General features: G+C 46.7%; 8 protein-coding genes, 1 long non-coding RNA gene, 1 other non-coding gene and 1 pseudogene across 13 annotated transcripts in view; 6 read left to right on the top strand and 5 right to left on the bottom strand.

The window, feature by feature from the left end:
* Positions 1–2,642, top strand: part of LOC133903746 (pantoate--beta-alanine ligase) — a 3,016-nt gene extending 374 nt beyond the window's left edge. Inside the window, exons 1-4 of the mRNA XM_062345200.1 lie at positions 1–581; positions 982–1,095; positions 1,778–1,909; positions 2,311–2,642. The exon at positions 1–581 is cut by the window's left edge and continues 374 nt beyond it. Of these exons, the coding sequence (XP_062201184.1) occupies positions 9–581; positions 982–1,095; positions 1,778–1,909; positions 2,311–2,433 (942 nt within the window). The 5' untranslated portion in view covers positions 1–8 and the 3' untranslated portion in view covers positions 2,434–2,642. The remainder of the gene's footprint in view (positions 582–981; positions 1,096–1,777; positions 1,910–2,310) is intronic.
* A 9,483-nt stretch (positions 2,643–12,125) lies between these two features.
* LOC133903989 (protein SAR DEFICIENT 4-like) lies at positions 12,126–13,415 on the top strand. Its single transcript, XM_062345489.1, has one exon. It carries the CDS (start codon positions 12,235–12,237, stop codon positions 13,237–13,239), a length of 1,005 nt encoding a protein of 334 aa, XP_062201473.1. The 5' UTR covers positions 12,126–12,234; the 3' UTR covers positions 13,240–13,415.
* A 408-nt stretch (positions 13,416–13,823) lies between these two features.
* On the top strand, positions 13,824–13,895 carry TRNAH-GUG (transfer RNA histidin (anticodon GUG)). The gene has a single exon. It is a non-coding gene; the product is annotated as a tRNA-His (tRNA).
* A 7,557-nt stretch (positions 13,896–21,452) lies between these two features.
* On the top strand, positions 21,453–23,043 carry LOC133903688 (uncharacterized). The gene is made up of 3 exons (XR_009907324.1): positions 21,453–22,035; positions 22,299–22,381; positions 22,560–23,043. It is a non-coding gene; the product is annotated as an uncharacterized LOC133903688 (long non-coding RNA).
* Positions 23,044–24,354: 1,311 nt separating this feature from the next.
* LOC133903390 (mitogen-activated protein kinase 6-like) lies at positions 24,355–28,189 on the top strand. 2 transcript variants are annotated; one of them, XM_062344748.1, is made up of 7 exons: positions 24,355–24,730; positions 24,931–25,060; positions 25,828–25,965; positions 26,168–26,500; positions 26,989–27,172; positions 27,245–27,425; positions 27,858–28,189. In XM_062344748.1, the coding sequence occupies exons 1-6, from the start codon at positions 24,573–24,575 to the stop codon at positions 27,415–27,417; spliced, it is 1,116 nt and encodes a 371-aa protein (XP_062200732.1). In that variant the 5' UTR covers positions 24,355–24,572; the 3' UTR covers positions 27,418–27,425; positions 27,858–28,189. The 2 variants fall into 2 exon arrangements, with proteins under 2 accessions (XP_062200732.1, XP_062200733.1); XM_062344749.1 differs by having other exon boundaries at positions 27,810–28,189.
* On the bottom strand, positions 28,006–30,638 carry LOC133903388 (L-type lectin-domain containing receptor kinase S.4-like; annotated as a pseudogene).
* Positions 30,639–30,679: 41 nt separating this feature from the next.
* LOC133903391 (uncharacterized) lies at positions 30,680–33,471 on the top strand. The gene is made up of 5 exons (XM_062344750.1): positions 30,680–30,856; positions 30,958–31,413; positions 31,519–31,780; positions 32,298–32,365; positions 33,060–33,471. The coding sequence occupies exons 2-5, from the start codon at positions 30,985–30,987 to the stop codon at positions 33,327–33,329; spliced, it is 1,029 nt and encodes a 342-aa protein (XP_062200734.1). The 5' UTR covers positions 30,680–30,856; positions 30,958–30,984; the 3' UTR covers positions 33,330–33,471.
* Positions 33,472–34,006: 535 nt separating this feature from the next.
* Positions 34,007–38,833, bottom strand: LOC133903389 (uncharacterized GPI-anchored protein At1g61900-like). 3 transcript variants are annotated; one of them, XM_062344745.1, is made up of 8 exons: positions 38,624–38,833; positions 36,798–36,939; positions 35,425–36,264; positions 34,982–35,227; positions 34,867–34,881; positions 34,643–34,783; positions 34,439–34,486; positions 34,007–34,353 (listed from the first exon to the last, which is right to left on the bottom strand). In XM_062344745.1, the coding sequence occupies exons 2-8, from the start codon at positions 36,829–36,831 to the stop codon at positions 34,283–34,285; spliced, it is 1,395 nt and encodes a 464-aa protein (XP_062200729.1). In that variant the 5' UTR covers positions 36,832–36,939; positions 38,624–38,833; the 3' UTR covers positions 34,007–34,282. The 3 variants fall into 3 exon arrangements, with proteins under 3 accessions (XP_062200729.1, XP_062200731.1, XP_062200730.1); XM_062344747.1 differs by having other exon boundaries at positions 34,007–34,350; XM_062344746.1 differs by having other exon boundaries at positions 38,645–38,833.
* A 15,639-nt stretch (positions 38,834–54,472) lies between these two features.
* LOC133903729 (uncharacterized) lies at positions 54,473–55,593 on the bottom strand. Its single transcript, XM_062345170.1, has one exon. The coding sequence runs from the start codon at positions 55,390–55,392 to the stop codon at positions 54,733–54,735; it is 660 nt and encodes a 219-aa protein (XP_062201154.1). The 5' UTR covers positions 55,393–55,593; the 3' UTR covers positions 54,473–54,732.
* A 5,875-nt stretch (positions 55,594–61,468) lies between these two features.
* LOC133903980 (uncharacterized) lies at positions 61,469–63,297 on the bottom strand. The gene is made up of 5 exons (XM_062345480.1): positions 62,836–63,297; positions 62,471–62,647; positions 62,328–62,401; positions 62,113–62,239; positions 61,469–62,024 (listed from the first exon to the last, which is right to left on the bottom strand). Exons 2-5 carry the CDS (start codon positions 62,471–62,473, stop codon positions 61,725–61,727), a joined length of 504 nt encoding a protein of 167 aa, XP_062201464.1. The 5' UTR covers positions 62,474–62,647; positions 62,836–63,297; the 3' UTR covers positions 61,469–61,724.
* A 3,626-nt stretch (positions 63,298–66,923) lies between these two features.
* Positions 66,924–68,535, bottom strand: part of LOC133903644 (uncharacterized) — a 1,742-nt gene continuing 130 nt past the window's right edge. The window contains exons 1-2 of the mRNA XM_062345076.1: positions 67,130–68,535; positions 66,924–67,035 (exon numbers count right to left, since the gene is read on the bottom strand). The exon at positions 67,130–68,535 is cut by the window's right edge and continues 130 nt beyond it. Of these exons, the coding sequence (XP_062201060.1) occupies positions 66,925–67,035; positions 67,130–68,535 (1,517 nt within the window). The 3' untranslated portion in view covers position 66,924. The remainder of the gene's footprint in view (positions 67,036–67,129) is intronic.

The raw sequence follows: 68,535 nt of genomic DNA, 5'->3' as shown, positions 1-68,535 counted from the left end.
TTGCTTCCATGGCGGCGGCGAACGAGCCAGAGGTGATCCGTGACAAGGCGGCGATGCGCGCGTGGTCGCGCCGCCGCCGCGCGGAGGGGAAGGCCGTCGCCCTCGTCCCTACCATGGGATTCCTCCACGACGGCCACCTCTCCCTCATCTCCGCGGCGGCGGCGGCCTCCGCCGGCCCCGTCGCCGTCGTCGTCTCCATCTACGTCAACCCCAGCCAGTTTGCCCCCACCGAGGACCTCGCCACCTACCCCTCCGACCTTGCTGGGGACCTCCGCAAGCTCAGCGCCACCGGCGCCGTCACCGCCGTCTTCTGTCCCCTGGACCTCTACTTCCGCGGCAGCGCCGGCCGCCCTACCGGCGCGTCCGCCGGCGCTGTCTCCTGCCTGGAGGATGCCGGTGGGTCTGGGCACGAATCGTGGATTCGCGTGGAGCGGCTCGAAAAGGGCCTGTGTGGGAGCAGCAGACCCGTGTTCTTCCGCGGTGTGGCCACCGTGGTAGCCAAGCTGTTCAATATCGTGGAACCGGACATCGCTGTGTTCGGGAAGAAGGATTATCAGCAGTGGCGCATCATCTGCCGGATGGTAAGAGTTTGGCATTGACACATGCATGCACCTTGTTTCGTTTAATCGTTTATAATTAGCGTCTGTCAAGTTCAGATGATGATGTAGTTATGTACACAAAAAGACATCCTTCAAGTAACACGGAAGTGGACCATGAACGATGGTAACTATTTTTAGAGTTTTTGCTCCAGTTTACGGCCTTATTCACCAACTTGCAACCTGGTAGGCTGGTACACAATGTCGATTAAAGGTCAACTTTTTCTCCAATTAGAAAGTTCATTTTGAATTGATATTTTAGCGATTAATTTGCTTGCTTCGGTTTTGATTCGTCACTTCAATTGTACTTCCATATGATGTGTGTTAGCTATTTGATTCAGAACAGTATGTTGCTTGCTATTATTGAGACTCTTGCTACTTTCAGGTTCGTGATCTTGATTTCGCCATAGAAATAATTGGCTCAGAAATAGTTCGAGAAGCTGATGGTCTTGCTATGAGCTCCCGCAATGTACACCTATCACATGAGGAAAGGGAGAAGGTCTGTCTTTTACTGAAAACTGACAAATCGTTTTTGTAATGAATGTTTTGACTATTGCTGTACTGCGATCACCAAAAGAAAGAGAACTGTATCAACTTGTTATAGTTGGGCAGGCTAGTTCATTGAACAAACTTGTGATCTGCTTTTTCTAATTGGGGCTCACACAACAACTCTTTGGCATTGGCCTTGTGCAAAATATACCAACTTTCTTCGGACGTGTTCAATTGACTGTAGGTAAAAAGTTGAATTGAAGTAAAATTGCAGCCTTGCAGGAGTAACTTGCCGCTACTGTTTTTCATTTTTCTTCTCTTTCTGTCTGCAGATTTGTCACTTTGCTAGCACAACAATCTTAAGGCGGTCCATATGACTAGATAGGCAATAGAGAGTGAGAGATATGATGACTTCATCTATAACATGGCGGGGGAGAGCTACCTGTAAAATTCCTAGAGCTAGAAAAAACATTTATTTTCAAATTGTTAATTACTTGTACTACATTATGGTCAGAAGATGATGGTAGTTTTTTATATGTTCCATTGTCCGACCTCAACATTTTTGGTGGTGTTTATGTCCATTTTTGTTTTATTGAAGTTTTGCTGCACTTGGAGGAATGTACCTTTTACTTTGTTCCTTTTCAAGATAAGCCTGCCTTTTAACAAGTGGTGATTTCTTAATTCTTCTGTAGGCATTATCCATCAGTAGATCACTGGTGAATGCCAGAACTGCTGCCCTGAATGGAAACAATCATAGCCAACAAATAAAACATCAAATAGTGCAGACGCTTACTGAAGCTGGCGGTCAGGTCGACTATGTTGAGGTAATGTTCTTGGCTTTTCCATAGCTGCTCTGAGTTATCTCTGTGCTGCCCTGAGCAATGATGTTCCTAGACCTTTTATCTAGTGATCGTGTTTCTCTATCATCTCATAGTGTTTTTTGTTCTTACTGTTTTGTGGCATACTGAAATTACTGACGCTGGTTTTCTGCTAGAGAACTTTTGAAAACTGCATGTTACACTTGTGCAGTTCATAATCAAACAGCAAAGTTTAGTGTAACTAAATCCTTTCGTTATTACAGCCAACTGCTGGCTTGAGGACAAAGTGTTTTGATTTCGTTATTTTTTATTAAATTATAATGCCATCTCTAGGGACGTTTTTTAATAAAGCGATTTAAAAATGAGGATATCTTTTAACATGTAATGGACCTGTTATGTCAACGCAGATCGTAGATCAAGAAAGCTTGGTGCGTGTGGAGAAAATCGATCGTCCCGTCGTCATCTGTGTCGCCGCATGGTTTGGAAAGGTCAGGTTAATTGACAATATCGAAATCCAGACAGCATCCTGAGATTGAGGTGGCTCAGTTTCTGCCTGCTTTGGCATTGAAGATGCAATGCAGTCACGGCTTCTTTCTTTACCGGTCCAAATTCCGATACACTTTCTTGTTTCAGTACCTGACTGACTGGAGTACATGTTCATCCTTAGTATTGACTGTACAATCACATATAATACAGAGCTGATACAGTCCTTAAAGAGTGCGTTTAACTGTTGTCAGGATTTCGTGGCTGTAGCGTGTTGAAATCCCTTGTCCTTGATAATCTTGTTTGATGTTTGCCCTCAGGTGTGTTCTTGGGGTGGTGGTGTTCCCCGTCAGGGCCAGTGTCTTACTCCTGCTTTTTAATATAATAGGCAGTCGTCTGCCTGAGTACGCAGGCAGCTCTCTCCTGTATCGCCGAGGAGCTGCGCCTGACTACCTCAGCTTGAGCCCGGTTCTCCTGCACTCACATTTAAGCTCCTTGAACTTGCATTTTAGTTAGCCGTTGAGGGAAAGTGAGCCTTTGCCGCAGTCCCGTCAAGAAGGGAACGAAGTAGTAACAAGCTACTGCTCCATGTGAAGGATTTAAGGATGGGATCGGCCAGAAATTGTGGGGCCCGAATGAGCATTGAGCTGGGAGGAAGAAGCTGTTTATAGCAGATAAAAAACGATCAACAGGGGCCAAAACGATTCATGCAAGTACGGCGCAGCGCCATGTGACTAGTTTCTTCGGTAGTAAGATCCAGCATGGTAGGATAACTGCACTGGTTTCTTCAGAAAGAGGCAAGACAAGACGTACCTTTGTTAGTTAAATCATAGAGAGAAGTTGCTGATCGAGCATTAGCTGGGGACGGCTTCACATCCTGTTCTGTGCTTCCTCGACTCCTCAAAGGCGACTCGATGGCGACCCACTTGCTTCCCTAACTCCCTCCTCCACCGGCCTTGGCTCAGCCGCTGTCGCCACCGCCAAGGGGTGACAGCGGCAGCGGCGGCGGTGGTGGCTCCAAGCGGTGGCCGTCCCGTTCCCCCCACCTCTTCCTTCTCCTCCTGTAGCTGTCAAGTGCTGGTGGATCCACACTGCTCCTCATTGGATCTATCTTTCTGAGTGGTGGATCTGGCTGGTGGCGGCCGGGCTTCGCGTGGATCCGTTGTTGAAGTAGTCTTCTTCGCCAGGGTCGGATCCTGTGATGGCGGCCCTTGGTCGGCTTCACGCGGGCACTGATGGGGGGCTGCAGGCGGCTGTGGTGGCGCGGTCGTGCGGCGCTCCTCCGTGTGGTTGTGCTCGGCTTGTTTTGCCAGGCGCAAGCCAGAGGGGGTGCCATGGCCGCTGCGTCGGATCTGTAGGGCATGGCCAAGGGGGCCTCCGTCGACGATGGCTTTGAGCTCGCCGTCGAGCTCTGTACGCTAGCCTTCAACACTGGGCCCATCGTCACCGTCCTCTACGCCGACCAGGCCCAGGCTTGCATCAGCTCCTCCACGCAGCTGTGGTGGCTCTTTTGTGCTTGCTGATTCGCCACCGTGTTGCCGGCCGTGTTGTTGTTCCCAATGCCGTTCTTCGCCGTTGCGGTTTTTGGGGCGGAGGAGTTGTGAGGGAAAGTCTTGTCCGGTTGCGTGTTGATGCCGATGATGTTGGCGCCCTTGGGCATCATCTCCTTCCTTAAGGTGTCATTGCGGCGACCCCTCCTCCCTTACGGTGTATCCGGGTGAAAACTCTGACCGGTTCTTCGGTCGAGCGACGGCGGCATCATCATCGCTCCCTTACTTAAGGCGTCGCCTCGAATGCACATCACGCTCTTCGGTGTCTATCTTTTTCCTTTGTAGGTTGGCCCCTATGTCTTCGTCTCACAGCGATTCTTCATTCCTTTGTGGCGCTTCTCGACAAAAGTTGGTTCCAATGTGAACTCCTTCGAAGCGACGCGCTACCGACCTGTGTGTCAGTAAGGTGCGGCGTGGGAGCTAGGCTTCGCTGACTGTGTGAGAGAGTAGAGAGATGCGGCATGGGAGCTGGGCTTTGCCGACCGAGGTTGTGTTGTGGCGGCATGGGAGCAGGGCTCCGCCGACCTAGTTGCGGCGGCGTGGGAGCAGGGCTCTACCAGACGAGTTGTGTGAGCGTTAGTAGTTTAATCGTTTAGCACGCGAGTTGAGTTAGGTTGGACTTATCTGTTGGTTGGTTGTACCTCTGGTGTGGATGTCGTTCTGTTTTTCGAGGTTGTGTTATCGTCTTGGGATTTCTGCCGATTCTTTTTTAACCGTAAGGTTGTAAGATTTTCGGGTCCAATTTCCCTTATAAATCGAGTCAACTTGGCTATTTTGGTCTTTCTCCTATCTTAATGCAATGATACGTAGATCTCCCGTGTATTCGAGGAAAAAAAGTATTAGCTAGGGATAGGATTTTGGTTTCAAGATCGCCGTATACTTGTATTGTTATTAGTCATTGTTGTCATAGAGTGAATACAATCGTAGAAGATAAGAGATCATCTTGTGCGAAAACATTTTTGCTATTAGCATTCCCAGTGTCCCAGATTGTCACTCTGCCTGGCATAGGCTTCCATCACCTGCACTGTTCGCGTTCGTAGCTGTCTGACGCCTGAGGAGACAAATCCCGAGCAATCTTGAGCTCCTGCAGGTGATTGCAATTGACAAAAGTGGTCAATATCATATCAAAATGCCATCAAATTAAACAACTTGAAAAGGAAAAGACTCAAAACATTGCGATTGACGCCCATTTCAAAACAACCGAAAGATTCTCTGAATCCTATTTGAAAGTCCGAATTTTGACAGCTTTTGAATCTAGATTAAATTTTAGTGTTCTCCAAATTAAACGTCTATTTGTTCCACAGTGCGTTTGCCTGCTACCTGGGGAAGTACGTTTGTCCGTTGAATTCTGCTGACCTTCAAGATCCTGGTGATGCGCTGGCTGATCAAAACCATCGGTGCTGAAACGCTGGCCGTTCTCCTGCTCCCGATTGTGGGATGGCCGGCTAATTCTTGGGCATTTTCCTAACGCCATTTCTTACAGCATGTTACCTGAGATTAAGCAATGGATCAGAGCGATACAGCAGGAACACGTACATACCCGGCTTGCATGAAGGGACACTACTGCAGGCGCAGATGACCATGTTCTTGTTTCTGACCTAACCACGCCGGTGTGCAGTGTGCTGACAAATCAAAGCTGTTCCATGCAGATGACAAGTTTTCCAGCAGATTTTTTTTTCATCTTGATTTGATTGTGAAACGGATGGAGATAGGAGGTCAGTGCGCTACTGCAGATGACAAGCTTTCCAGCAGATTTTTTTTTCCATCTTGATTGTGGACGGCATGCATTTCATATACCGACCACCCCCGACCGCCGACTCTAACGATCTCAGCGTACGCCCTGGTGTCTTCGCCTCACTGCCTCCGACGCCCCCCTCTGATCGGAGAACCCAACCTGAACGCTCGGCCATCTGAACTCTTGCAGGCGAACGGAGCTGTGTGCGTTCCAGAGTGATCGCCTCGATGGGCGGCGACTCGGCATGCATCTCCCTCGTCCTCCCGTCCGTGCGCGCTTGGTGACGCGGCGTGCCACCGGAGCAATCGGCGCCCACGGTTGCTCGTCAGAACCGTCTCGTCCAGCCGTGCCAAAACCACGTAGGCGGCCGTCGTGACCGGATCGAACGGCTGGCCGCTGGTCTCCAGTGCAGTTCCGTCCGTGCAATCTGCTTTTGTGTGGGTGCTGCCGCCGATCGGCTGCTCCAACCTGGAAGAGAGAACGCCGACGCGGTCCGGAGCTGCCGGCTGTTCTCCTGCAGTCCTGCTCGCAGTACGGGCTGGCTAACTGACTGCCGTTTTCTGAACTCTGTTCTTTTACAGTGTTTCACCTGTGCTTGGGCTATGTGTGTGTTCACTGTTCGGTGGATCATTGATAGACAAACAAAGGCGTGTTGTCGAGCACATAAGTTCCCTGGACACGAACACAAATGTTAAAATCTAACTCGAATTCGGGTCTCTGATTTGGTAAAGAAAATTTGGTCACGTGAAATACAACTCGGTATCTGATTCGAATTCGGAATGTTCGATTCGGCAAAAGACTTAGATATGAGTGTACAGATAACACAGCTTACAGCTAGATGAATGGCCAAACAAGTAAACTGCACCTCCTCAGGGCTCAGACTGCATACCGCAAGGGAGCCATGGACAAGAACCCTACAGGCATACACAATAAGAACTGAAACCAGTTCAAACTTCAGACATCAAAACACAATCGAAACACTAGTAGGAACACCAAAACTAGAGTGGAATTGGCAACTCAGAGAGCACATAAAACAAAACGTTAAGCTGGCAGAGCCTAACCCTCCTATCACTCGTTAGCGATTTCTCATTTTTATGGGTCCCTCTACCTGTCGTTTCCGGGTCTGAAATTTCAGTCGCTAATTCACCACTGAGTTCCCTGATTTCTACCAGATTTTGAGTCGTCAAAGAAGTGCAATACTGTGGTCGGTATTTGGAGCCCCGACCCTGCTGGTTGCGTAAAATTTCTAGTTTTTAGTTCCCCCTCCACTTTTTGGTTTCGAGCCTCAAAGTGGCTGAAACGTTGTGTGTTTTTTCTCTCTTATATTGACCATCGCTGTGAATAAGTTCGGATTTGTGCGTCGATTTGATTGCTAAATGAAGTGAAATACTATCGGTGAATCAGGAACCAGGGTCCCTGAGTCCCGAGACCAGATCAGCAGTTTGTCATGTGGCGCCCTCCCGCGGAGATCATCTCCGCGAGGTACGAAAAGACTAAGTCCCAAGAGAGGGTGCTCGGGGTCATAAACAGTGGTCCCCGAGTACCCGAGTTCCCCGAAGATCCGCGAAGACTAAGTACCAGGAAGAGAGTACTCGGAGCCGTGAACAGTGACCCCCGAGCACCCAAGTCCCCCGATGACCAGAAAAACCGAGTACTAGGAAGGGTGTGCTCTAGACTGCGAACAGTGGCCCCCGAGCACCCGAGTACCCCGAGGACCTAAGGAAGATAGTTCCGGGAGAGAGCGCTCGGGGCCGTGAACAGCGACCCCCGAGCACTCGGTTCCCCGAGGACCTGAACAGTCAATTCCGAGAGAGAGTGCTCGGGACTATGAACAGTGGCCTCCGAGCACTCGGTTTCCCGAGGACCAAGAAAGGGCATATCCGGGAGAGTGCTCGAGGCTGTGAACAGTGACCCCCGGACACTCGGTCCCCCGACAGCCTAAGAAGTCCTTCGCCGATGGCCCCCACAGAGGTCCGACGGTAAGGTGTCAATTAGTGAAAGGCCCGATGCCGCATTTAAGAGGGCGCGTGGCCTGTCACTTTCAACTGCTCCTGCCACGCTCGGTGTCAGTCCCTGCCACGGCCTAACAGGGAGGCGTGGGGATATTTAATGCACGGGTCCCATCCCGCGTCATCCGGCGCGCCTCGGGATAACATCGTGAGGCCCAAGGCGCCCCGCCTACCGCCCTGCTGTGTCAGGCGTACAAGACCGAGCGGGCACGTCGGGCCGTTCAGTGGCTGCCCGGTGGGCCCTCTCTGCGGCGCCCGTTGCAGAACGACATCATGATGATCGAGACCGGGTGGGGGCGCGTTTTCAACCCCCCGTCACTTCGCGCAGCAGCCCATGATGGTTGCTTTCCATTTATGACGTCTTGGAACTCATGCCCTCCCTTTCTGGGCACGCTACCGCCTGCGAGTATTTAAGAGGAGCCGGTGGACACGGAAAAGGGGCCCCGAATCACCCCAGACAAAGATCAAAGACAGAAGAATACTCCAGTACTGAAACTGCATCTAGGCCCCCTAAGTGGGTTTTGGCTTATTGATGACAAAACGATTAAGGAACTAATATGTTTATCTAAGTTATGGACAGGTTTAAGTATTAGTTGAAAAGAGAAGTGACGTTTGACGCCCGTCGAAACAAATAGAGAATCAACGAAGAGTACTCAATAGGATTTAAATTTTTTATTTTTGAAATTGAGTCTAGGATAGCCTCTCTATTAAGAGGGTTGCATTTGATTGCTTGATTAGTGTCTCAATGCTCAAAATATCCCTTAGAACTAACTTGTTGAGAGACACAATCACCCACGGATACTGAGTTAGTTCTTCAAAAATTCACTGAGTCCAGATACTCCGGTACTCAGTGTTTAGTTCGGAGTCTCCGAGGTAGACTCCGGCAGAGAGTCTCGGTTCCAGTTTATTTTTATTGGAAAAACACCGGAGTGTCCAGTGTTCACCGGATATTCCGGTAATTCTTGGGTTATTAGACCGGAGTCTCCGAGGGAGACTCCGCCAGAGAGTCTCGGTTAAGTTTTTATTTTAATTGAAAAAGACCGGAGTCTCCGGTGTTCACCGGATACTCCGGTACCTGGAGAGACCGGAGGGTTCGGCTAGTCTCCGGACTTAGTGTTTTTGGAAGCCCTGTCAGGACCGGAGACTCCGGTGTTCACCGGAGACTCCGGTAACTTAACAGAACTGTAACGGCTAGTTCTGACACGTTCTGTGACCGTTCTGACGCCGTTTTTGGATTTAGGGCCGAATACTCCGGTCAGTTCTGACAGAACAGTAACGGCTAGTTTTTGAGAGAGGGCTATAAATGCTCCCACACCCCATGGCATTTAGGGCTTGCTGTTGCTGATAAACTTTAGACCTCTTGAGCACTTTAAGAGCATTCAAAGACCCTCCAACCACTTCTAATGCAAAATTTGCAAAAATTTAGAGAGTTTGTGTTTGGAGAGGGTTTAGCCACTTGAGCATTGAGTTCTTCCTCGAGCATTCGCTGCGATCATTTCTCTTGAAGCTTCGTGCTTCTAGACGGCAAGGCATCGCTCATAGAGCACCCAAACTTGTGGAGTGCCACGGGAAGTTTGTAAACATCTTCGAATTGAGTAAGAATTTCTAGTTTGATCTTGGTGGTTGCTAGAAGAGGATAGGGTTGGAAAAGATCCGGCTCTTTTTGAGCTCCTCAACGGAGACGTAGGCACTTCTTTGTGAGGTGGTCGAACTCCAGGATAATATCTTGTGTTCGTATTCGTGCAATTTATTTTATCGTGTGAAATTTGTGATTCTTCATACAAATTGCTCTAGTGATCATCTTGCTAGTGTTAAGTGTTATTTTAGCTCTGTGATATCCAGTAGACCTAGCTTCAACCTTAGATTCTAGTTACTTGCTTTAATTCATAGTTGTTATAGAATTCCTGTATAGACCGGAGACTCCGAACTAGATCGGATACTCCGGATCAGACCGGAGTATCCGACCTTCACCGGAGTATCCGACAGATTTAATCCGCTGTTTTAGTTTTAATTTTCAGAAAAGTCTATTCACCCCCCTCTAAGCACTTTCAAGTACAAGCACAGAAGCTGAGATCACCGAAAAACAAGGAGCCCGAAGCTTTAGGATAGACAAATATTCTTGTAACCAGCAACATCCCTGAGAGACATTCTCAGTGCATTTATAGCATCTACACAGGAGTAGGGTATTACGCTCAGTACGGCCCGAAACTGTCTAAAAACCTCCATTACATTTACTGCATTCTGCATCCGATCATCCATTCCACCTGTCATCGCATTTACGCCCATTTATTTCTCCCGCAAGACAGATTCAGAATCATCCCCTGACCGAATCTCAAAGGGATCCCTCCATATCCCTGTTTTAGGAGTTTACCCTCCGACAAATACCGACCACCTCTGATTCTAGAACTTCTCCTTTTTACTTTGTGTGCTGTTTCACAATTGCATTTCCCATCTCTGTGACTTTTCTCTGAATTTTACGTTGCGATTTGGTTGGAAAACAAGTGAATTTCGGGTTCAGGGGTTGGAAAACAAGTCATTTCACAAGGATTTCTGGCGGTAGAGACCAAGAGTCTGAAAAGATTTTACAAGAATTTAACAGAAATTTCAAGGAAACAACAGAAATTTCGTCCTCCAGTAAGGCCTTGTATGGTCTGCTTGACTTGCCTGCATCATCAAAGGTCTTCGTTGCCAGCAATCAAAATACAGTAGCAAGTCTGGTGTAAGTGTGTGCTTATGGCAGGAATTGAAATTTCAACGAAATTTCACAAATTTTGGGAAACTTTGGAGGGAAACGAAATATGTTGTCGGTGTATTAGAAACCAGGGGTCCCTGAATCCCGAGACCGGGCCGGCCATCCGCCACATGTCACCATCCCGCGAGGTCCACCCTGCAGGATAAGAAAAAAACTAAGTCCCGGGGGAAGGTGCTCGGGGCCGTAGCCTCTAGGTTCCCGAGCACCCCAGTTCCCCGATGATCCACAGAGTCCAAGTACCGAGAAGAAAGTGCTCGGAAGGTTTCTCACTTATCCCCGAGTACTGTAGTCCCCCGATGATCCAAACACCGAAGTGCTCGGGAGAGAGTGCTCGGGGCTGCACGTGGCAGCCCCCGAGGACTCGGTTCCCCGAAGGTCCCACCGAAGTGCTCGGGAGAGAGTGCTTGGGGCTGCACGTGGCAGCCCCCGAGGACTCGGTTCCCCGAAGGTCTCACCCAAGTACTCGGGAGAGAGTGCTCGGGGCTGCACGTGGCAGCCCCCGAGGACTCGGTTCCCCGAAGGTCCCACCGAAGTGCTCGGGAGAGAGTGCTCGGGGTTGCACGTGGCAGCCCCCGAGGACTCGGTTCCTCGAAGGTCTCACCGAAGTGCTCGGGAGAGAAGGCTCGGGGCTGCACGTGGCAGCCCCCGAGGACTCGGTTCCCCGAAGGTTCGCGCAAGATCGTCCGACGACCCGAAGGGTCCCATCGTCGGGGTGTCAGCCAGTCAAAGGCCCAATGCCGCATTTAATAGGCACGCGCGGCCTGACATCCTGACATTCTCAGCTGCCCACGCTCCAGTGTCAGACCCTGCCATGCACTGGCAGGGGGCGTGGGTCCATTAAATGCACGGGTCCCGCCCGTTTCATCCGGGTGCCTCGGGATAACGTTGCCAGAATCGAAGCGCTCCGCCTGCCACACCGCCCTGGCAGAAGAACAAGACAGGGTGGGCACACCGGGCACCTCTGAGGCTGCCCGGTGGGCCCCCTTAATGGCACCCGAGGGCATCCACAGTGGCGGGTGGTCGGATGCGAGCCGCATTTTTCCACCGCCCCTGTCACTTCTCCAAGACGGAATGATGATGCCTTTCTCCGTGGCACCTTGGCACTCGCACCCCCTCTTTCCCATTCAGGATATGTCGAGGTCGGCGCGCCTATAAAAGGAAAGAATGGAGAACACATAAAAAGACAGACCGTAAGAAAAAAAAGAAAGAGGATGCAGACGCTCGAACCAGCTCAAGCCAAGTCAGAACACGAGAGCCTCAAGCTCTCAGTAAGTGGCTCTCTCTTGTAACCAGATACATCCTTGAAGAATTCCCTTCAAGGATAGATATAGCACTCACACAAGAGTAGGGTGTTACGCCCCCGTGCGGCCCGAACCTGTCTAAACCCCGGTGCACCCATCTTTCTCGCACTAGGACGATCATCTCCCACCAGCCACTGCATTTATTTCCGTTTCCCGCTTATTTCCCAAAACAAGCTCGTTCAGGATCATCCCCCGGCCGAATCTCTAAAAAAAGGGTATCTCGAGATCCCTGCGATAGGAGTTCACCCTCCGATATATGTAATTCAAGATTTTTTTTTTCATTGACATCAGATCCGCAGACGAAATTTCCAAAAAAATATAAAACAAAATTGGTGTGAGTGTATATATGTATAGGTGTAGTAATGTTTCTCAGAAAAAAAAAATACAGTACCAAGTCAACCAGATGGTCCAGGATAACGTAGTCACATTCCCCTTCCATTCTTGTTGCCCCTTCCCTTACTCACCCCCGACGACCTCGACGACCTGAGCAAGCAGGGCAGCATGGCGGCGCCACCGCACCCTTTCGTCTACATCGACGCGGCGGCGCTCCACTCGCTGCTCCCCTTCCCTTCCCTGATCCCGCACCTCCGCGCGGGCCTGGCCCACCCCGCGCTCGCTACCGGCATCCACTGCCCGCACCGCGTCTCCTTCCCGCTCCCCACCGCGCCGTCCGCAGCGCTCCTCCTCATGCCCTCCTGGTGCGCGCACCCCTCGCTGCCCTACCTCGCCCTCAAGGCCGTCACCTCCTTCCCCTCCAACTCCCCGCGCCTCCCCTCCGTCCACGCCGCTGTCTCCCTCTTCAGCTCCGCCACGGGGGCCCCGCTCGCCTCCATCGACGGCTCAGCGCTCACCCTCCTCCGCACCGCCGCCGTCTCCGCGCTCGCCGCCTCCCTCCTCGCGTCCCCGTCCCGCCCGCCGGCCACTCTCGCGCTCGCGGGCGCCGGCGCGCTCGCGCCCTACCTCGCCGAGGCCCACCTCTCCGCGCTCCCGTCCATCTCCCGCGTCCTCGTCTGGAACCGCACCAGAGCCAAGTCTGCGGCCCTCGTCGCCAGGCTCCAGGACGCGCACCCGGGGCTCGCCGTCGAGGTGGTGGACGAGATGGACGACGCGGTGGCTGCGGCGGACGTCGTGAGCTGCGCGACGGGGTCGCGGGAGCCGGTCGTGCGCGGGGAGCTGCTGCGCCCAGGCGCGCACCTGGACCTGGTGGGGTCGTTCACGCCGGCGATGCGGGAGTGCGACGACGAGGCACTGCGGCGCGGGAGGGTGTTCATCGACTTCGAGGCGGCGATGGAGGAGGCCGGGGAGCTTGTGGGCGCGGTCCAGCGCGGCGTGCTGCGGAGGAGCGACGTCGCCGGGACGCTCGCGGAGCTGACCGCAGGGAGCGTGGAGGGGCGGCGCAGCCACGACGAGATCACCGTGTTCAAGTCCGTCGGCACCGCGGTGGTCGATCTCTTGGCGGCGCAGCTGGCATACGAGACTTTCATCGACAAAGCCAAGAATCCTTGAGCTCGAGCTTGCTCCTAGATGACAATGAGCTGCTTCTTTCCGAGAAAAGTAAGAGGGAACTACAAATAAATTGATCTGATGAATGCTTATCAACTATGATCGTCCATTGTAGCATATTGGCTTGACAATGGATACGAATAAGAATGTGCTCCACTACGTCACTGTGCTTTTCTTTACCCAATCTGAATCTGATGTTTGTTGTCAAAAGAGAATCGTAACTGAAATGCACATTTCACTGGAGCTCAATCCTTTCAAAAGTTACATTCTTCCCATGTCAGAACTCTCTTGATTGTTAACCTTGCTGCGCATCGTGTGCCTGTTCGGAACTCTGGATTGGCAGGGTGAAGTGCACTATACTGCTATAGTTGTTCTGCACTGCTTACCTAAGGAGAAACATTATACTGAAGTGACTGAACATGGTTGTCTTGTAAGTCGGAAGAGATCCAATTTTTTTTTTTTTTGCTGGTAAAATTGTGATGGATGCAGCTATTTTCGGTTTCATTCTCTTGGGCTTGTTTTGCGTGAATTGTTGAGGTTAGATGCTCTTATTATTTATGGATGCGTATCTGAATCTTACAACCAAAGTGGCTGTAGTTTAGTGGTGAGAATTCCACGTTGTGGCCGTGGAGACCTGGGCTCGAATCCCAGCAGCCACATCCTTACCCTTTTTGCACATACTCCTATATTTTGGTTTCACCTTCCGTCCCCATATTTTTTTGCACCTGCTATATTTTTGTTCACGTTCCGTCCCCATCTGCCATCACCATCATCCATGGCAGCACCGACTCAGCACATTACCTGCTATATTTTTTGCCATCGCCCATCGGTATTCGCTTCAGAATTCAGATTGATGCCTCCATTGCCGGCTATGATCTACATTTCGTTGTCACATCCACATACAGAGTAGATTCGCAAACAGAAGGTAGCAAGACCGCCAAGCCCAAGAACAGAGATATTTAGGGGCTATTATAGCAACTCCAACCGAACTCTTTCTTTTGGTCCCCTACTCTTTCAAATAAGGGTCTCATTATCCAGATTTCATCCCTTACTACTTTGCACACTCCAACCGAATCTCTACTTCGACACCTTAAAATCCACTCTCCTCTATTTTAATCATATGTTATAACTAGAAAGTCATATTTTCAATTTGAATGGATATTTCTTCAACGGCTATATTTATAACGGCTATATTTCGAACAACTATTTTTACAACGGCCACATTTCCAACGGCTACATGTCCAACGGCTCAATTTTCAATGGCTATATTTCCCTGCTCTATATATGCATGCTCGAACCGTCTGGTTCCTACACCAATCCATTGGCCTTCTTGTTTCACCTCTTCCAGAAATGAGTCGTTTCTCTCGCTTAGCTTCGTCGTCATCGTCCTTGTCCTCGTCGGACGATGACAAAGACGAAGAATTGTTCATCGCATTGCAGCAAGCACACAGTCAATATCAAGCTATGCAAGTTCCTCGATGGGGCGGGTCTGTACCAGGGCGTCAGTATGTTCATCGCGATAGAGAAGCCGGGCATTGGAGGCTGTACAAACGACTACTTTTCATATGCTCCGACCTACGGGGCAAATTTCTTTCGCCGCAGGTTTGCAATCAGTCAAACCTTTCTTTCATATTCTTTCTGTTGTGAGTCCACTTGTTTTCTTATTATCGTATTTTGATCAGGTTTAGAATGAACCGTGATCTGTTTCTTCGCATAGCACAAGCCATAGAGCAACATGATAATTACTTTATGCAAAAAAGAGATAGAAATGGACGTCTTGGGTTATCATGTTTGCAGAAGGTTACCGCAGCATTCTAGATGATAGCTTATGGAGTAGCAGCTGATTTTATGGATCAATATGTCCGTTCTGCTGAAAGCACGAACATAGAAAGTCTTAGAAGGTTTGCCAAAGCGGTTGTCGAAGTTTATGGATATGAGTATTTGAGATCCCCAAATGAGGAAGACATAGCTAGATTACTTGCGATTGGAGAGAGTAGAGGTTTCCCCGGAATGCTTGGGAGCATAGATTGTATGCATTGGGGATGGAAAAATTATCCTGCAGCATGGCAAGGACAGTACACTGGCCATGCGCATGAGCCAACAATCATTCTTGAAGCTGTTGCTTCTAAAGATCTTTGGATTTGACATGCTTTCTTTGGTTTAGCAGGGTCTCACAATGATATCAATGTTCTTCACTGTTCTCATCTTTTTGCAAAGCTAGCCGAAGGGAAAGCTCCACAAGTTAATTACACTGTCAATGGTCATAATTATACAATGGGGTATTACCTTGCAGATGACATCTATCCTCAATGGGCGACATTTGTGAAGATCATACCGCAGCCACTGGGAAATAAGAGAAAATATTTTGCCAAGGCACAGGAGGCAGTTCGGAAGGATGTTGAAAGAGCATTTGGAGTTCTACAATCTCGTTTCTCCATTGTTCGTGGATCGGCCCGATTCTGGGATAAAGATACCCTAAGACAAATTATGATAGCTTGTGTCATAATGCATAATATGATTGTTGAAGATGAGAGGGATGAAGATGAACAGATGCAGTACGAGTATGTTGGCCAACTTGTGAGACCTACACCGCGTGAAGTTCGTAATCGTACTCCGGAGCTACATGATTTCCTTCAAGCTCATAATAACATCAGGAATAGGGAAACTCACTCTCAACTTCAAGAAGATCTAGTTGAGCACCTCTAGCAACGTCATGCAGACATGTATTGATTATTCAATTATGTATCCTTGTGTTTTATTTCCCAATCATGTATCCTTGTGTTTTATTTCCCTACCATGTATTTCGTTTTTATCCATGTATCCTTCTGTTGTTTTCAATAAAGTATCCTTGTATTTTGTTTTAAACAATAGCACAAAGGCCACACACACATATCAAACATCAAGGTTGACACATTATAAAAATGAAAGAAAAAAATCACGTAGTCCAAACACATAGATCATACATAAATAAACTGCAGGAAACATAGAACATAGTCCAAACATGTAGTTTATACATAAAAGTTCATGCATGAGATCTCAACTCGCGCCACCTCGCTCCCGTCGAGCAATGATCTCATCTTGTAGGCTCATGTAGAATCTTTTTTGCCTCTCACTCAAACCACTCAGATCCATATTCATCACTCGCTCATCTTCCATGGATTGTTTCAACTGAAGTTCTTTTTCCTGGATGTCAAGCTTCCTATTCTCTACTTGTTTGTAGGTCTCAATCTTTTTATTCTTAACTTCTTGTTTCAACTCAAGTCTCCTAGTCTCAAGTGCAAGCCTCTCATCATTACGTTCTTTTTTCTTCATCTCTTTCAACTCATCAACCTTTTCCCTCCTCGACCAATGATTTTCCATTGCCTCCATGCAAAGGGTATCTCCTTGTGAGATAGTATTTTTATATCACCGGGCCTTCTCCTTCTTCCTACCATCCGGCCTTCCTTTCATTGGAGAAGTATGAGTGACACCATCTTCCATGATGGCTTTCATTGGTTCCAGGAGTGCATGAGCTTGGACTTGCATTGGAGCTTGTCTTCTGTTTTTTATGAGAGATTGCGTCATTCCACTTTGGTGCGTGCTGCACCACATTCCAACAATGCAAGAAAGGAAATGACCTCTTCTTTGGATCCTTTTCCTTGTAGATCGCACATGCTTGTTGTACCTACACAAGTGAATATGAGTTAGTAGCTATACAGGAAACATAGACATATGTCAACCAACAAAAATACATTGCTTTCTACCTTATCTTGCTCTGTCACACCACTTTGCCTCCTATTTTGAATCTGAGCATACCAGCCATAGAACTTGTTTACACCTTCTTGAATGAGAGCCCAACGGTGAGAGAGCGAGTTAACATTACGATCCGAATCAAAATTCCTATGGGCATGGTAGTGATCATGAATACGCTTCCAATACGTACTACGGTTTTGATCAATGCCCTGGACTGCATCTTGGCTTATTTCAAGCCATGCCGAGACCAACAAAAGGTCCTCCTTCTCACTAAAATTTTCACCTCTCTTCGCCTTTTGTGTCACAACCGGAGTAGCTTCGACAATTTGATGTCCTGCAATGAGTTGTTCTTCAGGGGGGCTTGCATATTGGGAGTCATCCCACTCGCCCCCAGCTCCTCCGTTCAACAAGTCCATGAAGCTAGCCATTTCTACCCCTGCATCACAACATCACATTGCAAAGCAATTAAATTACAGCATGTGACAAGTGCACAGCTATTATAAATCATATGCATGTGAAAACAACAAAATTATCTGAATTTGCAACAAAACTATCTAAACTGCTCTCTTCTCTACATTCTCTTCCCTCTTCTCTCTGCTCTTCTCTGAACCGCAACTCTTCTCTGAACCCCCACATCTCTCCCTCTCTCCAATCTCTCTCTAATCCCTCTCTCTCTCTCTCCGATGGGGGCGCACATGGTGGAGGGGCCGACGCCCTTGGTGTGCAGCGCAGAGGGCCGAGGGGGCGGCGCCCTCTGGTCTCCGGTGCAAAGGGGCGGAGGGGGCGGTGCCCTCCGGTGTGCGCCGCGGCGGGTGGAGGGGCCGACCCCCTTCGGTGTGCTGTGCGGATGGGCGGAGGGGACTCGAGGAGGGGATGGCGCAGGGGACGGCGGCCGACCGCGACGGATGACGCAGGGGGCGGCGGCCGACCGAGGCGGATGGCGCAGGGGGCGGCGGCCGACCGCGACGGATGGCGCAGGGGCGACAGCCGACCGGGCCGGATGGCGCAAGGGCCGGCGGTCCGAGCTGCACTCGCGCGAGGGCACGGCGGTGGGGGGCCGACCACGGCGGATCGACCGCGCCCTCCTCCTCTCCCAGGTTGGTCTCTCTCTCTCTCTCCGATTCTCTCTCTCTCTCTGGTTCTCTGTGGCGGAGGGCAGGCAGGGGGCGTGGGGAGCGCAGCGGCCCACATCTGCCCCGCGTGGTGCAGGGTGGCAGCGGGAGAACCAGAGGCGGTGGCCATGGCTGCCGGCCCAAATCGAGGCAGCGATGGGCGGCAGCGGGAGGCGGAGCATGGGGAAGGAGGAGATGGAAAACGTACCTCCACGATGAAACCTCCGAGAGGGGGCGGGAGAGGCGGCGGTTTCTCCGGTCGGTCGAATCGGGAGTCCCGGGAGCTTCCCTCCGAGTGGGGGTGGAGAGGGGAGGAGTAGGGATGCCCGACGGACCGGGGGCTGTAACGGGAGTCGGTTGGAGATGATTTTTTGCACTTTTTCTTTTTTTTTACGGGTAGGGGGCCAAGAAAGGAGTCGGATGGAGTTGCCCTTAGTGCTAAGCTAAATATTGGTCATGTTTAAAATCAGAGTAATACTAAAATTTGGTTAAAAAAATAGCTATTTAGTTTGTATCTAAGCCAAAATTTAACAGCCTAGCCAAAACACGGGTGACAATGGTGTTTGAATTGTATCCATACAAAAGTTTACAAGACATATAAGTATGACATGTGGACCCTATATGTCACTAGCTTTTTTTAGCTCTTAAAAATAATCAATATGTGTCTTAGGTTATAGATTTAATTTTAATGAATACAAAGGTAAAAATAGATCATCAATGGGATACCCCGTTTAGGAGATATAATCGTATAAAACTTAAAACCAAACCAAAAGACTCATTTATCGTACCCAATCAGTTGCTGGCACCACATCATCTGATAATATGCAATCAAGGCAAAAAAACGGGCGATTTCCTCGCCCACGAAACAGCCAGTGATTTGGCTTGCTTTGTACTGTATGATGCGAAATTTTTATTGGCTAGCTAAATATGAGATGCAATCCAAATGAGTGCCAAAACAGCGGGTCACGGTCAAAATTTGGCCTGGCATGCCAGGGACACATAACCAAATAGCCCCTTAGAGCAACTTCGGCAGAGTAGGTATATGGATGGCCATAGCTATATTTAGCTATTTCGTAAAAAAAAAATCAGCTCCAACAAATTAGGTATCAGACTGGCTATTCCTGTAGTAGTAGCCAAACTCATCGACTCGATCACCATCTTTGGTCAACCCCGAACGATTTGCCATTTCCCCCACCTCCGTTCCCTATGCCAAAATCCGTTGTCGCGCTTCTAACCCCACGCCCTCTTCTCTGTCTCTGTTCCCACGCTTGTTGGATCTTCCTGTGACGCCATCCCCGTCCTGCCCTCCTGTAACGGCTGCCCTACCCTCCCGTGCTTGCCTAGGGAGTCGCTTGTTGCGCTTGGCCGTCGGCGTGGTGGGGGTGGTAGCTGTCAGCTTATGCGGTTAGGCCCTGCGGCTGGGCGGCGCTCGGGAGGCTACCGACGCCTACCCTACCCTTTTTGCACCAGCCCTCGACATCGTGTCGAGCAGAGCACTTGGCCATTAGTGTGGTGGGTGTTGTGCGCTCGACTATCAATGTGGTGAGCGCGGTGCGCTCGGCCATCCGCGTGGGGGGCGTGGCGTAGCAGCACGTAGCATGCGGCAATAACAGCTCGTCTATATAGAGGTGAGAAGCATGTATTCTTTTATGGATTGAGGAGAAAGTGACATCAATTTGTGTGGTTTGAGTGCTAGATTGCAACTGCAGGATGCTAGTTGTATAATTTAATTGCTAGATTGAGCTATTGCATGCTGTCAATACTAGAGTAGAACTTTTAGGTTTTATGCACTGTAAGTGTTCGATGAAATGTCACTATGAACACATAACTAAATTTATTTCTTGCATGTTGAATTTGGTAGGCAATATGGAGCATTATGTTAACCTTTTGAGTTAGGGAGACACTGATTGGGATGAAAATCTGGATTGACCTGTAGTGGAGGAGCAAGCAATATCAATTGAAGCACCTCCTTCTTCCACAGGACCAAACAACAGAAGATCCAAAAAAAATTAGGAGGAGGAAGATAAGATGTTGGTGTCAGTATGCTTAAATATAAGTATGAATATAACCCAAGAAACCTAAAAATCTTGTTCTACTTATTGGAAGAGAATTCATTCATACTTACACGAGCACAAGAATTTTGAATCTAACCATAATCCAACCTCACTTCAGAACCGTTAGGGTGATATTCAAAAAGCTCTTAACAAATTTGTTTCTTGTGTTGATGAGACTGAACGGAGAAGGTAAAGCAGTGTGACGGAGAGAGATAAGGTACATGTTGTATATATCAATTACTTATAAACTCTTTATGTTGTGTGCAAGTTTAGTAACTCATATTTATTTTTTCCTTATTCAGATTGTTCAAGTATGTATTATGTACAAGGAAAAACATGATGGGAAAGTATTTTAGTTTTTGCATTGTTGGCTTCTGCTACAACACCAATTAAAATGATCTGATTTGTTGTCTTCAAAGAAGCAGAAGATATCATCTAATTCATTTCCAGGTTCTTCCACTTATGTAAATACCAACTCAAGTAGCCCAATAGATGAGGAGGATGCACTAGCAACTCCAAAAAGTAATCCCTTGAAAAGACCAACTGGTAAGAAAGAAACCAAATTGCGACAAGATAGAAGTTATCTAGACAGAGAAGATAACATGTACATGAAAGTATTTGAAAGCTACTAGGCAAAGAAGGTAGAAGTAGAGAGAGTGAAAGAGTTGAAGAAAAAGGAGCGCTATGAATGAGCATATATACAAGAACAAAAGAGGATTGCATTGGTTAGTCATTCATGACAAATATTTAGCAAAAATTTGTTACAGTGTTTGGTTTGCAGCCAATAATGATTATAGTCACCCAAACAAATTAGAATGGCGAAGATATCTTCTCTTGCCATTTATTACGTGGTAGCTGCTCTTATAACACGTGTGCTTATGTGTTAATTGCTGTTGTAATGTGTGCGCTTATGTGATAACTATTCTTACAACGTTTACGCTTGTGTGGTAAATACTCTTACAAATTCTTACGATACGTGTGTTTGTGTAGTAACTGCTATTACAACGCACGTGCTTATGTGTTAACTGTTCTTACAAGTTGTCTAGCTGTATTTCTTCTCTGCACAAAATATGGGTTATTTGCTTCTACAGCTTGGGCAATGCGTAAAAATAGAGACCGTGACATTATAAAACTGTGGTGAAAAGAAAAATAAGCACAGGATATTAAAAAAAAAGTGAACAAAATTACATAGATAAATTACAAATATGTGACGAAAGAATATTGGATCGTAGTTAGATTATCTGAAAAATAATCTTATATAGTCTTGAATGCTCTCCAACTCTATCACATTAAAGTTCCTGTGTTACGTACACACACAGTCGCGCACGCGAGCGGCCATTCCTTCCGATCGTTTGGGCGCTATCGGTGGGCGCCGCGCGCCACATGTGTCAGTCCTCCCGCTTGAGCCATGACACGACACGACACGACACGACGCGCGCGCGCGCGACACCCGCTTGAGCCGTGGCAAGCACCGAGGCTGCGCCTACGTGCTCTTCCATACAGCGGCACTGCCGTCCAATCGCCGGCCGGCGCAGCGCTGGAGCTCCGGATCCGGTGCTCTGCGCAGGAGCCGCGGTTATCAGGGAGCTTCACGCCGCGCCTTGCCGTCAGAAGCTGCGAGCTGGACCTGCCGGAGTCGCACGTCAGGAGCACCGCGCGTCCGGAGCCTCGCGGTCGGGAGCTCCACCCCGACGGAAAAGCGGGGGCGGTGCCAGAGCTATCACACAACCGCGCTGCCGTCTAATCGCCGGCGCCCACAACAGCGCTGGAGCTGCGTGTCCGGAGCTCTGCGACGCCAGGAGCCACTGTTATCTGGGAGCTTCGCGCCACGCCACGCCTCGCTGTCAGAAGCTGCGTGCTCGGCCTGTGGGGGTCGCACGTCAGGAGTGGCCGGCAGAGAGGTAATTTCTGATCGAGACTCGCAGGAAATTTCAATTACCGCACTAAAAATTTTAGTCATGACCAGATAGCAAGCACAACCAAATAGTTAGACAAATGTTTTGATTTCTCTATTATACTCCCTCCATATATGGCGTATAAGGACTTAAAAAAAGTTAAACTTCGTAAATTTTGACTAATAATTAGTCAAATTATGCGCATATAGTTTCTTTAAAGTTGACCTAACACCAACACCTTCTAATTTAACATACTCCATAAATTTCAGTTCTGTTACAAAGTCCGTACAACGGCAAGAAGCTACATCCTGGTTGACCTGAACTACAAGGTGTAGCTGGCAAATGCAACTTCGTGAGTCCTTATACAAGGCTAACCTATCTTGATCGTTTATTTATCCTTCTTATTCATCTGTTAATTTTCTTATTTATTTTATAATTTTTTATCTACCTATTTAATAGAAATCTCACTATAAATAAACAATCATGATAAATTATACATCCGTGTAATCTAGTGAAATTTTTGTGTTCAGATGCAGTCCGGTGGTTTCAGATTGATGGGACTTCGGCCACCGGAGCTTTCACACGCACCCACGCATCATCTTGAAGACTTGAAGCCTTGACGGCGATCGTGGAAGAAACATGTGGCTCCTACTAAAGTCGGATGTCGTTGATCGAACGAAAGGCATAGCGAAATGCCCCCAGAGAAAAGAAATCCTTTCTGCCGACTGCTTGGAATCAAGGCAATAGCAAAGGTCATAAGGCTCACAGATTGACCTTTTGCAGGTGATGTTGCTCCCATATCATGCTGACGACTGACGAGTGACTACTGCTTCTTTTTGTTAGGTTTGAGGTGTTCACATGATCCGCCAATGGGTTGGATGCACTGTATGTGAAGCATGCTGCTATCTCTTTTGTATGATCGTACATCAAGTTACCAAAGTCGACTATTCTTAAAGGCAGTTTAAAACGTAGAAACTATGTTAAAATACCTCTCTATTTTTATTTTTTACAAAGATGTCACTCGAATGACAGTTTTAATGATATTTTTGTAATTTTTTAGTAGCAAGTTTACAATAACATCAGGAGTAGTGATTTTTTTCCCAATTATCCCTATAATTTTACATCAACAATTCAATTTCCGTAATAATCATTAGAAATTCCCATGGTCTGAACAGGGACTAATTGTAGTTGATCATCTCGGGAAAAAAAAGATTTTCATTGCAATCACCCTCAAGAATAATGCACAATCAAAACATAGAGGTGCCAATGTGCATTCAAGAACATAGCTATCGGAGGACAAGAAGCAGTGACCCCTCAACATTTTAATAAAATATGTTAATTGCTAAAAATCGGAAGTTAATTGAGTTTTAAGATGGTGTAGTACGATAGTGACCAGTGAGAAAAGACTCGAGAGAGTATGAATGGTCTGTTAATTGAAATACGTCACATAATTATAAAAATTTAATAACTAATGATATATACAACTATACTATTATATATGATATGTAGTCAATTTTTTAGGTGTACAGATGTACACCTTTATCCTAATGTAGGCCCATCAATGACAATAACCATTTATGTTTATAGCCAAGTGAAGCCACTTTCTCCTAAATGCATTGTCTAAAATAGCCTTTGGAGTGTCTAAAGAAACAAAACATCAACTTGTTAAGCTGGTTAATTTACACATCAACAGGAATTACCTCTTAGAATAGCTCTATGATTTCCATCTCAAAACAATATGCTTCACAGTTTTACTCAATCAATAGATGCTACACGCCAAATACAGATCACTTATTAAATTATTTAAGTTTTACTCAACCAATACGATGCTATGCGCCAAATACAGATCACTCACTAAAATTATTTCGAGATTATCTCTCCAACACTATAGCGACATATCTTTTTTCTTTCCAATAAACCTACGCATGTTTCTTCCTCTCTACAGGTGGGTCCAAGCATATGTCCACCGTCACATGACATGGAAAATCACGCAAAATGTAAGATATAAATATATGTATTTATATATACTTAACTATAGTATAGCATATTCTCTCTATATAAATATATAAACTCAGTAAAAAAATAAATTATGAAAATACGTAGCTTTTCCTCAAACACGCGTGGTGCGGACACGGATCCTCTACAGTTGTCACTGGCAACTGCAGAAAGCTACAGTGGAGTGCATTAGGAGCACGCCACAGCTGTTGATGGATGGGATCAACTACCACAGTAACCCTACATTAATTAATACAGAGGACTGTAGCAGCAGACTTATATTACTGTATAAACAGTAATCCTCTGCATTAATCGTCATTAATGCAGATGATCCGTGTCCGCGCGGCGCAGGGCCTCTCCTTCCTCGGCCCGCTCGCCCATCCATCACTCCTCCGGTCCTCCCCTCCCCGGTCGCCGCCGAGTCAAAAAGGGGGAAGCTTCTCCCACCAGAGTCCCCGACCCATCAACAACTAGTCGCTGGTCAAGCAGCACCAACTCTATCCTGCTCCTCCCACTTCGCGAGCGGCGAGGAGGAAGGGGAAGAAGCCATGGATTCCTCCGGAGGCGGCGGCGCGCAGATCAAGGGGATGGCGACGCACGGAGGCCGCTACGTGCTGTACAACATGTACGGCAACCTCTTCGAGGTCTCCTCCAAGTACGCCCCGCCCATCCGCCCCCTCGGCCGCGGCGCCTACGGCATTGTCTGGTGCGTTCCCTCCCCCTCCCTTCCCGAGCCGCCGCGGGTGGTGACAAATCGAGTTGCTGTTTTTGTTCTACCTACGCCGTGTGGTGGTGCGTGTAGATTTGGTGCGCCCGTGACGGTTTCGGCAAAAAATTATGGCGAAATTTTTTGCCGTACATGCGCTTATAAATTTCCTTTTTTCTTTTGCTGTTCCCTCTTTGCAGCGCGGCTGTTAACTCGGAGACAGGGGAGGAGGTTGCGATCAAGAAGATCGGCAATGCGTTCGACAACCACATAGATGCCAAGCGAACGTTGAGAGAAATAAAGCTGCTTCGCCACATGGACCATGAGAACGTATGTGTGATGTGTTTTACTAGTAACTGCCTTTGAACATTTCTAGTGATTTTTGGTTGTAGGGTGTAGACTTGTAGTACTTGGCCACATGGCTTACCTTGTTTTTTCGTCCAAAACCTTCTAGGCAATTTCTTGTGCGCGCGATCTAGGTTGTCATAGTAAGCTTACAGCTGCAGTATTATTTTGCACCGTAAAATGCTATGTTGCCAGTTTGCTAAGAAAATGGCTGCAACATGCAGTTATGCCTGTTGTAACTTGCAAAAGAGGAACAGTTACTGCTTTTGTTAGTTGGTATTAATGTGTTGAATCCTGGCAGATGTGAGCTGTCTTAGTGAGACCATAACCTTCTGCTTATGTAGAATTTCTATAAATAGCAAGGAGAACAATACTTCATCTTTAGTCTTTTCATGAGTGACATGTAAAGTGAAGAGGGAATGTGGGATCAAAATATGCACATGATGCAGCTTTGTGGTCAAATTTAAGTTCTTTTGGAGGGAAAACTTTAGATTTTGTATTTCACTAAAGGAGCATCCAAAAGCAATAGGGTCAGCTAACCCTACACTTTTAGGTGTGCATCCATTTATATCTCTTTGTTAGCCTTCTACTGTTGATTCTATCTGCTTTTGTTACATGTCTTGTTGTAGTAAGGTTTCGATTTGTTCAAAAAAAATTTATGCATGTGTTATAACAATGCTATACACTTCTACTCAGCACTAAAGTTCCTATGATCTAATTTGTCTGACTATGATTTTAACATTTGGTTACAGATCCTTGCTATAAAGGACATAATACGGCCCCCAACTAGAGAAAACTTTAATGACGTGTACATTGTTACTGAGTTAATGGATACAGATCTCCATCAGATTGTACGCTCGAATCAGCCATTGACTGATGATCATTGCCAGGTCTGTTACCTCCAGCTTTTGCCAAAGTTGTATCATATCAAATGAATTTATAATCCAGTTATCCAATAAATATTGCTTGTGCCAAATTTAGAAGTTGGTCGTCATGTATCTTACATTCTTCCTATATTGTTACAATGATGTTCTGCATCTTTTCTGCATTTTATCTTAGCAGTAATGATATATTCTATGTTTTCCCTTGCAGTACTTCTTGTATCAGTTGCTACGAGGGCTAAAATATGTGCACTCAGCAAATATATTGCACCGCGATCTAAAGCCAAGCAATTTGTTCCTAAACGCAAATTGTGACCTCAAGATCGCAGATTTTGGGCTCGCAAGGACCACTTCGGAGACAGATCTCATGACAGAATATGTGGTCACTCGTTGGTACCGGGCACCAGAGTTGCTGTTGAACTGTTCACAGTATACTGCTGCCATTGATGTTTGGTCAGTTGGATGCATACTTGGTGAAATTGTTACTCGCCAACCCCTGTTTCCTGGAAGGGATTACATCCAACAATTAAAATTGATCACTGAGGTAAAGTTTATCTGGTGGGATTGTTGGTGCTAAAATTTTCCCTTAACAGAACACCATGATTGGCCCATTCGAGAAAACAGGATATTAACACGTTTTTATTCTGCCTATCAGATCCTTTTTCCTTTCTGTGCATTTGAGTAAGAGTCACTTTTTATTGTGACTTGATCTCTAAACTTGTAAATGTATTTTTCCTTCTTGTTTTAAGTAGTTACAATTTACAATGTTCACCAGATTTGAACTTTTTGTTTCTGTGGACTTTCCTCTCTTCTAATGATTTATTCCAGAAGTGTACAAATATTTTCAGACACCTTCGTCGATTATTGTAGGATATACTGCTAACTTTATTTATTTTAGCACCATTGAGTACTGTTCCTTTTTTGCGACTGAGTACTGTTCCCATTTTTAGCGACTGAGTACTTTTCCCCATTGTTAAAATGTGCCCCTGGAATCTGGTATCAATAGTAATCAAATGTTTTTCCTTCCAAAAGCTCATAGGGTCACCAGACGATGCAAGCCTGGGTTTTCTTCGAAGTGATAATGCTCGAAGATACATGAGACAACTGCCACAGTTTCCAAGGCAGGACTTTCGTTTGCGCTTCTGCAACATGTCTACTGGTGCAGTCGATTTGTTAGAGAGAATGCTTGTGTTTGATCCAAGCAGACGGATCACTGGTACGTGGCATACTCAAACCACTCTATTAGTGTTTGCTTTACTATAAACTCAACACCTTTTTTATCACGCAGTTGATGAGGCTCTGCATCACCCCTACTTGGCTTCTCTTCATGACATCAACGAAGAACCCACCTGCCCTGCACCCTTCAGCTTTGATTTTGAGCAACCATCCTTTACAGAAGCGCATATAAAAGAACTCATCTGGAGGGAATCTCTAGCATTTAATCCAGATCCTCCCTACTAAGAGGTAAGGTTTGTATTCTTTTTGTTGAGACTTGTGAACTGTTTATCTAAAAGAATGAATCACCTACATGAATATAATTTGTTGTAGACGACCAATCTAGGCCCTGCATAGTTTTTTACAGACTTCTTATAGAGGATTTTCTGTGATGTGTCCAGCTTGACTAATTTAGATTGAAATTGGTTGTCGTTAAAGAAACCAAATCTCTGGATCATTAGGATCAAATGCTCACGCATAGCATTGTGAAAACTTCACTCGAAACCCAAGTCTATGTGAACTAACTCTCTAGTCTCACTTCACCATTTTGATTGTACAATTTTCTTTGATCCATGCCTGCTTAGTGCTTACAGACATTTGTATTGTTAATTTGCCAAAACAATACATTTCAATTCCAGATGTTGAGAGTCCTACATGCCCCTTTTTTTGGCTTTGGGTGAATGCAGAATAATTTACCAGCTGAAGGCATCTGAAGATCTCTAGCGCCAGCCGACTCGAAACTTTTTTTCTCGTGCATCAGTTATATTTACGCTGCTTGTTGGACAAACGGGAATGGATTATTGTTGCCGTAGCAAATTCTCCTTGAGGCCTGTGAGAAGAAACAACTTTTGTATTCCTTTTCAGATGGCCTGCACCCTGGCTTGTATTATTATACAGCTTGATTTCATAAACTATTCTTATGTATCTAAGCTTGTAATTTTCTAGACAATTACTTGAACAGCCCGTGTATATCTGAGTTGACATCTATTCTCAATTGTATCATCTCAAACATGTTAAATTGCGTTCTGTGACTATTCAGGCTTGCTCTGAAATACCGTTCACTGATACTGGGGTGTCCAAATATAGAAGGTACAAGTACACACTGGCCTTAGGAATGCAACCAGTCATCGACTGACGTAGGAGTACATAATCACAGGGATTCATCTGGACAAAGCTTGGGTGATCAAGTTGATCCACTGTGATGGCAAACAGCTGCACTAACATATGATACGATCCAGGAGCAGAACCTGATGTTCAGAATCAACCATTCATCGACCACCCTGCAGCGATGCAGCGGACATTGTCGCGCACGAAGACAACGTTAAGGACGCCAGCGACCCAAAGTCGACGAAGCCGGTGTCCGAGAAGATGAGCACGGCCTCCTCCTGCATGTCCACCTCGCCGGGCAGGTACTGGCAGACCTGCCGCATGCTAGGTCGCGTCTGGCTGCACATGAGACCCAGCCACAGCACCAGCTTCGCCGCCGCCTCGTCGTAGCACCCTTCAAGTCTCTCATCCTGTCATCCACGGCGTGCACCAGGTCGCCCTTGACGCCGAAGTCGCGGACCCAACGCAGCAGGTTGAAGCCGGTGACGGTATCGATGGAACGGCGCCCGCAAGCCACCTCGAGCAGCAGCACGCCGAAGGCATACACGTCGGTGGCCGTGGTGGCCCTGCCGGTTACAACGATCTCCGGCGACATGTAGCCGAGCGTCCCGACGATGCCCGTCGTGATGGGGTTCGTGCTGTGCTCGTAGAGGCGCGCGAGGCCGAAGTCGCCGAGCAGCGCGCCCATGTCACGTTGCGGTGCACCACCACCTGCTCCCACTGCTCGTGCAGGTACACCAGCCCCGACCCTGAGGATCCTGACGCGCTGCTCCCACGCCAGCAACGACCGGGGCTCGCCGGCGCGGCCGAACAGGTGCTTGTCGAGGCTGCCGTTGGGCATGAACTCGTACACCAGGAGCAGGTCCTGCCCGCCCTTGCACCACCCACGCAGCTCGACCAGGTTCCGGTGCCTCGTGCGCCCGAGGCTCGCGACCTCGGCGACGAACTCGCGCATCCCCTGCGCGTTCCGCTGCTCGAGATCCGCTTGATGGCCACGACGTCGCCGGAGCGCGAGAGCACGCATCTGTACACCTTGCCAAAGCCACCGGCGCCGAGGAGCTCACTGTTCTTGAACCCCTTGGTAGCCTTGTACAGCTCTTTGTACGGGAACCTGTGCGGGTGGTCCAGCTCCCACTCCTCGAGCGTCTCGGCGAGGGCTGCCCTCTGCCGCAGCCACAGTACAGCAACGATCGCTGCGACGATCAGGACGAGCGTGGCCGCGCAGGACAGTGCGATGATCTTGATGACGGCGGGTCTGGAAAGCGGAGGAGCCGGTGGCTTTGGAACTTTCGGCAGCAGGGAGAGATCGATGGACTGCGCATGCAGCTCCGCCCGTGCGGAAGCTCCATGAGAGGATGTAATGTGAGCTCCTCAGCTTCCCAGTCGACGCCGAAGAGCCGACGTACATGTCTTGCTTAAAGATCCGCAGAAGGTCAATGGCGTGCGAGATGAGCGGCCGGTGAGGCCGACTTGCCACGGACACGGGCGCTATGGTCACGCTGAGGATCTTGGTGCGGTCGTCTTAGTCCACCCACGCTTGAATCGTCTGCGCGCTCTCGAGCTGCACCGGGACCCTCCTGCCATCGTCAGCAAAGTACGCGGCCGGCTCGGACACGTTCGACACCAGGCTGTTCAAGTCGACACCGACGTGGTTGTCGTTCGTCTCGTTCAGGAGCCCGCCGGCCGCCTGCACCGTGTCGAACTCGACGGCGAAGCCGTGGTTAGAGCCTGGAGGAGTTGCCCATAGTGTCCTTCCCGAGGAGGCCAAGGTACAACTCGGGGCTCGCTCCGGGGAGCGCCTTTGAGGCCGCGATGACGAAGGCCAGCCGCCTCCCCTGCCGACGGTCACGATGTGGAAGACGAAGGCCGTGCTGAAGGAGACGACGGCGGTCATCCGTACCGACTAGTCGAGGAAGCTAGGCGCGTGGCCCATGAGGTGGCTGCTGTCGGTGGTGAGCCGGAGCGCAGGACCGACGCCGCCGAGCCGTCCAGGCTCAGGTTGGCGGCGCGCTGGAAGCCGTTGTAGATGAAGTCGACGTCGACACAAGAACAATGAAGCCAACGAGCGAGGAGGGAGAGCACGGCGATGCGGGCAAGGAGCGCCATGGACGTCAATGGAGCTCGAACACTTGCGACACTGAAGGCTAGGACAGACTTGAAGCTAGCATAGCTGGAGACAAAACAGGTGGCGAGAGACCATATGTCAGTTGGTAAAGGCTCTATAGGAGGAGCTGGCGGACCGGGGCTCCAACCCTGGCATCCACAAAAAATCTGTAGTGCATGATTGCAACTTTGGAAGCTTAGAGACAAGTGGGAGGCTGGCTTCTCATGGAGGACATGACAAATTGACTTGACTTCCTTGTTTGTTACAATCTTCAAGGGGAGGGGCTTAAGCCCCAACTACTGGCTATACCACCCAGTCCATCGCCTCCTCTTAATTTTTTTGTAAGAGAAGGAGATAAGGTGGAGGAGATGAGGAAGATCAGTTCTCCATGACTTCGTTGCGTCCGTCAATGTCTGGTGGCAGTGTAACGTTTCAAACTCCTAATCTGAAGAATTTGCCATAAATTTTGTTCGGGTTCGTGTAAAATTTGTGCTAAAATTTGCTCCGTCATCTATTAAGGTTTTGTTTGGTATTGCGGTGGTTTTTCAAAAGTGCATATTTATTTCTATTTTTAGCTATAGTTAACCGGCAAAATACTGGCCATGCCACCTGAAGCGAACACCAATGGAAAAACGGGCAATCCGGGCCCACTCGTCAGTGACCTCATCTTCAAAGGGTCCCCGAGCCCAGGGCCGACAAGTTGGGCAGCACCACCACCACCACCACCGTCTCCTGCAACTGCAACTGCAAGCGACCACCCACCCACCCGGCGACGCTCCGATCCCCACGCTCCCTTTCCCGTCTCCCCAGACCCAATCGCGCGGCGGCAGCTGCAGCAGCAGCAAGCGCCGCCGCCGGAGGAGGAGGAGGAGGAGCGGCGGTGCCGTGGGGGTGAGATGAAGGAGGTGGTGCTCCACGTGTACGACGTGACGAACAGCGACTCGGAGAAGACGAACAACACCATTCTCCAGATCAACCGCATCTTCAAGGACCGCATCGGCCTCGGCGGCATCTTCCACAGCGCCGTCCAGGTAGGGCTCCCCTCCCCGCCGCCCGCCCAGATCCCAGCGAGCGACGCTTGCGTGCGCTGCCTCCCCTTCCCAGATCCCTAAATCCCTCGGCTCCTCGAACCACAGGTGTATGGCGAGGAGGAATGGTCGTTCGGGTTCTGCGAGAACGGCAGCGGCGTGTTCAGCTGCCCCGTGGGGAAGAACCCCATGTACACCTACCGCGAGCGCATCGTCCTCGGGGAGACGGAGTGCGGCATTGCCGCCGTGAACCGGATCCTGCGTGAGCTCAGCCGCGAGTGGCCGGGCCACTCGTACGACCTCCTCTCGAGGAACTGCAACCACTTCTGCGACGTGCTCTGTGAGAGGCTCGGCGTCCCCAAGCTCCCAGGTAAGGCAGCTGTGCGATGCGTATCTGTTAGCAGTATTCTCTGCCAAAAATATCGTCGTATTGATTGGGAGATTGCAGATTCCAATTTAGTTAGTGATTTCTTTGGCTAGGAAAAGAATTAGCCAACTGCAGGGAACATGAGAAATGGTTGTGAACTGGACATCGCAGAGAAAGCGTGTAGGGTTTCATGAATTCTGGATCGAGGAGCTTGCTTTTGTTGAAGTATGAGTAGATAAACTGGTGCTCCGTCATACCTTAAGCTTTAGGATAATATGTTTAGTTTATGAAACTGAATGCTGCTTGCAATAGGACTCAACTTTGGAGCTTATTGTACCAACTTGTACGAGCTTGGTTGAATAGGCCCCTTATGTGAAGTAGGCGCCACTTGTTTAGATCATAGCATTGGATTAATGAACTTTCTATGTTGCTAGCAGCTTTGTACGGTAGTGTTACTGCTCAGATTTGAAATTTGAAATGGCATAATTAGTTAACTTTTTCAGTCTGTATGGCGTTGCAGGTTGGATTAATCGTTTTGCCAATGCTGGTGATACTGCTGTGGTTGTTGCTGAGAACACAGCAGTTAAGGTACGTGTATTTTATCTGTTCTTGGTTGTGCACTTTTTTTGTTTCCAATTGCAAGATCACCTTATCCCATGGCTGTTCCTTGTTAATCATGATCAACTACTGTGTTACACTATATATTTGACTGTTACTTGTTAAGTCTGAGATGTAGCTATGGTGCATCATCAAATGTTTCATTACAGCACCAATGCACCATATTATTGTCTGAACCTGTTAAGCAGCTTGGTGGCCAATTGAGTTGCATAGGAAGAACCAGATGTCCCCCCCCCCACCCCTCTTATTTGAAGAGTAATAATACTGAAACATTGTATTGTTATGATAAAGTGTATTAGTTCGATTTACTTAATCCTATTTCACAGCATTCCCTAAAATCACGATTGCTCCTTGCTCTCCTGATGTTCGTTATTTTTCCTATTGTGATACTCATGTTTTAGATCTCTGTGTTTTCTCAATGAACATATCATCTATGTTTATGTTTTCTTTTGCCTCATGCATTTGCATTGGAGCTTGAAATATTGTTTATGTAAAATGCTATTATAGGCTCATGGGTAGAGGGTATTCCAATCAGATGAAGTAGGTTTCGTTTTGAGACTGCTTTATCACTACCTTTCTGTGTAGCCTTTTTTTTTTTTATCTTGATCATATGTAACATCTTGATTATTTTCCTTGACATGTTCTTGAATTTTATATTTTGCAGTTCAGGCAGGCTAAAACAGAAATTGTCAATGCCAGTAGAGTAGCATACAGATTTATGGCAGGCCTGGCTTCAAAAAATCAAGCCTCACCAGAGTCCCCGGATAATAACCAAAACAGAGGTGGCCCTACTTTCCAGGGAGCTTGGTTCAAGAACATTGTCTCAGCTGGCGCAAAGCCATCTTCGAGTGGATCAACTCCCTCACAGGACACCACTGATGATGGTTCCCCTTTGCAGCTGCAAAAATCAACAGAACAATCAACGCGGTTGTAGCGGATGTCGCAGAGACATATGAACTGTTGAATTGAATCTGTAGTGTAACATTAGCTAATATTTGTTCAAAACCTGTTGTCAAATTGAATCTGTAGTGTAACAGTTACTCATATTTGTTCAAAAACTGTTATTCGCGCCTGAATCTATGCTTCCCCACATTGTCTTAAATTTTAAACGCCCATGTAGCTTGACTAGAACTGTTAGCAGTGCTGATGCCTGATACCTCCAAGACCTTTTGCTCTCCACCTTGAGCATTCCTGATCAGGATGTGACCCCCGCGTGGCCTCTCAAAAAATCTGAATATCTGATGGATGCAGCTGCCGATCTACCTTCTCAACATTTAGTCGGTTTTATTGTGCTCGTGAACATTGTTACAAATTGGGTAAAGACCAGCTTTATTGCTTTCTGATTTCCAGCCATGGTGGTGCTCGATCATAGTTTACACCAGGCTGACGGCTGAATGAAGGAAAAAGGTGGTGCCATCATGGTCCAAACTCCCAACTATTTACAGGCGTATTGGATCGTACCAGTGTAACAAACCACGCATTCTGACGATAGTACCTTGCACAAAAGTTCATCAGTAAGTGTAGCCGATTATTACCAGGTGCGTATGGGAATCTAATTGCACATTTCAGGCTACGAGCTGGCTCATGGAACTTTGGTTACAAGCTCTACAATGGATGAAGTCGGTCTGATTGTCATTCACCATTCAATCGACAGCGCCGGTTAAGCTCATGTCCAGACCTAACTCTACTTTCTACCAGAGTTCAGACCCAAAATGGTACAACAGTCCTCTCTAACACATAACACTTCTATCCACTGGACCAAAACAGGGACAGAAAAGGGGAAGGCTCATTTACAAGAATGTAATGCAATTCAATTTACACGCGGGCCTGCACAGCGGGGAAAAATACAGGGTTAAGAAGCTCCTGGCTCACTAGATGAAGCATGTCTCAGATGGAGATGGTCGTGGTGAGGAATACAAGAGGCAGCAAAACCCCGATCCCGGTTCTGGAGGTACCTACTGTCATGACAAGTGTAGTTTCAGTTTGCTGTCGAAGGATGGAAAACAGTGATGATTGTCTCAGCAGCAAATGCATATAACATACCCAAGCTTCCGGATTTTGGTGAGACAGGCAATGCAGGCAATGACATTTCTGAAACCAAAAGAGAATGCCAATGTGATTATGACAAACACTAGTGTTTTCTAGTGCTGAACATGTTTCAGATGAAGTGAAAATCATGCGGTGGTTTCAAACTGTGTGGTAGTGTATTATTTCTATGACCCAAATAAGAACTCCCCCGCTCCTTACCTGGAGCACAAAGTGACAAGGATTGGACAGAAGATGAGGAGGGCCATGGTGCTGCTATGTTGTCACTCAAATCGCACGTAAAGCTAATGCCTGTAGTGTTGTCAAACACGATATCCGTAGGTAAGCTCCGAAGTAGACAGCCTACAAAAATGAAGATTGGAATTAGCACGGAACTACAGAAGTCCATGGATCAAACAAAATGAAGTTAATTGATTGGCACTGACCTTGCTGTCCAAACGCTGCTCCAATTAAGTGGTGCCAAGGAAAATAAACAGAGTTATAAAGAGTTCCAAAACGAATGAAATATTGAAGATAAGTTCTTATGGATTCAGTGCGTACCTTGCAGGCTGAAATCTTTCAGGTCAATATCACAAAGCCCATAAATATCATCCACTACACCAGCTTTCTGTAGCATTGATCCAAATATTGTTGCACAATTAATTGCTTGCAGATTTGTGACAAATATTTGCTTCTGCCTAGTTCCAATGTAAGAGTTCAACGCTGTGCAGCATGAAGGCGTTGAAGAAGATGCCTTGCCACATGCCTCAATGACTGAAGAAGGTTCGTCAAACTCCAGCGGACAAACTACATCATTTAGAACAAAAGTCAGCCAATTCACTTGGTGGCATGCATGATGATAATGAAATAGACAACACTAATCACCTATTCCTTTAATTATGGCAAACATGGGTCACATTCTAGTACCCGAGCAACCCAAGGTCTCAAACATCCCAACAACGGACCAACCAAAGCCAAACAAAAGAGAGTGTGACATCACATACCTTTGTTCACCTTGCAACCTGATAATACTCTGAAAGCACTGTTCGCCTCTTCTGATGAAAGCTTCATAGATAACCAGGAGTGAACTACCCCTTTACAGTCACTAACAACATCAATTCCAGCAGCACTCCCAGGTATGGTAGAACTTCCAAAAATGTTAGCCCCACCTGAGGAAATGTGAATAGCTGCTTCCGCTATTGCAGGTTGGCAAACTGGCCTACAACACTCTTTCAGTGGGTCAACACTGCTGCATGCATCTAGGAGTTTACTGATGTTAACTATTTTCTCAAATGAGCTAATATCCTTTACAGGACAAGAAGCATCAGTAAGATTTGATGGCCTTAGAGTACATAACTCAGGGATATTGGTGTTTGCCCCCTTGCTGGCAAGTATGCTCATAATGTCAGAGAAACAAACATTTGATGAAGCCTGGTTGAGAACTAGCGTATCATTTCCACTACCATATGCAGCTTGGAAAATATTCATCAAGCTATTAACTTGGGGGCAACATATAACATCAGCAACTAGTGGTGCTAAAGGAATGGAGCAATCAGATGCTGTCTTGTCCATAATATAAGAGAGTGCTGAAAAATTTACATGGCATTTTCCAGTCAAGACTGGATTATAGGATGTGTAGTTTGGATACATAGGTGACAGTGGCTCAACTGGGTTAGGGTTGTGAGGAAGAACAGATGGTGAAATCTCTATTGGATCAATGAGACCGATAGGTGGGTCAGACAGAAGGAACTTGTCTTTTGGTCCAAGTGTTGATTTCTGAGACAAAACATGCTGGCTGCCACAAAGCCAAACCACGAACAATACGAGCCAATGATACACTGTACCTGCAATGCAATGTTCCTTTCAGCATAGCATATCGAGAACAATAATCACAACAATTGTAGAATGCATTTCAATTAGATAGTGTGTCTAGTATCATGGCCATGATTATATTGGTTAAGTTACAAGAAATATCACTACCTGTTGCGTGAAGTTATTAATCCAGCTTCAGTTCCTTTTAAAATTACTAAATTTTGAACCGTTTCCGAAAGAATCACAAACTTTACTTAAATGGATTGTTGGGAAAATCAAATCAAATTATCAACAGAACAGAATGACATTCCAAATTAACTTCACTTAACTAGAACAATTAGTTAAGCACAAGGAAACATGAACACATGTTAGTATCCAACAAGAATCCAAACCAGAAACAGCATCAACAGATTCAAGCGGAACTCTAACACCATATTGTTAACGGAATTAAATTTATCTCTTTGAACCCGACAAATTTAACATTGATATTTCTATGTGGACGGACAACAACTCCTTCAAACAACATAAGTGGGGGTGAGGTGGGGTGCGGGGTTGGAATACTCACCCTGAGCAAATGAACCAGAGCTGGAGCTCTCCATATCTTTTAGCCTGAAGAAGTAAGTGCATGCATGAGATAATGCATACAATGTTCTCAGTTCAATCAAAATTTAAGAACTCTTCTCGTGGGATCACCAGAGACAGTAACACTGCAGCAAAGCAGCATGTTAATAATAAAAAAATTGTAGAGATTATGTAAAAGAATGCTAATGCACAAGGGAAAAATGAATCTCAAGCAAGTACAAAAAACTCGACCACGGGGTGAAGATGTCCCTCTAGCTTTGTCTTAAGAGAAGGGAGTACCGAACCCTTTAGGGACCTACTCACACAACCTATGAGCACCCGAGTTTGAGCCCGGGTGGGCGGCCTTTCAACCGGAGGCTCTACCAACCGAGCTATTGCTCGGTTCTCCTCAAGCAAGTAAAAGGGCAATAGTAATATTTTGGTGAACATAATTAAGCAAAAAATCAAGTATTTTGCCACATAATTATCCACTTTTAGATCAACTCACCAACAAAAATTTCCTACCAGTACATTCTGTGCAGAAAGCACAAGACAATATAAGTTCAGTAAGGTTGTGTTCTTTCAAGAAATGCAGATGTAGGTGCTACTTTCTGATATAATTCAAATTAATTGAGCTGAAAGAATACATGGGAGATTGAACAGAAAGTTGTTACTTATGTGTGCAAATTTGTTATGTTTAGCATGCAAGGAAAATTTGAGATAAACATGGCTTAGCAATGGGTTTTCTACAGATAACTTTCTTTTGAACTACAGGCTTCAGTGCTGTCTGTATTGTCCAAAATACTAAATACAGACAAAAAGGAATTTCACTCCTATCTGTCATGCTGCTGATAGTGTTATCCTTACACGTCGCCGATCTTAAAAAAATGTAGGCTTTTGTATCTAGTGAACTTGCACTAGATAGCTAAGTATTGAACATGTGCCAAATGTAGAAAAAAAATCTAGATTTAGGATAAGGATTACGGTGGGGTGTTTACTGGCAATGTCGGGCTTAGAGGGAGGCAGGGGGGCGCGGGTAGCCCGGCGTTGAAGGTGCTTGCAGCGGTGGTGCTGCCAGCCACAGTAAGGTAGAAGCGTGGTGTGTGGTGTCAGTGGAGGCATTGGCGGTTTGGTTGGTAGCACCGGTACTGAGGAAGGGAAGTGGGAGGAGGAAGAAGGGGCGTTCACTTTTTATGTATCGGGTGGGCCGAGCTGCCCAAAATGCACAGTCAACGCTCACTTGTCAAATAAATAGGAAACGCCAATGTGCAGATTGCATAAGGAAACTCCCACAACACATTGAATCATCCGCAAACATCGCATCTGAGTTGCTGCTGACACAGAACCTCTTTTGCACTTGAGCTAGAAGAACTGACAAACGAAATCATTGTTAAGTAGCTTTCACCTATCTCACGTAGCCATTGCTTCGGAAACAAAGGAAAGCATCAGTTTCTAGCTAGTCTAACATAATATACTCTAATGCGGGACTGAGAAGCAAGTCTTTCATCCAATACTCTTGCCAAAAACCGCCTGTGTCGGCAAGGGGACATAAGGGGGTTCAGTTGAACCCCCAAATTTTTTGGACAAAATGAATTGCATCCGCGCCTTAATTGGGTGCCAAGAAGCCCTGTGGTGGCAACCAGTGTCGATCTTGCATCTCGCACGCTGAAGAAGAAGAACCTAATCGCACTACCGCGCAGTCGCCGCGAAAAAAGTCCACGAGGCCACGACTAACTGAATGGAGTAGAGAGAACTAACTGCTTGGTCTGATTGAGAACAAACCGGCTCTTAGAGCAAGGGAATCCATCCAAGCAAGCTAGGACTACTTACCAGCACAAAAACGAAACCAACCCGAGTCCGAATGGATCTCAGCTCCAATGGAGCGAGAGGGGAGCTGCGCTGCGGCGGCGGCAGACTGAGGAGTGTCCGGTGGGGGATCCGGCGGGGAGAGGGAGAGGGGACGAGCTCACGGGCAGGTGGCGGCGGCGAGATGTGCTGCTCTGGATGGGGAGAGGAGAACAGTGCGTGCGTGTGTGTGGCTGCAGCCCTAAGGGTGTGTTTGGTTGTCCGCATGAGGTTTTGTAGAGCTGCATCGTATATCCTGAATGAGTGGAAGCAGGTTGAGGGGATCCGTATTCTGGAAAAGAAGTATGTTTGGTTGGTTGGATAAGCGGATGCAGGTAGATTTTGAGTTTGTGTTTGGTAGGTTGAATCTCAGACTGCATGTGAGGATTCGTTGTCACTGACGAGTGGGCCCCGCGTCGGCCAGGCTGCATCCCGCCGGCCAGGACGGCACCTACGGCCGATTCAGGACGGCACCTGCAGCCGCGGGTGCAGCGAATACGCGCGCGTGCTGCATGCCGGGAGCAGGCCGAATCGGCCGTAGGTGCCGTCCTGGCCGGCGGGATGCAGCCTGGCCGACGCGGGGCCCACTCGTCAGTGACAACGAATCCCCACATGCAGTCTGAGATTCAACCTACCAAACACAAACTCAAAATCTAACTGCATCCGCTTATCCAACCAACCAAACATACTTCTTTTCCAGAATACGGATCCCCTCAGCCTGCTTCCACTCATCCAGGATATACGATGCAGCTCTACAAAACCTCATGCGGACAACCAAACACACCCTTAGGGTCTCTGTTTGGTATAAGACTAAAATTTAATTACATATTAAAAAATTTTGGTTAGTCAAAAAAATTTATAATATTTTTGGCAAATCTCAATCGGTCAAATAGTCCGTTAAAATTTATGACCAGTCAAATTTTAGTTTAACTTCAAACCAAATATCATTTTAACGACTAAAATTTAACACTACTAAAATTTAGTCATTTAAGGGGAAAAAAAGCAAACAGCCCTTTAGACTCCAGCTAGTCTTTTGCTTGCCCGGCCATAGGAAAATAACTTGGACACGGTCAAATTTTGGTCAAACGAAGGCTAAAATTTCTAAACACGGTTAAATTTTGATTCGATCTTTGCATAAGATTGAGGTGTTAGGCTGACTATAGCCATGCTTTCTCTATCCGTTGCCTAACCAACATCGATTTCCCCCCCTTTTATTGTACTCTGGTTGGTAGATGTAGCCGTGGCAAGCTATGTAGAGTATTTTTCGTAACTACCATTGAAGTGTCATGTGTTGCTAGAAACGTTATATGATAGGTGAAGCTGTTAGATAACCGGTTCACCAGGGACTCTATCGGCTCTCCTGGTCAGCACAACTGTTCGCAATCTCCTTAGTCTTCATGGCGCCATCATAGTAGGATCTCCAACTGATCTAGTTGACCTATAGCTAGGTTGACGCATGAACCTTGTACTTGTCTATATATTGCTACGATCAATGTAATACAAGTGTGTTCGCTGAGCATTAGTATTCTACATGGTATCAGCAGCCTCAAGTTCTTGAGCTTGTTTTCTTATTGTCATGAGCACCGATTCCACAACCAATTCTGATGCAGGCACTCTGCCCCCTTCTCCAGCCGGTATGACCCCATCTTCGTCCACCTCGAATCCTGCTGCTGCTCCTCCCATTTCCCTTATCATTCAAAGCGTCAACATCAAGTCCTTAATCCCCTTCCTCCTTGATATTCAAGCCAACAATTTCACCAAGTGGCGCACTTTATTTTTTATTGTTCTCCATCGCTTTTATCTTCAGGAGCATGTCGACGACTCTGATCCACACCTTGATGATCCCGAGTGGGTCAAAGAGGACCTCACCATCCTCATGTGGCTCGACGCCACCATCACTGATGAACTTCTAGATATGGTGATGGTTCCCTCTGCTACTAAATTTTAGATCTGGTGGCACCTCAACCAGGAACAAGCCGAGCCGCATTGTCCATCTCGAGGTCGGGTTCCAGGGTCTGTGTCAAGGTGACCTCTCTGTGTCCGCCTATTGCCACAAGTTGTAGAGGATGGCCAATGCGCTTGCAGATTGTGATCAGGCCATCACCGAGTGAACTCTCGTCCACCAGCTCATATGCGGGTTCAATCCCAAATTTGTCATGCTCAAGACTCTGCTTCCGCTCCTTCCCGCGTTCCTGACCTTTCTGCAAGCATGAGACTATCTCACTCTTGACGAGTCTTCGCAAGAAGGCATTGTGAAGCTTGCTGCTGAGTCCGCCCTGGCTGCTGTCGGAGTCAATCCCGACTCAACCAACTCCTCTAACACTCACTCTGACTCCACTGATCATGCTCTCTCTAGCTCAGTGCACAGTCAACGTGACCGTGGTCGCGAGCGCTCCGGCCACATAACTCTGGTCACGGCCAACAACAGCACCAGCAGGCCTGTTTGATGTCACTTAGTGGGTTGCACCGGTGAACCCCTGTTGGCGTGCACCATGAACGGGTGCATCTGGCTCGAGTGTCCTCAAAGCGCACCCTTTACCGAATCAGGCCTATGCCATGTACTAGCCGTCTCTGCCAACTCCAGCTTCGACTGATACTCCCTCCTGGGATGTGTCTGGCCTAATCAAGACGCTCCACTCAGGGATTGGTACCTTGATTCTGGTGCCACGTCCCACATGTCAAGTGACCTTGGTAAGTTTTCTTCCTATTCCCCTTCCTCTTCTTCTAGTTCATCGCATGTCATTGTTGGTAATGGCTCTACCCTCCCTGTTCTTGGCTCTGGGTTCATCCCCCTGCCACTTTCTGTCTTGGCTCTGGGTTCATCGCATGTCATTCTTCGGGTTCATCCCCTTGCCACTTTCTGTCTACTTAACATACTTCATGCACCGCATCTTGTCAAGAATTTGATTTCTGTGCGGCACTTCACAAAGGACAACCTCTGTTCTATTGAGTTTGATCCCTTTGGTTTTTCTATGATGTGCAATAGCTCTAGTGCACTATACCCTTTTCCTCGGCACTCTGATGCTTCCACTGCCACTGCACTCACGGTTCAGTCTCCTTCAGTGGATCTCTGGCATAAAAGGCTCAGCCATCCCTAGCGGCATACCATGTTGCAACTACTTTCCAATAAATCTTTTCCATGTTCCAATAAATGCATTTCTCTAAATCTTTGTGAGGCATGTCGGCTAGGGCGTCATGTACGCATCTCCTGTTGTTCGCTTTACCGGATTCAAATACTACATTGTCATATTGGATTACTATTTGCATTATGCTTGGACTTACCCGTTGTGCCAAAAATCTGATGCCTTCTCCAGTCTCATTCTCAACCAATTTCACATTTTTATACAATGCTTCCAATGCGACAGTGGTCGAGAGTTTGACAACTCCATGTTTTGCCAATTTCTTTCCTCTCGCGGGATCACTCTTTGATTGTCTTGCCCATACACTTCATCCCAGAACGGGAAAGCTAAACGTACTCTCTGAACTATTAATGACATTTTGGGTGGAGATGCCCCACACATTTTGGGTGGAGGCACTTCATACTGCCATCTACTTACTAAACCTCTATCCACGTCAACCCTTGCATTTTTTTCACTCCCTACCATGTTCTGTATAATGAACCTCCCAGCTATGCCTATTTGGGTGTGTTCGGGTGCTTATGTTTCCCTAACCTCCTCGCCACATCCACAAATAAATTGTCACACTGTTCCTCTCGTTGTGTTATTCCTCAGCTATCCTCAGGATCATAAAGGATATCGTTGTTTCGATTTGTGCACACGCAAGGTGGTGTTTGATGAAGATTGCTTTCCTTTTTCCTCCCAATCGTCTATCACATGCACTAGATCCAATCCTGCCACAATCGATCCGGACGTATAAACCTGGGATCTAGTGCAATTGCGGCCCAAACCACGAGCACCAACTACCTCGCATATCACCCGTCACTTAATCCACTAGCATTGGATTCAGTTTGCACCACTCCCTGCTCGCCATTTGTCCCACTACCAACCACCAGTGTGATTTCCTTGCCGCTTGTGCCATCCAGCTCCACCCACCAACGCATAGACTCGGCTGGCTCCATGCACCCATCTTCTCCTTCACATCCAATATCGCACGACATGCAAACCCGTGCCAAATCCGGGATTTTTGTTCCCAAATGGCACCTTGATCTTTCTGCCACCACTGATATCTCTCCCCTGCCTTCATCTTATCATGTGGCTCTCAAAGATCCTCACTGGTATGCCGCCATGGTCGCCGAATACAATGCATTGCTCTCAAATAGTACTCGGTCTCTTGTTCCTCTGCCTCCTGGAACTAATATCATGATAGGAAAGTGATTTTCCGACACAAATATAACCCTGATGGTACTCTCTCTCTCTCTCTCTCTCTCTCTCTCTCTCTCTCTCTCTCTCTCTCTCTCTCTCTCTCTCTCTCTATTAAGCCCATTGGGTCATTTGGGGTTTTACCCAATAGGCCGGGGTTGATTACAATGAGACCTTTAGCCCTGTTGTTAAGCCGGCTACCATTCGAGTTGTGTTAGGGGGATAATCACTGACAATGAATCTAGGGTATACCGGTTGATGGGTGTGTTGATCTACGTTTCTTGCGGTTGGATCGAAGGGACACAAGAACACAATGGTTTATCCTGGTTCAAACCTCCCTTGGGATAAAGACCCTACATGTGTATTTTCTTGTAGATTGGATGGATTTATTATCGAATGTCCTCTACAAATCGGGTCATCACCCTTTATATAACGGGGGAAAAGAAGATCATATAAATAGACCATACCAGGTACAGTAGCAGACATACTTCTGACAAAGCCAACAACTCCTAGGCCATCATTATGGGGGCATGCACGCCCATCCTACCCTGGTCGCCGTGCAAGCCCTATCACGTCTGCAGAGCATCATCACATTCGCTTGCGAGGCCGACCAATAGCAATAAATACTACAGGATGGGTCACTCCAACTCTACATCTACCCCCGATCATACTCGCCGAAAGGAGGTGCCTAGGGAAGGAAAAATGTGAGTGGACAGTATTTAATGCGATTTGATTGGTTAGGTGAGTATTCGGCATGTGACCAGTAGAGATTACCTTCATTGACCAGGGGTTGGTCGCCTGAGCCCCGCCCTGGTCGTAGGGTGAAGTTGTGATCTCATGGATATCAACCTACGGTTGCCATTTAGCTACGTGGGGCTCACCCTGTGGGGCACCCCCTTACCTATCACATGAACAAGTTGTTTTAAGCATCACCACCTCCCAATCTTGGCCTATACACCAGCTAAATGTTTCTAATGCTTTTCTCCACATTTCCCTATTTGAAACCATGTTTTGTCAACAACCTGCAAGATTTATTGATCCTTCTTATCCTTCACATGTCTGCAAACTCAACAACTCGCTATATGGTTTAAAACAAGCCCCAAGGACCTGGTTCCTTTGCTTCACCAGGTTTCTTTGTTCCATTGGCTTCCATGCATCCAAGTCTGATTCTTCTCTCTTTATTTTCAAATTAGCATCTCATGTTTCCTATCTCCTACTGTATGTAGACGATATTATTCTCACCGCCAATTCTAGCTCACTTATCACATCTCTGATCTCTCAGCTTTGAAAGGAGTTTGCTATGTAGTACATTGGCTCGTAGGAACATTTTCTGGTCATACTGTTGGAAGTTTCCTGCGGTACCAAAAGGATTAAAACTCTGCATGCAATGAGTCGGTGGGCTATTTTGGGGAAACTGGGAATGGTTGAATGTCGTGGGGGCAAACTGAGACTGGGTGAAAGCTGTGGGCTGGTTTGGGGCAAAAATTTGCATGTATTGAAAACTTGTATTTTTTTAGCCTTGGATTCGAGGGATCGGAGGCAAGCAAACATGTGAAATATCTATCCGATGGATCCATTTGAGAGACTTAGGTTTTGCATGAACTAGTGTTGTTTGGAGATGAACATGTCTTCTCTTTTTATGCAGGCAGTTGGGAGAAGGAGCAGCAACGGATAGAAGAAGAGAGCAAGAAGGGAGCAGCAAGAGGCCAACAGCGGCTAGGAAAGCAACGGTCAAGCGAGGCTGTGTGGCTTGGCGGTTGAGATCAAAAGGAGATGTATTGTTGGCAGTTGGGCTATAACTTTATATCAAATATTAATGTAATTTTTTATTGTATCAGACCTAGCTCCATGCTGGAGACCGATTCTTCATGGAGCTAACCGCCACATTGTATAGATCCTGGTCCTACGACGGTATTAATAGGGTTGAAAACGGTCGAAAACGATCGGAAAAGGCTAAAACCGTTTTCAGTTTCACATTTTTTTTTGTGTGGAAGTGATATCGAAAACGATAAGTCGGAAACGAATACGGCATCGGTATTACGGAAATATCGGAAACGATGATGTCGGACGGAAAATATGACGGTATCGATCGAGAATCGATAATTCAGAATCGATATGTTGATCTGTAGCTCACAAACCACATATCTCATACGACAAGATCGATGAAGTCACACATGACTTCATGACATAATGACAATACGAGTTAAAACACATCTCATATGAATATATGATAAAGGACAAGACACATTTAATATGATAAATATAAATCCATGATACATATGAATATACGAGGATAAGTTCTAATGTTAAACATAAGTTTATAATTCACATCTCACAACTCACAAGTGACAAGGCACATACATCATACAGACATACCCATAGACATGGACACAGAATGAAGTCTGGACCAAAATGACATGGTTTGATGGTCACACATGAAGTTTAAACAGTTGAACCAAAAGGACACATAAACATAGACATAGCTTCACAGAATGATAGTTGACATAGCAGCAACTAAAATAACACAAGTCTGAAGCAAAAGATAGCCATCTTTCATTCTTTCTTCATTGCCTTTACCAGCCTATAGCTGAAACTCTGGCTCATCATCATCATTATTACCTGCTAAGTCTTCCTCTTCATCCTGCAGTTTTGTAAAGCAATAATTCAATTAATTTTCAGTATGGCAGTATGTCTTTTTACATAAGTATGAAGGAAAAATATAAGTGAGAACTAGCAGCTAGGCAGCTAGCTGTCTAGCAAGACTTTGCATAAGTAAGAAGGAAACATAGAAGTGAAAACTAGCAGCTAGTTGTCTAGCAATACTTTGCACATTCAGATAAAAAACAAGGTGAAAAGGATAGAAGTTGTACCTCAACCTGTAGATTTTTAACACCATCTTCAAGAGACTCAATTTCAGCGAGCAATGAAGAAACTTTAGGAGAATTTGTAATGAAAATGTAGCTACATTAGCAAATTGGTAATGACTTCTTGCACAACTAGAACTAAGAACCTATTCTGATTTTTACCTTTTCTTGCTGTAGCTATCCAATCTTTGGTGCAAATCAGTGCTTGTACCATCTCCAGATCAAGACTGCTACGATAGGGACAACAACACGACCACCAGCACTAAAAGCAGATTCTGGAGCTACAGTTGAAACTTGCATGGCCAACACATCACGAGCAAGCAGGCACAGAATAGAATATTCATCCTTTTGGAGCTTCCACCATGATAGAACATCAAATGTATTCTGATTGACTTTATTAAGCCTTAACGGTGGTTCTGCCAAGTATTTCTCCAAGTCATTTGCAACATCATCATTAGGGCCATGTGTGTCGTATAGGAAGTCATCAAGTTTGTCACCAATACTCTCCATAAATTGATCTACATCAGATGAAGTAATAGCTGCATTGCTCTTTGAAGATGATGGTTTAGTAGAACTAGAAGCATAGCATTGATACATCTCCTTCAAGACAAAATTAAAAATTTTCAAGTTCAGCTTCAAAGGGATTTCTGTAGAACTTTTTCAAGTAGAATTCTACAATTCTCCTCTTGTACCTAGGATCAAGAACACTTGCCTTAGCAAGGGCAACATTGGGCTTCTTCCAATATTTATCAAACTTAACACTCATAGAAATTGCCATCTTACTAATAGTGTGATTATTATGATTGCACCAATCACTAAGCAGCAACTTTATCTCACAAAAACCTTTGAAAAACAAGTTTGCAGTTGGATATAATGTACCAGAAAATAGCTCGGTGAGATCAAAGAACTTTTTCAAGCATGGTAAAAGAATTCTTGCCTTGTCCCATTCTGCAGGGGATGGAGCAATCTTCTTATATCTGCGGCGTTCATAGGATATGCGCCTCTCAAAAGCAGCCCTATAGTATAGGGCATCCCTCAACATGGTGTAAGTTGAATTCCACCTTATGGAAACATCAAGAGACAAGCCCATCTTTGTGTCCAATCCACACTTAGTAGCACACTTTAAGAAATCCTCACATTGCAATGGAGATCCCTTCACAGTTAGTACAAATGCCCTAATATTCTAAATAGAAGATGCAATGACACTCATACCATCCTTAGCAACCAAATTGAAGATGTGATTGGCACATCTCACATGAAAGAACTGCCCATCACAGATTAATGGGCTATGCTTCTTGAGGTCTTTAATAACATCTTTAATAGCAACTTCATTAGCAGCAACATTGTCTAGAGTCAAAGAAAACATCTTCTTTTCGATGTACCACTTCAACATGCATGAACTAAGGGTATGGCACATATTCTCACTAGTATGCCGACCTGGGACATGGAAGAAATTAACAATTCTCTTATGTATACGCCAATCCTCATCTACCCAATGCACAGTGACACATATACCCTTTGTTCTGATTTGAGGTCCACATATCCATAGTTGCACTCAAGCGACATGGAAGGGTTTTGAAATATGCATACAACTTTTCCTTTTCTTTCAAATAGATGCCCATAAGTTCTTTTCTAACTATGACACGAGACTTGATAGGAAAGCTAGGATGCATAGATTTTATCCAATCAACAAGATACTCATGGTCAACTATGTTGAATGGATACTCATGCATGATAATTGCAGTGTAGAACTTCCTCAAACTTACTTCTTGATCATACTTGTATGGTTCAACAATAGTAATGCCTTTCTCAGGATTAGTTTCTGATTTGAGTTGCCGCTGACCTTTAACAATACTATGATAGTGCTTCAAATGAGTCCAAAACCCTGTGGTTTGTCGGTTGCTCTCAGCTCTAGCCTTGCTGGTCTTGTTATTGCAACCTTTGAACTCGCATTGTGCCCACAACTGCTCAACTTGCTTGCCATTTTCCTCCACTGTTGTAGTATACTTGTTGAAATACTGTCATATATCCAATGTGCACTTCTTCTGCTGTTTGGCAGGAGGTTGTCCATCATTTTTCAGGTTCACATCTATTGCATCATCTGCATTTGCACCCAAAGTGCCACTTCCACCAGTGCCAATTGTTGGGACTGCATTAGCATCACTTGGTTCTAACTGCCTCTTAGCTGAAGAAGATGCTGCTGCAGTAGGTGTTGCAGATGATGCACACACCCCAAGACTCATATTTGCACTTTCACTTGTAGCTGGCACAACCACCAATTGCTTCTGATTTCCTATAAAACAAAATGAAATGAAAAATGTTCAATCTTCAGTCATTCAAGAAATGCTAATGCAGTAGCTTACTAGTCTACTTCGGTCATTCAAGAAATGCTAATGTTCAGTCTTCTGTTCACCAATTGCTTCTAACTTGAATTACCAAGTATCCTACTACTAGTCTAACAAAGGTCTGATGTTCATTGTTTACTATATTTGCAAGAAGAGTAGTAGATTACTAACTACCAAATTGTCCAAGTGCTAAATAAACAATTTCTCCAAGAAAACATGGAGCTCTGCAGAAAAGGGGCGGGTGGCAATGTGGCATGCTTACCAGGACATGGTGGACTAGTTGTAGTCGGCGAGCTTTGAGGGGTGGCCTCACGAGGCTGGGTCGGTGGTTCCATGAGCCTGCGCGGGACGATGCAGGCGCTTGTGCTTCTCCTACAGACGACATCGTTACGTGAAGGCGGCGTTAGTGGATGGTGATGTCGCTGGCTCACTGCTGCGTTGCGTCATCGCTTCGTGGCGTGGATGTGGACTCGCTGCAGCATGGCGTGGCGTCGCTGGCTTGCTGTGGTGTGGCATTGGCGCGTCGCGTTGTCGGCTCGTGGCGTTGAGCCACCAGGCAGATCTGGTGCCCAGTGACGTGCCAGCGGCGTAGGAGCCCGGAGGGATGCGTGGCGGCGCAGGATCTCGGAGAAAAATGCGGCCGCGCCGGATCCCGGACGGTTTGGATGAGGTTAGGACTCAGGAGCTAAGAGAGGTCGAGAGGTAGCGGCGGCGTTGGGCTTGGGACTCTGGAATCAAGAGCCATGAGAGGTCGAGAGGCTACTGGCGGCGTTGGGCTTAGGCTTGGGCCGATCCGATCGGGAGATGGGTTGGACCGATGGGGTGGCGTCACCTAGTCCCTGGGAGGCTGGAGTTAGTTGTGGGTATTCGGTAATTATCGGTAAAAATTACCGGCTACAAACGGAAATATTCGGAAATGGTCGGAAGGAGGCAAAATTGTTTTCGTTTCCGTTTCCGATTCAAATTACCGATATCGTTTCCGATTCCTCGGAATATTGATACCGCAAGAAACGGTCAGAAGTTCAGGAAAATGACGTCCGATAAAACAAGAATTTTCGCTACCATTTTCAGCCCTAGGTATTAATTGCTTGGGATCGACTTCTTGTGCACATTGGAGACGCCCTCATAGTAGGATCTTCAACTGATCTAGTTGACCAGTAGCTAGGCTGACGCTTGAACCTTGTACTTGTCTATATATTGTTGTGATCAATATAATACAAATGTGTTCGTTGAGCATTAGTATTCTACAGAAGCCACTACTGCAGCACGTAAAAGAGGTGCCAGTATGGATGCAAGCAGGTTAACCCAAAACACGCTCCCCTAAATAGAAATACATCTTGTTTTTATTTTGTATATGTGGGCATATACTAAATAAACTAAAGCAGGTCAATGGATACTCGAAGGTACATACGAGTTGGCACACAGGCATCCTACTTGCAAAAAAAAATGCTACAGGACTCTTTACCGAAAGATATATATAAAATCTTATCTATACTGTACTTTTCTGATTCAATGGTTGACAGGTATAATTAAGATGAAGAAGGGAGTCACGTGATATACATAAAAAAAAAACTTTTTATAAAATCAGATCTCGTAAAAATTTCTTTCACCAACTTCCTTAACAACATTCAATAGCGCAGGGACAATTTTAGCGCTAGAGTTGCACTTGCACCCACCCAAGAGAAGAGAAGATATCAAGACACGACACACTGTTCCCGTCAAGGCAGTAACACATCGGCTCTCGCGGTCTTACTCCTAGGCCGCAAGGCCCAGCCCCCAGTAGCCAGTGGGCCGTCATCCGCGGGCGCCGCGAACCGATCGCTTTCCCCGCGCGTGCGTCGGCCGTGTTCTCCGGCGAAACCGACCCGTCGTCGTCCATATGCGCGCCTGCCGGTCCCGCACCCAGGCCGAACAAACGCCGCCCCAACGCCCGTACAAGCAGCTGCAGGAGCGGGTGGGTGCTTGTCCTCGCTCCGACCGGCCGGCCGGACGATCAAGTCACGCCGGGCACAATGATTCCCGCCGCGCGGCTGCGTGGTCATGCTCATGCGAGTGGTGAACCGGTGACAGGTGACCAGCCATCAGCTGCCTAGGCCCAGCCCAGCCCAGCTAGCTAGCTGATGGACGGTGATAGGCTGATCAGCTTAGAATAGTGCTGCCAACGTATGGATCAGCTACACACTCTCTTAACTATGGATGGATCATGCCTCCCCGCTACGGGGACGTTTGGTTGGAAAGCAAGATTAAATGAGATAAGATTATCTTTGTTTTTTTAATAAGGTGATTTAATTTTTTATTTGATTAGATGTATGAAATAAGTTAATTTTCTGTTTAGTTGGTAGAATGAGAGAGAATAAAATAAGCTAGTTTTCTATTTGGTTGAATATATTAGATAAGCTAAGTTAATTATAAATTAGTGCATCATATAGTTATAAATTAGTGCATCATATGATAAGAATATTAGTGATTTTTTAGATTTTTGAAATTTATTTGAGATAATAAAAATTATTAGAAGTTATAAAAATAGTCTTATTTAGAGAATTTTATTTAAATTTTGACTTATATTTTTTAATTAAACTAATTAAAATAGGTTGCTAATAAACTTTAATTTACTTATAAAAATATTTTAAAAAACTTACATCACTTTTATATTTTAAATAAAATCGAAAATTAAATACAAAATATAAAATCACACTACCCACGCTCGGACAGACGAATATGGACGAGTCCGTCCAGTTATTTTACGATATCAGCTGATCCATGATCTTCAACGAATATTCTCTTAGATGTCCTTATCCGCTTCTGATCTTAAACCAAACAGCCGACAGGAAGCAAAAAGATGGATGGGACGATTCCATCCAGTCCAGGTCGGTGAACCAAACACACGGTACAAGAGGACGCCATCCCATCCTATGTTACACTCCAGTAACTACTATGCATCTTGGAGTAGGTAGATTGTAGGGCAGGATAGATTTCTTGCGCTGATCAGTGTTGGCGAGAAAATCTGCAGCTCTAGGGCCTAGGTGGCATCTCAAGGCTTGCGAATCGTCTTTGAACACTCGACGTTCCGCTTTAGGCCTGATCGTAGCTTGTACTTGAAAAAAAACATGTGCTTTGGGGTTACCCTGGATCTCCAAGCTTGACTCGATTAGTTTTTGCCTTCGGAGCAGAGACCTGACGTGAGTAACGGTGACATCTTACTGGGAATAAATTAGGAAATGTTTTTAAAAAATTTATAAGATAACGATATCTTAATTTTTATTTAAATATATTTTAATTTTATCTTATTGTGTCTACTCTACTGTTTAAGAGGATTATAATACACTCTATCAAAGTAAATTATAAATATGCAAATGTAGAAATGTAAATAAGACAGAAAGATAAACTCGGGATAAGAGATTTTTATCTCGTGGTATCGATAGTATGAATGTCACCTATAATTCACGTTGAAGCTCCACAAATGATATGCTTCTGGTCAGTACTACTCTTCCGGTTATAACTTTTGAGCTACCAAGTCAACAAGACAAGGTCTCAAGCACAATAAGCCATCAAGGTAAGGGCTCACCACTAGCCTCTCTTCCAGTCACTTACCGATCACTTTAGAGCTTGAATCATCAAGGCAATAGTCTTCACATCCCCGTACACGTGTCTTGCAACCGCTCCACACAAAGTCAGAGGGTCAACAAACTTGAGCCACCAAAGCTCAAGATACTGGTGAGGCACTAATATTTCAAGGCGCCGACGTACCACTCAGTACAAACTAGAATCACTCATTGATCCCTTCTTCAAGCTGCAGCACCTAGCTACAATTCACTCTAGGCTTCTAAGCACTAAACACTCTCTAACTTTGTACTTAATTACTTTGAATAATCACTTTAAGCATTTTAATCATGATCTTCGTCAAAATGCTCAATCTTATACATTTGATTTTTTTTTTCAACCTTCACTTTATTTTGATAGTCAAGTCTTCAAATCCTCATAGCTGCCTCGGGCTTCACGTCTTCTTTGGAGCCTAAATTTTTCGGGATCCCTTCATATTTATGATGATTTCCTTCAGCACCCAAATAGGTTGGTTCTATCTCTAATTCTTTCTCCCAAGCATATGTGTAACCACCTTTACATTATTATTCTTCTTAAGCTTGTAGTGGTTGCTCTTGATCTTGATCTTATGATTGGATTTAGTGTAGATGTTGGAGGTCTTGTTTGAGAGGTTCGTTGTTTCTTTCTTCTCATTGGTCTCCATCTTGACTTGCTTGTATTAGAAGGACTTATAGGCTTCTGTTGACATTTGAAGCATGCTACGGTGAACCCCTCTACAAGCTTTTTCACCATAGTAATATGATTATCTTGAGGAGGTTATATATGATTCTTGCCCTTTAATCTTGCCAAATTATTCTTGAGCTTTTCGACTTCTTACTTAAGCTCGTCATTTTCTTGCGCAATGAGTTCATTAGATGGTTCTACAAAAACATTCTTAACATATATCTCATTGCAAAGAGGTGAGCTAAATAAATCAATTAAATCATTACAAGAAATACAAGCATCTACCTTATAATTGATATTAAATAAAGATGTAGATTTCTCCAAATGGACCTCAGATTGAGATTCAATATACTCAAATTTAGCCTTAAGCTCATCATACTCCTTGTTTAATAAATTGAATTTACTCAATAATTATTTATAATTTGAAATAAATGTAGCATGAATGTCATTAAGTACATTGAATTTTTTAAACTCTTTTGATTGTTTCTTTAGAGCCTTTTGTTGATCATTGATCAAATAAAGGAGTTCATCATAGGAGGAAGAGTTCTCATCAGATTTATCATCACTTACATTGTTATCTATATATTTGATCATAAGACATTTGTATAATGATGGCTTGCGTGATGATAATCTTGAGAAAGAATTTCTCTTGGAGGAGTGAGTGATGAAGCACTCATCACTTGAGCTTAAATCTTTATCTGCACCCACCCATCTTCTCATACTTGCAAATGATTTTGCTCTTCCACTAGTCTCCCTCTTGCTCTTGGCCTTATTCTCATTTTTTATGTCACCAAGACTCGAAGGCGTCAACATACCACTCGGTACAAGTTAAGATCACTCTATGATCCCTTCTTCAAGCTGCAGCACCTAATTACAACTCACTCTAGACTTCTAAGCATTAAACACTCTCTAATCTTGTACTTAATTGCTTTGGATAATCACTTTAAGCACTTTAGTGGCTTAAATATCTTCTCAAGTGTGTATGAGCTTCCTCTAGATTCCAACAGCATGCCACACCTTCAAATGACTGATTGGAGTGATATTTATAGCCTTAAACCTGCTAATTAGCCATTTTCCTAACGGCTTAGAAAAGTTATTAACACCGAATAATCCATTGAGAACGGTAAACTAACACTGGATCATCCGGTGAGTACAAACTCAGAAACTAGCCGTTGGAACTCCACTCAATGCCACTGTGAACGCAGGACACTCCGGTGTGCCTTCAAATCCATCATCAGACCTTTCGGTGAGTTATCTTGAGTCATCGAGTCTTTGTAGCCTCTCTATATAAAATGTTTCAGTGCACTCATTCGGTGTTCATTCCATTCACACCAGACCATCCGGTGAGTTAAACCTTCTCTTCTTTTCCCTGAAAATACTCTGGTGCAACTATCTATGTGATCACCGGACTATCCGGTGAGTTGATCTTCATTCTTCAGTACTTGCAGTCGCCTCTGCAAGAAATACTCCGGTGTGCACAAATCAAGCACTGGATCTTCCGGTGGGTTGATCTTTAGTCTTCTACACTTGTATTCTTCTCTACAAGAAATACGACGGTGTTACCTAGTGCAGATTACCGGACTATCTGATGAGGTACTCAGTCTTCTCACCTTTGTCAAAAATACTCTGATAAGTTTAACACACAAAGCACTAGACCGTCCGATGAACCTAACAGTCTCTAGACATAATATTTTGATAAGTGCAAACTTCTTTATACTGGATTTTTCGGTAGGACAAATCTTTGTGAAACTTTTCTTAATGTATTGTATCTATAGGACCTACTAATATATTCTTAACAAATATGTTACTTCTAATAATTATATTATTATTAATTAACAAAATCACAATCATAATGTAATAAAATCATTTTCGCTACACCAGGTAGAAAAAAATCGGAGGGGGCAGCTGAACCGAGTGATTCTGGAGGTTGTCCCTAGGTGGGAGATCCAGGTTCGATCCCCGACTTCTACCCCGGAGACGCTCCTCAGTCCCTTTGTGGCTGGGAGTTGTGGGCCTCCCTTTGAAAAAAAATATAGAGAAGAATCGGGTTAGAAGCACAAGTATCTTATTCGTCGTAATGGAAGTGCAACATAAGGTCAAACTACCTTGGGCTCAATTTATCAGCGCATACACTGTACTGCATGTACATAATACCGAAATCAAAATTAAGTGAAGAAATCTAGATGACACAGTATGTTCATCTTTTCTCTCGATTCGCCGGCCTAAGTTAAAAGTGTTCTTGCAAGAGCCCATTCTTGCATGTCGTGCCCCTGAATGGTATAAAGAACCAAATTTTCAGCAGCTCAGCGTTCAGTGCGAGCAGTGAAGGATTTCTTGCAGTGGAGGATGGCGTCGCGCACGGCGGTGTCGACGTTGCCGTGGCACCAGTACTCCCCCCCGTTCGAGGCGCTGGAGGTGGACCGCCGCGCCGGGATCGCGGCCAGGGCCCTGGACCGCGGGGCGAACACTCGCAGCGGCAGCGCCCTCGCCTTCCGGCACAGCGGCACGAGGAAGCGAAGGTACCTGAGCAGCAACCTCCTCGTAGCCAGCAGTGGCACCCTCGGCTTGGCGCCTGGGTGCCGCGAGCTGGCCACGGAAGCCGGCGTGCTCTGTGCCGAGTGGAAAACCGGCGACGAGCCCGGCGAGACGTCGGCGTACGAGATGCCGCTGTCACGGGAATTGCCGCTCGGCTCGCAGGGGAGGAGTTCCCCGGCACCCACAAGCAGCGGGGAGCACTCCCCGGCGCACGGCAGACCGAAGTCGAAGCCGCCGCCGTCCGACGTCCACCGCATGGAGAACAGCTCCGCGGGGTCCATGTCAATGAAGGACGTGGTGGAGCTGTTGAAAGATTCACCGAGGCCGGCGTCGACGCCGAGGTGCTCGAAGGACGTCGCCTCCCGCGCCTTGCACCTGATCCATCCGGCGCGGGAGAAGCTGCCGCTGCGAGACGGCGAGGCCTCCATGGCGAGACGGCGAGCAAGAGGAGCTTTGGTCAGTGTAGGTGTGTGAGCCGAGGCGAGCGGCAAGTGAGTCGCGCGACGAAGATAATATAGGGGCACTGGGGCAGGCGGGTCCGCGCGCGCGTCAATGTGGGCGCAAGCCAGCGAGTGAGAACAAACGAGCTGGCGTCTGGGGACAAGTCGTTTGGTCCCGTGTCCATGTTGTCTCCTGCCTCCTCTTCGTCCTCTCTTCTCTACCAAAAGGTCTATATAGTGAGCGTTTATTTGTAGAAGAATAACAGAGATCATAATCAAAGAAGACCATAGTGCGGGGTTAGACGGTCTTCTTACGCTCCAGAGTGGCCAGTTGCAAGGAGGATGGAGAGGAGTGGCATGCAACGATGCTGGTGGCGATGGTACTAGTGAACAGTACACATGAATGGAGAGCGAGAAAGATAATAGATATGATCTCTTCTTTTTTAATTTTAAAAAGATACAATATCTCTCGTTATATAGAGAGAACCTATCTTGACTACCAAGCAAACTATGAGTTTCTTCCTAATTTAAATCCAAACTATTCCTTAACTATAGATAAACTATTCCTATTCAAAAGATATTTTATAACTTGATGATGACTTGATCTGAAGATTTGGTGGTGGCGGCAGCCGGCCCTAGGGCTCTCGCGCTTTTCACATGCTGTGAAGATCGGTGATAGCCCTAGCAATGGTCTTGCCTCCATGGTTGTTGCTAAAGTACGATTACCACCCAGTCTAGAGAATAAGCCCCGTGTGGCCACCCGATGGTGTTGAGGAGAAAGCAGGCAAGACCAGAACAGATGCTAGCGACTGTAGTGAAGTGACATGCGCCACCCAGAATGGCACCTGAGAAGGTGGAGGTGAAGTAGTGTTGATGTCAAGGAAACAAACAGTCAGGTTGTCGTGAATGAAACTCATTTCCAAGCGAACAAAGTCCCAAAGGATAAGACGTAGGCTACAAAGCCATGGAGTCCCCAGGATGGTGTTGGTGTCACTCATCAAAGGGAAGGTGTTGCCGTCGATGGAGAAGACCTCCCACTCAATGACAAATGGTAGGTTACGGCATAGGCCACGGTTGATGATGCGATCATCAGTGCTGGCAGTAATCGGTATCTAAATACGGCGCAATGGCAGCCCCAGTCAAAGTGCAAGGGACTCATCAATTATGTTGTGTGTTGCACCGATGTCTACAAGAACACGGAGTTCACCCTCACGCAGGACCGCCAAGAGTCGCATGGTGTGGCCACAGGGGAGACGATGCTCCTGATCGCCCCTCATCATCATGAGGGACGCCACACCCTCGTCTTGTTCTTCCGTGTCACTGTTGATGAGTTCCAAGAGGAACAAGTGCTTGCATTTGTGCCCCTTAGAGAACTACTCGTCAAAGCTGAAGCACAGGTTGAGTCAGCGATGCTCCGTTATCTCCTCAGATGTGAGATTCTTGAAGATTCCGTGTATCAAGCGAGGCACCACCCCCAAGGTACCTTCAATCGTCGTCGTTCCCTCAGCCCTGGCCGATGAGGGTGTAGAGTATGAAGAAGATGGATGGACATCGAACTTTCGAACTTGGATGTCATAGAATGCTACCTGACCACAACCATGACATAGGCATGCCTCTCATAGGCGCATGCCAAGCTCATGGCCTCCTCCATGTCCTTAGGCTCCTGGAGTTCCACGTCCATTTTTAGGGCTCTGTCAATCCTGCAATATATATGCTTACTTGTTGTATTTCATTCAAGTTCCTAGCGCGAGCAATAAGTGCAAGGAACTTCTCCGTGTACTCATCTATGAAACCCGTCTTCCGTAGGGCAACAAGCTTACCCAACAGATTATGGCGTATCAGAGGGCCGAAGCGGATGTTGATGAGGCGAGAGAAAGACTCCCATGTGATAGGGTTGTAGTCCTTGGACAGGCGCATGTACCATTGTTGCGTGACGCCTGTCATGTGAAAAGAGGCTAGCCAAACCCTCTCCACATCCAAAGTGTGTTGCCTGACAAAGAAGTAATCACACCTATTGAGCTATGGGAGCGGGTCATCCTTGCCGCCAAAGGTGGGGAACGACAACTTGTGGTACTTAGGTACCATGAAGTCATAGCGGGGTGGTCATCTGTCAAGTGTCGTAGTGGAGGAAGAAGCCGTGATAGGCATCCCGAATGACGACAGAATGATGGGCGTGGACAAGCTGGGGAGGATGACGTGGATCATGTCCACGGAAGAGCTGTCTTCGGGCACCCCTAAGGAGGCTGCCACAAACGCACGGACAACACGCCTGGCTGTTGTCGTGTGTGTGGCCTTAGCCTCCTACCGAGCAGCAGCCTCTTGTGTCACAGAGGTGTTGTCGATCGTCGTCTTTCTTTGTTGCTGTTCGTGAGGCGCTCCTCTTGGCGTTCCATACGGAGTTGCAAGTCTTTGATCATGGATGTCAAGTCATGGAGGTCCTTTCGCACCCTCTCGAGTGCTTCTGTCACAAACTTGTTGAAATCCTGATCACCAACACTGCCAGAACCTATAGTCTTTGATATCAGATGTAGTGGACACTTATTTGTAGAGGGAGGATAGCAGAGATTGTAGTCAAAGGAGGTTATAAGGCGGGGTTGGATGGCCTTCTTGCGCCCCAGAGTGGCCGACTGCAAGGAGGAAGGAGAGGAGGTGGCGTGCGACGATGCTGGTGGAGAGAGAGAAAGATAAGAGATGCAATCTCTTCTTTCTTAATTTTCAAAAGATATAATACCTCTCTTTATATGAAGAGAATCTATCTTGACTATCAAGCAAACTATGTTCTCCTTCATAATTTAAATCCAAACTATTCATTAACTATATATAAATTATTTCTATTTAAAAAATATTTATTTCCTAATCTGAAGATAACTTGATGATAACTTGATCTCGATGATTTGGCAACGACGAAGGCTGGCCCTAGGGCTCCCATGCCTTCTACATGCGGTAGAGATCGGGGACAATGCTAACCCTGGCTGTTGCCGCCTCCTTGCTAAGCCGACCGAATATGCCCCATGGGCCTGACCCATGACAGTCTCCTTTACAAACCGTACTTTTCACGGTCCCAAACCGTATTTGAAACACTTATTTCATAATGTTTATGTGGAATATGTACTGATTCGTGTAAAAAATTGCATGCCAGGACTACATGTGAAATACTGAAATGTACTCGAAATTCAGACTGAAACCTCGAAGCGCTAAATTTGGCCCAAAATGATTGCCCAAAATGATTGCACACAAGAACTGTAAAAGTTAGTGGTGAAAGATGACGGCCTGAAACATGTATGGCTGGTTGTGTCATCCTGGACCTGAAAAATGACAGAATTGTACACTATACTAATATACTCCTAATGAGCAGTGTTCCAAACCTGTCAAAGACAAGCTCATCAATGTTGGCAGCAATGATACGGGATTAGTCGGGTGGGTGAGATAATCCGGACAAAGAACTGGGACAGCATTTCTGCAAGGAGCATCTCCCCATGTCACCACGTCCTACATGCGAGCTCCAACCTTCCAGATGGAACAACGCTCAATGCTCATCAGGTCACAGATCTAGCATGTTGAAGTGCTAACACCTGACAATTTTGGAAGACAATCTATGGTTCCGGGCAGAATCATGCAAGATCTGCGGTCCTCACATCACATGCGCAGTATTTTATTCAAGCTGCTGCAAGGCATATTTTATTCAGTTATTCTCGTCGTGTCGCCTGATTTGAGCCACACCTTCAATATTCAAAGCATGGAGCAGGATAAGTGTAAGCTGATTGGGGAAACAGGTTGAGATTATGAAGGGAAATATAAATATAGTTCCATGAACCTGGACCAAGCAAGGCGAAGCTTAAGACCCTTGAACATGGGACAATGGTCTCTGTAAGCATCCAAGGGAACTGCAATAACGACATGGAGCCACAGTAGCCGGTAGGTCTTTGATCTAGACCTCAATGGTATATATGCTCTTCCATTTGTTAATAGGGTTTAGTGTTGTAGAGCTGTAGCCCGTAGCACACAAAACAAGCACTGGCTTTGAGTCCTGATGAAGTAGTCTGGTGTGGTCTTAATGCAGATGAGAGTTGACTTGGCGAAAGAAAGATCACAAGTCAACTACACTAGCGTAGCTTTGACTTCAGAACATTTGCACAGAGGTGCTGAGCTTAAGCTGCATCAAACAGTCCCTAAATGAAATCAATAGTGTTCCCATAACCGAAGCATCGACAATGATTTAAGAAAGAAAGTGGTGTGCATCACACTACATATAAATGAGTTCAAAATGTATGCAACAAAAATACAGGATAATGTTTAAAGAAAATAAATACTGGTGCGGTCATTGTTAACACTTCAAGTTGGAACTCTTTCTGCTCACTCAAAAATCGTTGTATGTTTTGTGCAAAATTTACGAATTAAACTACCGTTCATCGTTCCATATTCCTTTATTAAATACTCTCTTAGCCCCTAGGTGATGCATTGATGCCTAAAACTCTTATTGTTTACCTATGAGCCCAGTTGGCTACTCTGTTAGGTCTAAGACACTTTATGTTTACTATAAGCATCCCAGTTTGTAAAGAGACAACTCTGAGCATTTTAAGGAGCAATGACTGGTTGAAGTTGGAAGGAACCTTGGCAGAACAACAGTGGTCTGGAAATGGAAAGAGAATTGAATACACCCTCTAGCTTGGCATGGAATGTAAGTTATCTCAAATATACTGACTATGAATAGAAAAGGGGGTGATCTTCTCAATCTTTGATTTCTGTAACGGTGGGCCACACAGCATCTTCACAAACTTTTAAAGGCATTTTACTGAAGGAAAAAAGAACAACAAGGTTAATAATTCAGAAGGTTAATAATTCAGTGCTGATGCAAATTTTGTGCTCCAGCGCAATAAAGATAACCCAAATGTGAGACTCACAGGACACAATACCTATCTAAATGATTTCATGATAGTTGATGCAGAAATGAAAGCTTTGCCAGGTAGAGACATGAATGACATTGCTGCTGTTTTGTCATTGATTTACTGGTCCTTATTCCAAAACTAAGGAACAGATTAGACAGAGCAACTATATATCAACTACTGTCGACCATAATATGACATATTCTGGTTATACTTTGTCGAGCATTACAGTACATTTTGCCCCCACCACTCCTAGCTTTCCAGTAGTACAGATTTGAAGACCCTTCACTCAAAGAACTTTGCATCATCATTCAGAATATGACCCTGGACAACACATGGATGCCAATGATAGCATCATTATATCCATAGCAAACAGAACCCAGAGCGACAAAACTGAGTCTAAACTAATCCATCCAATTGCAAATATAAGTCATCACAAAAGGCAATCAACATTTTTGGTTTGGACTACCAAGTATCAATATATAGAACAATATCTCGATTAATAATATGAAATTTGTATGACTAGATTCTTCATGAAAAGTACTTCAATAATGTATAACCCTTGTGATTTGTACAAATATATCACTATAACAAATAGTGGTCAAAGTGATACCTTGTATACCATGTCAATGTCCAAAACAACTTTTTCACGAACTTAATGTCCAAAACAGCGGAAGTGGTAGTAGTTAAACTGTACCTGGATGCTTCCGCAAAATGAACATTCAATATTCCAGGATAGGTAATAAAACATATTAAGTGGTATAAAAACTGAATACATATGAGACTTCACCTATCGCTACTCCACACATAATTACACAGAAGAACCATTAAAATTCTCTATTTGAAACCAGACACCAGACATATGATAAAAAAGAAGATGCAAACTTATCAATATAGAAACGCATGTATTAATGTATATCACTAAGCAAGTGCCAAAACTCATTCAGTAGAATTCAAAAGATCTTGTACATGTCAGGACTATAGCACAAATAGGGCATGAAGGCAAACGGTTACTCAACATTTGCTGGACACTGTTCGCTTTCAGGTAGTAGCTTGGAGATTGTTGTCGATTCTGTTCTACTTTCAGGTAGTGGTGTGTAAATGTAAGCATTTCATTGAAACTGATACACGCCCACACTTTTTGGAAAGCAGTAGCATGTATAGAAACAGGAACAATGAACTGAAACTCACAGACCAGCACATTATCAATGCCAAGACAACATATTGTCACAATGATTCCCCCCTCAAAAGACCAATTTATTCAGAAACAGGTAATTGGTACAAACTGTTGTACAAATGTGACAAACTGTGGAATGTTACACATGTGACCTGACTTACTTCCTGAAGCTAAAATTTTAGGATGACAGCGACTTTAGAAGTGTCACCAGCATAAACAGGCACAAGCTCCCAACATTCTGGAGAATGAAAAAACTCACTTCAAAACTTCTTATGAGATTGTTCCCCAGCGCCTGTCAAGTCATCTGGCTTTAGTCTTGGTCTTTTTGTGCTACATCCCTCTTCCTCCAGAGATTTTAACTTGTTTTTTATAGCAGCTATCTTTGCAGCACGATCAGTTTGTCCTGATTTGCCTCCTGAACCACCTGCCAGCCTTTTGTCTTTCAGTGCTCTCTGTGAATTACCAGAGTCCAAAGAACATTTCTCACTAGCCAGATGAACCACCATTGGGCGTCCACGGACCAACTTGCCATTCATCTTTTCCTTTGCCAGCTGAGCTTCCTGCATGCTTACTTCAGTGGCAAAGGTGAGAACTGAGAATACCATAACCGACTGTTTTTTTGTCACAGGAAATTAATACTACTCGTACCTCTTTAGTGGTGTATTGAACAAAGGCATAGCCCCGTGGTTCGCCTCGCTTTGGGCCACGTGTGTGCCACAAGAAATCCTCGGCTGTGATCTTTCCAAAGGGGGAAAACATCTTGATAACATCGGACCTGGAAAATCACACTACAATGTCGGTTTGTAACGCAAGGCTACAACTTTGAAAAGAACATGCAACCAAATACACAAGAAATAACCCACTCTGATATCCTGAAGTCCAGATTCCCTACATAGAGCCTACTCTCCAACTTATCTCCGTTGAGACCTTTAGCATCCTGCAGTTCGATTTGGTTACAAACTTAGCATCCATCCATGCTCAGCTATCTTCTAATTGACCAACGTACCATTGCCTCTTGCAGCCAAGGTTACCAATTCAGCGAAGGTTCATCGCTTAAGTGAGCACGAATCACAGGGCGGACTGAACGTGGGGCATGGGGATTCAGTTGAACCCCCAATTTTTTTTGGAAAATAAACTGCACCGTTAGGTAGATTGATCTTGCGCGATGAAGGGGAAGAAGAACCTAAAAGAACAATAGATGGATTTGATTAGCAGGGAACCACGGAGTAAACGAATCCGCAATTAACTGAATGGCGAGAAAGAAAAAAAAAGATTTAGATTTGATTGCTCACAGTCATAAGCTAAGAAAAGCGCCCCCAGAACATATCTAACTCTTAGAACAATCCGTCACAGCAAGCTAGGGTTACTTACCGATCTAAGTCAAGTGGATCTCCGCTCCGCGCAGCCAAGAACCAGCAGAGGGTGAGGCAGGGGAGGAGGGTGACGCCTCACGACGAGAGAAGACTTTGGTGGAAACAGGCCTGCCCTGTTGCGTCCAGTCGCCGGCGGTGAGGTCGCCGATGAATCGACGATGAGGCGGAAACAAATCAACAAATTGTGACGGCGGTATACAGGGGAAGCAGAGCAGGTCCGCGGAGATCAGCAGACCTCAAATCCCTCGATTTGCTTGTGTTTTACGGTTTTACCCCCAGGTTTCGGTCCAAAATATAACGGTATTGCTATATTGTGCCCGCGCAGTTCTTTGGATTCCGGCGCCCAAATTTTTGCCCTCCGCGGATTGAGCTGTGGACCTTCTTCCCTGACTCCGGTGATGTTCCTGCAAGGTTAGAGCTAGGGTTTTGGGGTTCGAGAGTTTAGGGTGCGAGGTAAGAATGGTAGTGGGTCGGGTCGGATGTGGCCTCTGGGTTTCAGACTAGACAGAGACAGGCTCGGGTGTGGAAATTGCTCGGGACTATTGGATCGAGGCTCTAATTCGGATTGAGTTCGGAGTTTGGGCTTAATTTGTACCCACGGGGCTCTACGACTCCTGATTCAAGTCAAGTTTGGGGTGGTCACTCCTTTTCCTCCTTTATATGGCTCGTGTGTGGTTCCCCCCTCTCACCCGTGACTGGTGGCCCATATCACCATCAGGTTTCGAGTCCCCCACCAGGTCTCGGATCCCCACCGGGGTCAGAGATGGTTTACCCGATAAAAATTTTGGGGCTAGATTGAGTTTAATATCTCGGGTTTCGGATCTGGTGCATTCTCGCTCCACTGGTCCTGACCCAACTCGTTGTCACCCTTAGTGTGGGGCGAGTTTCGAGGGAAGGCCACAGGCAGCGCCTGAACAAACGATGGGCGGCAAGGCAGTGGCGGCTATTGACATTAGTTATTTGTAACATTTTAGTGTAAACTACTCTTAATATATGATAGAATGATCACCGAGGCGACATGGCGGGCGATGCGGTTAGGCAGGGGCGGATGTGGAGAGGTGTCGGAGGAGTACAAATGTGGCTACGAAGCTGGAGACGAGGGAGATGGAGGGGTCACGTGCTCGTCCATACACGTGACGGGTTGCGGCCTAAATTCGTCCTAAGAGAGTATAGATGTAACTAAGAACTAACCTATGCTACAGAGATATAATGATGGATAACCGACCTTAGCACCCATGTTAAAGGGGTAACATATGTAAGTGATCTCAGATAGTCGGGACAGTTCCTAAAACTACAGGACGAGGTGCATGCATGACAAAATTTTAAGAATGGCTCCTAGAATTTTAGTTAACACCTGAGTAGAGATGACAGTGGGTACAAAATACCTATGTGCCCGTGGGGAAAAAACCCCGATGGGCAAGGATACGGGTTTCAATCTGCACCCACGGGCACGGGTGCGGGTTTGCATCTAAACTGTTGAGTTTGAAGAACCAGGCATGAAATACCCTTGCACGTGCCTGCTTCGCCCGCAAACCCGCTCCAAAACTACTGACAGGTGGGCCCTAAACAACTTGAGTCTTGAGATATAACAACAGCTCAGGGTTTATCTCCTCTGACCTCTTGCGGTCTCTCCACTGAGCCACCCTTGCACTCAGCTGCCACCACTCCCCGTCTTCCCTAGCCCCTATCCAGACTCTAGAATTCAGAACTCGAGATCTTGTCCGCCTCCCACCCTACTTCCTCGCTGCTTCCCACCCCACCCAGCCCCTCCCGGCCACCGGTAGCCTACACTCCCTTCCTCCTCCGCAAGTTCGCGTTCCAGGGCCCTTACTCCCTCCCTCCTTCGCCTCCCAGATCTACACTGCCACCATCACCCTCTCGCCGTGCACTAGCACCTCAGGCCCGACCGCCCCGAACCCAACCTCGTTGGTGACTAGGGAGCTCGCGCCGTCGTGCGGGAGTCGTCGAGCTCCGTTGCGTGGGCACGAGAGCTCCACGGTGCTGTCATGTGGGAGCTCGTCGAGCTCCATCGCGCGAGGGGGGGGGGTCGTGCAGGAGCTTGCGTGAGGTTGTGCGGCACTGTGAGAGCTCGCGCGTTGTCGCCATCACACTCCCCCCCCCCCCTCGCGGACTCAAGGGCACCCTCTCCCAGTGTGATAGCGCCATCGCTGAGCCCATCCCCATCGCGCTCGGCTTCCTCCCCGAGGCATCAGCTCGTCTTCCTCAGCCTTGAATTCGATTGGAAAGAGATCACGGTCTCAAGAGACCACAGTCTCAAGTGTTTGGTAGTTTACTTGACTAGTATTTTGTAGTTAGTTTTCTGTTATAATCTGACAACACCAATCGCAAGTGGTGTATATTTCTCTGTTTAATGAAGTATTAACTTTTAGTCTGAACGAGACACTAGGCATCACCAATTTGATTGTAGATGAAGGTGATGGATTGTTTAATAGCTTTGGGTCATACCTTGAAGACATTGAAGAAAATATGTAAAAAAAAAAATCATGTATCACTAGTGTTGAATTTTATTGATAAACTTATTCATTATTCTATTTATTTGCATGGATAGACTGTTGTGTAATTGTGTTGTTAAACAATACTATATGTGTGTAAATGTGTGATGCACTAAGTATTTGAGTTTGTTTTCTTTTTCCTTGTATGTTTAAATTTGATAAAATTGTTGTTATGTACTTATATTGCTATGAAAAGCTCCCTATATGAACTATTTGTTGGCTGGTGTGTGCCCACGGATGAAGGTTATGGGCACGGTTTTCCACCCATGGCGGGTGACGGGCACATGCGTGGGTATATAATTTTTCTCCCGGGCGCATGTTTATGTAGCCTCTATCCGCGAGTATTTTGTTCGTTACCATCTATACATCTAAGGCTATATTTAGAACTTCTTCATAAATTCACATAGAACTAATACAAATACAAAATATTGATGACTTCTTTGATTCGATCAGAGCGTTATGATCCATACAAACTTCAACCGGTTGCACACTTCGGCGTGATCAAGCATGCATGTGCACAGTATGGTGCTCGGTGCTCCTCATCGCCCGTACCCCCGGTAACCAGCTGTGTCTGTGAGACCACCGTCGCCCGTCGCCGCGAGGCTCGCCCTCGCCGTCTCCGGCCTGCTCTGCTCCTGTCCTCCAGCTTCCCGCGCCCGTCCATCCTAACGTTCGGCGCGAACGCCACCCGCCGCGTCACGACGCTCCCCGGCAGCTGCATGCTGCTGTCCTCGGTTGGCTCTCCTGCGGCTGAGCGCCGCACTCCAGGTTCCGGTTCCACAACCCGCACCACGTCCCCGGTGGACGGCCGCTCGGCAGCTGCGTGCTCTTTCAACGGGTGACATATGGCATGTCTCTCTTCTAACGGTGACAGTAGTTTAGATTTATATTTTTTTTCAAAATGAACACATATATTTGTAATTTTTTAATTAAAAAAACACTTTTGGGCGTCTCACACCGATGCAGGCCGGGCTGGGCCACAGTGAAAAAGAGGATCCGGCGGACGTCCAACTCTGCAGGGGCTCTCCTCTCCTCTGAGCTGCCTGGCCCCTGCCTTTCACCTGGAAGAACTTGCAAGCGAAAGCTAAGACAATTGGTTTCAGTTTTTCACGAGACATGAAAGACTAGTACAAGTACATTGTATCAGCTATTTGAAACGAATTCGACATATCACTGCTCTGTATAGATATTTCCTTCGACAAAATCTTCTGGCACATAGGACGGTGCACTAAGACTAAACACGCACGAAGGTAAGCATCATCCTGAGTCCTTAAGAACTAGTCAGGTTGGTCTGTCGAGCTGCCGTGGTGATCCCGACCTGCTCGACCAGCCCGGTCCGCTGAGACCAATGAGCTATTAGCCGGTCACGGAGGAATAAACTTGATCGAGTTCCGGGACCTCTTCTGCCGCCGATAATTCCTCATCTCCTCTCCTAATCGATCCCACTGCATGCACAAAGCCAGATGCCGAATGTTAGACCAGAGGCAGACCAAGATTAACAAATTATTATGGATATATCATGCAAGCACATGAAGGACATACCGATGCGAGATCATGGGCAACTGACCTAGTGATTAAACCTTGGCGAACTCGCCGTCCCTGCACACGCCGACGTCGATGGTCATCGACCGGTCCTTCCCCTTCTTCGGCGACGACACCACTCTGCAGCAGTTCCTCCTCGGCGACTGCACAGGTTCCAGCCACAGTGTGACCAACTTTAACGAACAGCACGGTGCAGAGAACTGACACGAAGGAGAGGAGGAGCAAAATGGAGCGTACCCGCTTCCAGAGGTCGGGGTCGGGCTTCTTGAGCACGACGACGCTGTCGAGCAGCGCGGCGGGGTCGGCGATGCGCCACCGACAGGTGGGCTGCTTCACGCGGTGCCGCTCGTACTCCGTCACCGTCACGTTGCGGCGCCGGTCCATCCGCGTGGCGCGCATGTAGTACACGTGCGGCTTCTGGCACGGCTGTCGCGCCACGGGCCGGGTGTTGAACGAGTAGGCCGTGTAGTCGGCGCGCTTGTACCAGTTGAGGAACGACCGCACCGGCGTCTCCATCTCCCGCGGCGACAGCACCCCGCGCACCACCATCACCGCGAAGCCCCACGAGACGGACACCGTCCACTGGTGCGCGCGGTCGTAGCACACCGACTGCTGCGCCACCGCCGCGGAGTCCAGACGCACGGGCCCGTCGAACAGCCGCCGCAGCGCCCCCGCGCGCGACGGAGTCGTCGGGAACACCGGCTCCAGGAAGTCGAGGTGGTGCAGCGTCACCAGCGGCGCCACGGGGTGCGCGCCCAGCAGGCCCAGCACATCGCCCCACAGGTCGCACTGGTGGAAACCCGGGTGGCGCGTCAGCGGCACGCCGAGCTCCGACATGCACGCGTGGATGCGGTCGTCGCTGCCGTACAGCGCCGGGTACCGGTGCAGGCACCCGTCCTGCATCTTGGCCAGCTCCTCCGCCAGCGCGCGGCTGATGGCGAACCCGCCGCCGCCGAACGCCATGCCGTACGAGAAGATGAGGTTCTGGATGTGGCTCTCTGACGGCGACCCGATGTAGTACGGCTGCCGGTGGTCGTACTGGGACAGCACGTGCACCAGGTTCTCCGGCAGGAACACCGTGTCGTCGTCGCCCATCACGAACCACCGGACACCGGGGAGTCCCAGCCGGAACGTCTCGGAGACGATGCGCGAGATCCGCAGCGCCGAGCGGCTGCCGGCGCCGTGGGTGTACGGGAACTTGGACGTTTCCGAGCTCACCATGATCGCCGGGAGCCCCGTGCGAGAGCTCTTGGAGTAGAACTCCTCCACTGGCTTGTCCATCCACACGAACCCACGCATCCGCCCCGGCCGCCACCACAGCTTGATGTACTCCTTCCGGCTCTCCCACAGCGACGCCGACGCGCCGATGCCGAACACGATGTGGCGCAGCCCAGTGGGCGCCTCCTCCGCCGTCAACCTAGGCTTGGCCACCGGAGGCGGGGAAGGAGGCGAAGACGAAACGTTTAACGTGGCCAAAGAAACGTTGGGTCTGGCCACCACGAAATGGGCCGCCATGGCATTGCCCTCCGGCGAGCACCGGAGGTTGTAGAACGGCGAGGCGGCGATGACGACGAAATACAGGACCAGCACCGGCAGGATGACGTAGAGGAGGAGGCCGTAGAGGAAGGAGAACCTGGCCTTGC

The sequence above is a fragment of the Phragmites australis genome, chromosome 21, assembly GCF_958298935.1.
Source record: "Phragmites australis chromosome 21, lpPhrAust1.1, whole genome shotgun sequence".
Classification (NCBI taxonomy): Eukaryota; Viridiplantae; Streptophyta; class Magnoliopsida; order Poales; family Poaceae; genus Phragmites; species Phragmites australis.
The sequence above is the reverse complement of the archived record's forward strand: the minus strand, read 5'-3'. Positions and strand labels throughout refer to the sequence as shown.

What these genes read in the sequence shown, in the direction of transcription:
- LOC133903390 (XM_062344748.1), top strand. Translation starts at nt 24,573, where the DNA reads ATGGATTCCTCCGGAGGCGGCGGCGCGCAGATCAAGGGGATGGCGACG. An exon ending in GGCGCCTACGGCATTGTCTG is followed by an intron (nt 24,731 to 24,930) that starts GTGCGTTCCCTC and finishes CCCTCTTTGCAG; the next exon opens with CGCGGCTGTTAACTCGGAGA. An exon ending in TGACTGATGATCATTGCCAG is followed by an intron (nt 25,966 to 26,167) that starts GTCTGTTACCTC and finishes TTTCCCTTGCAG; the next exon opens with TACTTCTTGTATCAGTTGCT.
- LOC133903989 (XM_062345489.1), top strand. Translation starts at nt 12,235, where the DNA reads ATGGCGGCGCCACCGCACCCTTTCGTCTACATCGACGCGGCGGCGCTC.
- LOC133903391 (XM_062344750.1), top strand. Translation starts at nt 30,985, where the DNA reads ATGCCACCTGAAGCGAACACCAATGGAAAAACGGGCAATCCGGGCCCA. An exon ending in TCTTCCACAGCGCCGTCCAG is followed by an intron (nt 31,414 to 31,518) that starts GTAGGGCTCCCC and finishes CTCGAACCACAG; the next exon opens with GTGTATGGCGAGGAGGAATG. An exon ending in CTGAGAACACAGCAGTTAAG is followed by an intron (nt 32,366 to 33,059) that starts GTACGTGTATTT and finishes TATATTTTGCAG; the next exon opens with TTCAGGCAGGCTAAAACAGA.
- LOC133903980 (XM_062345480.1), bottom strand. An exon ending in CTGGACTTCAGGATATCAGA is followed by an intron (nt 62,240 to 62,327) that starts GTGGGTTATTTC and finishes GTGATTTTCCAG; the next exon opens with GTCCGATGTTATCAAGATGT. An exon ending in TTCAATACACCACTAAAGAG is followed by an intron (nt 62,025 to 62,112) that starts GTACGAGTAGTA and finishes GTAAGCATGCAG; the next exon opens with GAAGCTCAGCTGGCAAAGGA.
- LOC133903389 (XM_062344745.1), bottom strand. Translation starts at nt 36,831, where the DNA reads ATGGAGAGCTCCAGCTCTGGTTCATTTGCTCAGG. An exon ending in CTTGTCACTTTGTGCTCCAG is followed by an intron (nt 34,487 to 34,642) that starts GTAAGGAGCGGG and finishes TTTTGGTTTCAG; the next exon opens with AAATGTCATTGCCTGCATTG. An exon ending in ACCAAAATCCGGAAGCTTGG is followed by an intron (nt 34,354 to 34,438) that starts GTATGTTATATG and finishes TTGTCATGACAG; the next exon opens with TAGGTACCTCCAGAACCGGG.
- LOC133903729 (XM_062345170.1), bottom strand. Translation starts at nt 55,392, where the DNA reads ATGGAGGCCTCGCCGTCTCGCAGCGGCAGCTTCTCCCGCGCCGGATGG.